This window comes from Mizuhopecten yessoensis, unplaced genomic scaffold (assembly GCF_002113885.1).
Source record: "Mizuhopecten yessoensis strain PY_sf001 unplaced genomic scaffold, ASM211388v2 scaffold9301, whole genome shotgun sequence".
NCBI lineage: Eukaryota > Metazoa > Mollusca > Bivalvia > Pectinida > Pectinidae > Mizuhopecten > Mizuhopecten yessoensis.
In genome coordinates this window covers 934,555-1,006,643 of record NW_018407979.1, presented here as the reverse complement: position 1 = coordinate 1,006,643, position 72,089 = coordinate 934,555, and the positions used below count along the sequence as shown (strand labels likewise).

Below are 72,089 nucleotides of genomic sequence, written 5' to 3'. Positions count from 1 at the left end.
AGAAAGAAAAGATTTCAAATACAACAGGAAAGAAATCAGGCAGAACACATTATGCCACACAGGAGAAGGGCTTCATTGCCTTCTATTGATGACATACTTCCGGTGTTAGAAACTACTTCCGAGAACGGACCCCTTAACAGCGAGCGAAGACTACTACAAAGACACAATTCGGTCTATTGCATACAAAGGTACCTGGCAGATATCAGGGGAACCCTGCCCACGGAAATTCAGCTCGAAATAGAAAAGCTTAAACGAACAAAGTAGACAGTTCTGCTGCTCGTCAATCAAGAGGATATAAACAGGGGATGAAACTATGTTATTCACCGAAATACTCTGCGGTAATCAGTCTGGTTCTCCTCAACAAAATATCAGGGTATGCAACTCTACTGCTCTACGAAATACTAGGACGATGAAACTGCGCTCTTTATCAACAAAATACCAAGGGGACAAAACTCTCTTGTTCGTCAAAGAAATACCAAGGGGATATAACCATTTTACTCATCAACGAAATATCATGGATACAAAACTTCCTAGTTCGTCAAAGAAATACCAAGGGGATTTATCTGAGCTACTCATTAACGAAATAACAAACGGATAAAACGCCGGTATTTCTCAACAAAGTACCAAGGGGACAAAACTCTGCATCTCATCAACGAAATACCAAAGGGACATAACTTTGCTACTCTTAAACGTCACACCCAATGGACCTTCCTCGAACACACGTGTTATGCTTTCGTGATGTGATATATGTGACGTCATACTACGCGTCATGTCATAGCAAAAACATGTACATGGTTGTAAAACACTGTTTTCAATAAAGAGAATCTTCTATCTTGTGATGATTACATCTCTTTTGCTTTACAGTAATACCTCGGATGGCCCTACATATTTAATATCGTGTCCCTGTAAAAGTATAATACCTGTTGTGTTACTTACGACTGAAGCCCGATACTCAATATTTCATTCGTGAACGTATTCCGTCTTTGCGTATTGCAGAGTTATCTTCTCTTGGGGGCAGGTATTGATTGTTACGTCACTTTTTTGTGAGAGTAACGTCATCAATTTTTGGGAAAACAACGTAATTTTCTCACACAGCCCAATGACGTAACAATCAACACCTGCTCCAAAGAGAAGATAACTCTGCAATACGCAAAAACGGAATAAGGATTAGAGCTATACTCGCTGTTTGGTGACGTCGGACCAGAAAGGTGGGTTTTTTTGTCTGTCACTTATGGCTTACAGAAAGAAGAATCACATCATGTAAGAACAGAACTTAAGAGGTATCTATGCATTATATTGAAAAATACTAATGGAAATAGGTGGATAGGATATTGACAAACATTTGGCTAAGATATTCATATTTTTGTTTCCGATGGAATGATCTCACGGAAAGCAGTATACATAATCTGTATACTGTAATCATGCGTGAGAAATCTGTTCAAGCGGCAGATAAAGGAAGCCATCTGGATACGCCGCAGTGGGACAGTTCCAAATCGAGACGAGGGGGCTCAAAAACTATCGCACATCTATGACCAAGTGTTAACAAAGCGTAGCTGAATTGAGTCATTTCGGTACATATATAACAACTCTTGTACATACACTGTACGTTTCCAGCGTAGCCGAAATCGACATCGATTTTATGGACAATTCGTACACATTTTACACCTTTGTGTGCATACGCTTCATTGGTCATTTGCCTGATGAAGGGGACAGTGTACATATCGTACTAGTCATCGAAACGTCACATAGAAAAAGAGAAATAGAGGTTTCACAACGAGTGGTTGTTGAATATGGTATTCATTTCACTCGAGTTAGNGAACTCTCTAGTGTTTTGCCTGAAGTGGGGCAAGGATCCTTAAAGTACAAATGTTGGTACCTTTAATCATCTGTTTAACCATGATTGTGTTATGTATACTGTTATATTACACAATTGACTCCATTTCTACGTAAAGAGAAGCTGGTTTATTCATCCTTCATTTAAACAACTCCATTTGTTTTAGTAATATCGGAAATCTTATTATTGTTAGTCTCAAATCTGCTTTGAGATGTTTCCTTTACATAAAATGAAGCTCCAGCGAAAGCAGTTTTGTAAACATTGTTGCAATAAATTTGCTCCAATTGACTCATTTCATGGAGGACAAACAGCTAAAACTGGTCTCCTGAAAGTCGTCAAACATCCGGGTAATCTAAGATTTGGATAGGTGCTACCTAACTACAATTACTGCATACTTCCCATGGAAAACTGGGCAATGCATCACTTGCTATCACAGTCCACTGCACACATAATCCCCTTTCATGGCCAATCATGATTGCATGATCATGAAAGGGTGTGTGCCCAGTGGACTGTGGTCACAAATGCTGTAAGAAAGGGGAGATAAGCAATAAGTAAGTAACGATGAAGTCAATACAGTGGAAAGGACAAACTTAGTTGACACATTTAAAAAAATAAAAAATAAATAAAAAATAAAGTTTAAAATGGCAATTTCAGGATTGAAAAACAAACAAACAAAATTACTGAGTTGGCAGCGTTATTGATTTCCTTATCACGTGAGAGGATAAGCATTTCCTGGAAAAGTTTATAATCTTTAGGAGCTGTTTCTTTATACAAAATTGCATAATCCAATATTCCATTCTTTGAAAGAACTGGAATTCCTTATGGATTGATAAACCCTTACATCGTATGTATGAAAATGGTTTCAATATCCTGTACCTTTGCCACATCCTGAAAATTAAACTGAAAATGTAGTCAGAAATTCAACATTGTTTCCCGTATTTTGTTCTAATTGTTGAACAGACACTCCTTACCTTCCCTGACACTGGAGCTGGATAGTAATCCAAAAATACTTGTATTCATTATGAAGGATACACTCAGACTGGGCTATTGAGAATAAAGACAAACTTACCTGGTTCTGATTAGTACTCATTCACACAGGTACATGTAAATTATCTGCAGTGTACATGTAGGGTAGGTAAAAAGATTGTCCAGGTGAACATTTTTTACTCATTTTTTTCTGTTTTGCTCGAGTTGGGAAGCATGCAGTAAGCCAGTCATTGCATGATTTCTCGTCACTCGGGACTTATTACACCCGAGCGAAGCGAGGGTGTAATAAATCCCTTACAATAACCATACAATAACCTTTACACAAAGCCAAACAATTCCTTTGATAGCAATCGTAGGACCCCGTGCTTAGTCTGGAGGCAGCGTATCTTAACAAACACCCGTGAAGTGACACGCGTTCTCGTAAATATAAGCGTTCATTTATTTGACAACAATCATAAAAAATGTTTTATGAACGTATATTAATCCTGCGCTCTTGTTGCCCGGATGGTAGCGTGCAGAGGGTCTATATATGGAAGGAAACCGGAGTACCCGGAAAAAAACACGTTTGCCAATACTTTTAGATTTCTAGTGGTTTTTCTTAGTGAACATCAACACTACTTGTATTAATTAGAATAGAAATTTCCAGATTTTGTAAAACAGCAGTTATGCAAGAACATCGAAAAAATGGCTAGATATCATTCAGTCCACAACACCACATACAACACTGAAGCTTGGTCAACAGTACTTTTTTTCTTGTCAGTAACATTTTGACTTACACAAAAAAAACCACACAAGAAATGGATCTCTACTAATATAGGGTTGCTTTCGGTACCGAGAGGTTTTCTTCAGTGTCTTCTGTGAAGACCAAAATTGCTCTTCTGCCCCCATTGCAACATTTGGGATCTTTTTCGTTTCCAATCTTCCCTGTATATTTTCCTTATATACTTCCCCTCTCCGTCCGTGTCTCTCTAGATACCCGTCCTCATATGACCCTGACTGTTGTGTCTCCCTAGGTAACCCTCCTCATATGACCCTGGCCGGTGTGTCTCCCTATGTACCCGTCCTCATATGACCCCGGCTGTTGTGTCTCCCTAAGTACCTCTCCTCGTATGACCATGGCTGTTTTGTCTCCCTATGTATCTGTCCTCGTATGACCCTGGCTGTTGTGTCTCCCTATGTATCCGTCCTCGTATGACCATGGCTGTTGTGTCTCCCTATGTATCCGTCCTCGTATTACACTGGCTGTTGTGTCTCCCTAGGTACCCGTCCTCATATGACCCTGGCTATTGTGTTTCCCTAGGTACCCGTCCTCATATGCCCTGGCTGTTGTGTCTTCCTAGGTACCCGTCCTCATATGACCCTGGCTATTGTGTTTCCCTAGGTACCCGTCCTCATATGCCCTGGCTGTTGTGTCTCCCTATGTACCAGTCCGTATATGCCCCTGGCTGTTGTGTCTCCTTATGTACCTGTCCTCATATGCCCCTGGCTGAGATGTCTCCCTAGGTACCCGTCCTCGTATGACCCTGGCTGTTCTGTCTCCCCAGGTACCCGTCCTCATATGACCCTGGCTGTTGTGTCTCCCTATGTATCCGTTCTCGTATGACCATGGCTGTTGTGTCTCCCTATGTATCTGTCCTCGTATGACCCTGGCTGTTGTGTCTCCCTAGGGACCCGTCCTCATATGACCCTGGCTGTTGCGTCTCCCTAGGTCCCCGGCCTCATATGACCCTGACTGCTGTGTCTCCCTAGGTACCTGTCCCCATATGACCCTGGCTGTTGTGCCTCCCTAGGTACCCGTCCTCATATGACCCTGGCTGTTGTGTCTCCCTATGTATCCGTCCTCGTATGACCATGGCTGTTGTGTCTCCCTATGTATCCGTCCTCGTATGACACTGGCTGTTGTGTCTCCCTAGGTACCCGTCATCATATGACCCTGGCTGTTGCGTCTCCCTAGGTACCCGGCCTCATATGACCCTGACTGCTGTGTCTCCCTAGGTACCTGTCCTCATATGACCCTGGCTGTTGTGCCTCCCTAGGTACCCGTCCTCATATGCCCTGGCTGTTGTGTCTCCCTCGGTTCCAGTCCGTATATGCCCCTAGCTGTGGTGTCTCCCTCGGTACCCGTCCTCTTATGACCTAGGCTGTCGTGTCTCCCTAGGTACCCGTCCTCATATGACCCTGGCTGTCGTGTCTCCCTAGGTACCCGTCCTCATATGACCCTGGCTATTGTGTTTCCCTCGGCTGAGCTTTGTCAAAAACATGTGGTTTCTGATAATGGTTTGATGTTTGACTGCTACCTCATGTTGTTTTTGATTAGATCCGTGTTCGAATTATCGGAGTTTTACTTGAGAAATAACCAACACATATATGTATGTGCGTGTTTTACGGTGGAATGTTTTACGAGATAGATATCATGTTTTAAAAACCCTAACAACAGCAACAACAACAACAACAACAAAAGACAGCTTCGGCCGTCCTTTAACTACATGTAATTATCTCTATAACATTTACGATTCCCGATGAATATTCAATCGTCATATACAAACTTATATTAATTATACACTTCTGTATCTATTTTACCACAGACAAATTTAATTGAATCAATTGTTTTTAACTACTTCAGCTTTTACAAGACAACGTGATATAGATCATCCATTTTTTTTTTAAATAACATGAAATCAATTAATATTTTCTGGGGGAAGGGGGGGGGGGGGGATTGTATAATCAAATGAAATTATCATTTCCCAAAGGAAATCGACATTACCATATATTATATTTAATTACCTTGGCTGAATGAAAGGTTCAGAACTCCCTTTTACCAGCGACGTAAATCCTTGCTTATACATTTTTATCCGATGGAGACTATATCCGGCAAATTACCAAGGTTAATTTCAAAGGTCATGTCAAGTGTAATTATTTATGACAATGATTTGTTTTTCAGGGCAGGAAACAAAAATCTCCACCCGATTAAGATCTTTTCTTTGTATTACTCGCAAGGTATAAACTACATGCATATTTAACCGATTTTAGAATCATGTTCAATATAGACGTATTGACAATGACGCACAATGACGCGTTATCTTTGATTGTATGATAGTAGAGATACCTTATATACGGTTAATTCCTTGTCTAGGTAACAGAGAACGGTGCTCGTATCTGTATAATAATAAATCCTCATCGTAGGAACGTTTTGGTCGCTATGGATAAATATAACATACTTCCTGGTAAAAACATCCGGCTCAGCCCGTTAATCATCAAAACAGTCGCGAACAACAAGACTTTTACCAACGCGTATCAACGATACATTTTAATTTTCTTAAAGGACCCCAATAACACTGCAATTTTTTTTACATTGAATTGGAAACTTTTTTACCGGCATGGAAATATCTGTTTTATATTATTTATGAAATAAAATGCATACCTTGCAGATTTTTTTTAACGAAAAGTAATAAAGACGAAAGTGACAAATGTTCTGATAGTACAACGTAATTAGACCGGTATTCGAACCCAGGACTTCATACCACAACATGATCGCTCTGACAAACTGAGCTACCTGATCAACGGTAGTCATCTGATTTAGTCTTGCTAAAGTTACATCTAAAACAAAATTAAGGGGGAAAGGGTGCGTTACGGTTTGTGAGAAAAACTAGAGTTGGAACGCTCTAGGTTTTTTTTCTGAAGTAGGACAAGGATCCTTAATGTTTAAAATAGAGTGCCCTTGATTAATACATGTACTATACCTTGTATATAAATACTTTGTCATGTCATATTAACGATATTAACAATTACAAAAAAACAATTAACATAACTAAAGCTATTAGCATTAATATCTAGTCAGTTCCGACTTACTAGGCACTTTGATTTATATACACATATTTTTAGTCGGTCATGACCGTTTATTCTGAACCTTACGTTGCTCATAATGAGTGGACAAACCTCACGAGGCGTTAGTAATGGAAACACAATCTGATAATTGGGTTTTTAGGAAAGTCATTCGTAACCAACATGTACCGTCGGTGAATTTGGTGATTCGCCGATGTATTGAATATTTCTCAATGTACTCCTGTATTCTTTGACAATATTTACTGACACAGTGACATGAAACCTAGGAGCTCGCGGACGACTTTTTATCTCAACCTATCAGGGTGTTCGATAGCCCTACCCTACCCTAATCCCTGACACTAGAACGAGGAACTTTGATGAGGCCGGGTACCTTGTCCTACCGGAACCTGTTCACGGTCGAAATTTACATAAATACAAACAGTGTTTACAAGAAATTAATTTCCGCGTGGCTATTAATAAATCGTCAGCATGTTCAAGGATATAAAATGGAATTTTAAATGTAAATTTTGAGAGAGAAAAAAATCCAGAACATAGTTATATAACTTTAATTAAAAGTACTCTCGGGTTACAAACAATATTGTGACTAGTGGTGGTGTTATATCCTCTACTACACATACTGCCTCGTCTATCAACAATGGATTTAACTCGAACGGTAATATTTTTGCTCTATATGTTTTATCTTCATAAGTATTTTAAATTATTGGTTGAATAACGCCAAGCTCGCGCACCTGTCAATAGTGAATTGGTGATCTCTTTTAGAACATATAAATCATGTGTATTCGTATAACTGTTCTTTTTATCGATTTATTTAATAACAAAAGATACAATTTACCTGTTTGGCGGCTCTTTGTCTACGAACTGTGGGCGTAGTATACCAGATTATGTTGCGCAGACGAGCACTTGTCAAATTAGACTATAGATTGAATAAATCATTTCTGACAACAAAACCATACATTACGGGACTTTTAGGACACAAATAGTAAATATGAAATCTCGAGTAAAGAAATTCAGCGGGGCTTAATCGGGACTCGAACCCTTGACTTCAGATTGATATATTAGCGCTCTAACTGATTGAGCTACCTCATCAACTGAAGTGTCGTGGCCCAAATGTGCTACAGCTTTATCCAAACAGAACTTCTTATACGTTCATTTTTCTTAGCAGAGTTACCTGTGTGTGCTATTGTGATTCAGGCATAGCAAGCACTATAATATAAACATTGTTTACCGATCTCATAAATATAGATAGTTTTCCGATCTTATAAATAAGCACTGTTTTCAAATCTTATAAATAAACACTAATACACGTGGTTTTTGAGTTTGTTTTCAAACTATGCATGGATACATGTATAAACAGACTTAAGGTGTATGGGTTAAAACTAAATTAATAAGTATAAAAAAAAATTAAAAAAATGTCATATCTTTGTTCTTTTTATACACAAAAAAATGGACAATGCTAACGGATTTTATTTTATACCTTTCCTACACAAATTATCATTAGAGGTTTGCTTTGGTTTCATATAGACTTTTAGTCTTCATCAAAGGATACCGTGATGATCTTGTACAAAAAAACAGTTAGCTTGACTTAAACGGATCTACTACGATCTCATAGTACCGACAATTGTAACGGAATCCTGTCTGAGACCCTTAAGGATCCTCGTCTCACTGCCAGCAAAGATTCCATCGTAGTCTGTTTTTTATATACAGTTACCTCCCTTTATTCTGTTTTCGTCAATAATTAACGACAGTTCTAGATCTGGGTTCGAATCCTGGTGTGGATCCACTGTAATTTTTTGTGTTACTCAGAACACCGTTTTAACTTAGTTTCATATTCAATAACAGAGTTATGAGTGTAAACTTTCAACGGGTCTATACCTCTGGACTTTCGACTTTTATCTTATCGCTCTAACTGATTGCGCTACCTGGTAAACGGATGTGTCGGGCCGAATTGTGCTACAGTTATATTAATGTGGAAGTTAAGGGGAGGTTACTGTATGTAGGGGGAAAAAACACAGTGCAGTTGGGCAGGGATCCTTAAAAGACGACTTTTGAGTATTTCCTAGAATGGCCTCTTAGATAGAGGTTTGCCTGTAATGCTTACATCTTTCTATATTATCCAATAGGATAAACACCACAAATACAAAAACTGTATTTCCCAGCGACATAGGCACTGACCGATGTTTATTTATAATCACCGCGATTAATAAACACAATTACACAATAATGTGCATCTTACACACAAACATAACTCCTAACGTATTTAACTCAATATAATAAACACCCTTTAAAAAAGTACACGTGTGTTTCCTATAACATATGTCGCCTGGATGACACGTATAGGTAACAATCTAGCCCATTTGCACGTGCAAATACCAGCAATAGCGCCACCTATTGGCGTATCTCATATATATACCAAAGAGAAAATGTTAGCATACTTATTTCTTTTGTATATTATTAAGCATGTTTTGCCCTCTACCGATAACACAATGGCCGACGTTTATTCAACTTGTACGAAAATGAACGTTAATATCTCTATTGGTCCTAGTAATCGGAAATAACATTGATGTACTGGCTATGTTTTAGGTGATGAGCTTCCTGTTTTATTCTCTACTGCAACTTATATTACCTGCTCTCGTGTCCGGAAGGGAATGTGTAGATACACACGTACCGGAAAGGTTTATCCGTCGGGAGATCGCCAATGACTTTGTGGACCGCGCCCTTCATAGATCGTTCAATTTAATCCCGCCTCTGAGGAAGAATTTGGCGAAAGAATCTGAAATTGATAAACTATTCAAAAAAATAAAAAAAAGAAGGGGGTACACTCTTTTTGGAGAAAGGTCATGCCCCAATACTACTAACCCCGCGTCTGTTGACGTCATCGCTAGATCCACGTGCCCCTGGTACATCTACATGGACGTGGATGATGGCCGGTTGCCCAGGGTGATGGCATTTGCGAACTGCAGATGTGATAAGTGTATTGGCCAGACGGGTCACGTGTGTATGCCCGTGTACTCATATCCGATGGTACTGCGGCGAATCTGTCGGATCGACGGGTACCATTATGTCCCTGTAACGGAGAAACACCCGGTAGGGTGCACATGTGCGGCGGTGCGTGACATCACCATGCAAATCGTGACTACTGTTGTAAAACCAAATAGTTAAAAACGGACTGCTTAAAAATGACACCTAAACAATAATTTATTTTGTCGTTTTAATGACATATGATACTAGGTGACCTGTTTTGCCATTTCGTTTTTTCCTGTCTTTTAATAACAAAATGTCGTTTTATCGCTATTTCGCCCCAACTATAATTTATCTCTTTCTAAATTGCCATATTTTTGCCTCGATATCTCGTGAAACCAGTTTTTTAAACGATATTTGTGTTTTATTTTATGATATTTAGAAACATTTGCATTATATACATGTTTATATACATTATTTACAGTCAATATTACAGGACTTTGTTTCACGAGTCTTGCGCTTATGAGCGAGATATCAAGCAGATTTTCAATATACTTTCACCATTTCACACTAATCGCAAATTCATCATGAATGTGTTTGTATTTAACTTTAATATGACAATATTTATTTCATATTTACTTATGCTCACGAAATCATCATCCGACCAAACGCATTGTTTTTGTATGGTTTTATTGTTAACGTCAATTATTTTTACAAGTCATTGAAAAAAGATTCTATTTCAAATGCAGTTTCCTTTTTTTGTGTTTTTCTGATGAAACTCAGGGAATAAAAAAAAATGTGAAAATTGTTAATATCGTTAGAATAATTCGTTCATAATCTCAAATGTTTTCTACCTCATGAGAAACGAGATATCGGGACATAGTATTAATGTATATATTTCATCATTGTACGTAATCAGGGTATTCCCCAGGCCCATTCCCCTGGGCGCCACGCCCACCGACGCCACCTACGCCAACCGCTCATTGTATACCTTCTTTTATTAAGTCAATGTTTCCCTTTTTTCCGCAAATGATGAATTTCAATTAACATCTCGTATGGCAACTGGTCAAGTACCCGTATATCTATGCTGGTAGTGACAGGTCAAATGGACACCATTGTTTCCCGCTCTTTACAATATTTTTGGAGAGTCACTCGTAACGTACACCAACATATATAGTGTTGATGACATGGAAGAATTTTGTAAGTTGGACAAATATATATTTGAGATAAGAATGAGATGAGAGTATGTTTTCAGATATATATTCTGTAGTGATACACTGACTAGAATACAGATGATGATGATGATTATTGATGATTGATGATGGTGTTGGTGGTGGTGGTGGTGATAGTGGTGATGGTGATGATGATTGATGATTGATGATGGTGTTGGTGGTGGTGATGATGATGGTGGTGATGATGAGGATGATAATGAGGATGATTGATGATTGATGATTGATGATGGTGTTGGTGGTGGTGGTGGTGATAGTGGTGATGATGATGATGATTGATGATTGATGATTGATGATGGTGTTGGTGGTGGTGGTGATGGTGATGATGATGGTGATGGTGATGATTATGATGAGGATGATTGATGATTGATGATTGATGATTGATGATGGTGTTGGTGGTGGTGGTGGTGATAGTGGTGATGATGATGATGATTGATGATTGATGATGGTGTTGGTGGTGGTGATGATGATGGTGGTGATGATGAGGATGATAATGAGGATGATTGATGATTGATGATTGATGATGGTGTTGGTGGTGGTGGTGATGGTGATGATGATGGTGATGGTGATGATTATGATGAGGATGATTGATGATTGATGATTGATGATTGATGATTGATGATGGTGGTGGTGGTGGTGGTGGTGGTGGTGGTGGTGATGGTGATGATGGTGGTGGTGGTGATGATGATGGTGATGATGATGATGATGATGATGATGGTGGTGAAGATGAGGATGAGGATGAGGATGATTGATGATTGATGATGGTGTTGGTGATGGAGGTGGTTGTGATGGTGATGATGATTGATGATTGATGATTGATGATGGTGGTGATGATGATAAGTCAACATCATCTAAGTTTACTTAGGTGAATTTATGAATGAATTTATTAGATGACTTTATACATGAATTTATTATTTATACAAATGTCTATCAATATTGTAAGTATTTGAATTGCTGTAAATAAAAGTTGTGATAATTAGCTAGTGATTGATTGTGTATTTAATGTTGAACACGACGAAAACAAAACCAATATTTTAGTGACTATTAAGATATTGATACTTGAGGGACACAAACATAGCTGCTTTTCAATTAAGGGTTCGTTCCTGTTGACATTCAAAATGTACTAATTACATATAATTCTGAAGTCTCACTAATCATTTGCTAATTATAATATTCAACATAATCTGAGTTCCATATGTGAAGTCAATACATTAAAATGCGCATATAATTAAGATATAATCATAATATAGAACGATTCGAGTGATCGGGTGGCGCAGTGGAAAGCGCCCTTGCCTTTCACCAGGGCGGCCGGGGTTTGATTCCTCGATCTGACGTTGCCCGACCCTAGGGTTTTCTCCGTGTACTTCAGTTTCTTCCCACATTAAGACCCCCTCCGCACGCGAACTTGCGGGTGCCAACAAGAGTGATAAATATAAGCTGAACTAAGTTATTTAATAATTGATGTAAAATAAATAAAGTTTATATTTTAGAACGAAACAGTATTTGTGAAAGCCTGAATAAGCTATACACCTCACGAACCCGGATATTTGCAACAGTTATCTCCCTTCGACGCCTGACGTTCGCAATGACATACTTTAGTGTTTCACACACAATGAACCCGGAACAATCAAGTTTGTTTAACCCAGTATACATATACAGAAGTGTGCAGGCCACTTCCCACGTACTGGGTGTACACCCACACAGGTACCACTAAACAATGACCGAATTCGGTTTCCTCAATTCTCATTCCCTCGTTCAGTTATTTCTGGCATCATACAATCGACCCAGGCAGTTTATGAGGCGTATTTTTAAACTCTCTGAGGTTTTTTTGATTAAATAAAAGAAATGTGCTTTCAATACTGTACATTCTTTAACGGCTGCAGTGGCATTTAATACGACCGAAGGGTGTAAACGCTCTGTTTATGTTGCATAAGGCGACACGACGAATTACATGTATATGCATTAAAAGTATTTTACTGAACTTCAAACTAAGTGAACGGCAGGTAGAAAACATTCTAGATGCGATATATATAAATTATAGCTAAACAATTCAGTGTCATGTTTTTTATGCGGAGAACACGGTCAAACACCTTTCCGAATTTCATTACATTTTGTAAGGTTTATACGTATATCGAGAGCATTTAGAATACAATGACATGTTCAATGATGCAGCATTTAATGAAATAATTGTACAGTCATGTTAATGCATGTAAACAACAACAACAACAGCAAAAAGGTGACGGTCATACTTTCATAGGAAGAAGGTAACGGTCACACAAGTATTCGGTATAGTCTGTTTCGTCAGAACATACTTTTGAAAAGTTAAACGGTTATAACCATTGGTTTTTCTTCTAAAAGATAAGAAGAACTTTACCAATGATAAACTTCATAAATTTAAGAGTATTGATGATTCTAGATCGTACACGCTACAAACCTGTGTAGTTAAATACTACAGGGGAGGCAAAACTCATGCTACACTCCCCTGTGGTAGTTATATATTATAGAGGAGATGAGGAACGTGCTACAGTCCCCTGTGGTGGTTATATATTATAGAGGAGATGAGGGTCGGGCTACAGTCCCCTGTGGTAGATATATATTATAGAGGAGATGAGGGTCGTTCTACAGTCCCCTGTGGTAGCTATATATCATAGAGGAGATGAGGAACGTTCTACAGTCCCCGGTGGTAGTTATATATTATAGAGTTAATGAGGGTTGTGCTACAGTCCCCTGTGGTAGCTAAATATTATAGAGGATATGAGGGTCGTGCCACAGTCCCCTGTGGTAGTTATATATTATAAAGGAGATGAGGAACGTGCTACAGTCCCCTGTGTTAGTTATATATTATAGAGTTGATGAGGGTTGTGCTACAGTCCCCTGTGGGAGCTATATATTTTGAGGAGGTGAGGGTCGTGCTACGGTCCCCTGTGGTAGTTATATATCACAGAGGAGATGAGGAACGTGCTACAGTCCCCTTTGGTAGTTATATATTATAGAGGAGATGAGGGTATTGCTACAGTCCCCTGTGGTAGATATATATTATAGAGGAGATGAGGGTATTGCTACAGTCCCCTGTGGTAGATATATATTATAGAGGAGATGAGGGTCGTTCTACAGTTCCCTGTGGTAGCTATATATTATAGAGTTGATGAGGGTTGTGCTACAGTCCCCTGTGGGAGCTATATATTATAGAGGATATGATGGTCGTGCTACAGTCCCCTGTGGTAGCTAAATATTATAGAGGATATGAGGGTCGTGCTACAGTCCCCTGTGTTACCTATATATAATAGAGGAGACGAGGGTCGTGCTACAGTTCCCTGTGGTAGCTATATATTATAGAGTTGATGAGGGTTGTGCTACAGTCCCCTGTGGGAGCTATATATTTTGAGGAGGTGAGGGTCGTACTACAGTCCCTTGTGATAGTTATTTATTATAGAGGAGATGAGGGTCGTGCCACAGTCCCCTGTGGTAGTTACATATCATAGAGGAGATGAGGGTCGAGCTACAGTCCCCTGTGGTAGCTAAATATTATAGAGGATATGAGGGTCGTGCCACAGTCCCCTGTGGTAGCTATATATCATAGAGGAGATGCCGGTCGCTGTACAGTTCCCTGTGGTAGCTATATATCATAGAGGAGATGCCGGTCGCTGTACAGTTCCCTGTGGTAGCTATATATCATAGAGGAGATGCCGGTCGCTGTACAGTTCCCTGTGGTAGCTATATATCATAGAGGAGATGAGGAACGTTCTACAGTCCTCTGTGGTAGTTATATATTATAGAGGTGATGAGGGTCGTGCTACAGTCCCCTGTGTTACCTATATATAATAGAGGAGACGAGGGTCGTGCTACAGTTCCCTGTGTTAGCTATATATCATAGAGGAGATGAGGGTCTTGCTACAAGCCCCTGTGGTAGTTATATATATTATAGAGGAGATGAGGGTCGGGCTACAGTCCCCTGTGGTAGATATATATTATAGAGGAGATGAGGGTCGGGCTACAGTCCCCTGTGGTAGATATATATTATAGAGGAGATGAGGGTCGTTCTACAGTCCCCTGTGGTAGTTATATATTATAGAGGAGATGAGGGTATTGCTACAGTCCCCTGTGGTAGATATATATTATAGAGGAGATGAGGGTCGGGCTACAGTCCCCTGTGGTAGATATATATTATAGAGGAGATGAGGGTATTGCTACAGTCCCCTGTGGTAGATATATATTATAGAGGAGATGAGGGTCGTGCCACAGTCCCCTGTGGTAGTTATATATCATAGAGGAGATGAGGGTCGTGCTACAGTCCCTTGTGATAGCTATATATTATAGAGGAGATGAGGGTCGTGCTACAGTCTCCCGTGGTAGCTATATATTATAGAGGAGATGAGGATCGTGCCACATTCCCCTGTGGAAGCTATATACTATAGAGGAGATAATGACCGTACTACAGTCCCCTGTGATAGCTATATACTATAGAACAGGTAATGACCGTACTACAGTCCCCTGTGATAGCTATATACTATAGAGGAGATAATGAACGTGCTACAGTCCCCTGTGATAGCTACGGGATGACACGCTAAATCCCTAGTGGGTAGCGCAAAACACACAGCATGTCCGCTATTCAATGTCGGTACAGTGTTTCTTCGATAGAAAACACACCTGTATGATAGTTCATGATGTAGTACACCCGAGTCCGGTTTTCATGCTGGTCAGGCTGACGATCAGAAATCTGAACAGAGCCTACCATTTTCTCTAACTTTTGTGACATCGAATCTGATTTGCTTCTAAATTTAACGGACCAATCAGCGCCGAGGTCACAACAGTTAGATCAAATGGTAAGAACTATAGGTTACAGGGGGATCCTATTTGAGCAACAAAATACATCGACCAATCAGGTTTCGTCCAATCAGATTTGAGCAACGATATACAACACCCAATCACATTTAAGATACCAAAACCATGGGCTATAAAAGCATAGATTGTAAGCTAATAATACTAATACTCACAAACATAATTATAAATATCCGAACAGTGAACAGTTACAGACGAAAGTCAAGGAAAAGTTTTATAAGAACGAAAACATTTGTAACGAAGGATGGTTTTCCATAATGTGCAAGATTCAAGAATGGACGCCACAAATCAAGGTTATTTAGCACCTAGGAGATAACAGTTTTTAGACGATTCGACGGACTTCCAAAATATAGGAACAAAACAAAACACAAAATAGAGTAGACTATAATTAAAGGACAGTCTGTATATGGTACGCCCTCCTCCTAGACCCACGCCATATAAGACATCATGATACGATACGACCAGTGACCTTCCCATCTTTTTATATAATAATAGTGCAAGTAAGATATATATATATTATTAGCTCAGAAAAGTTATACATCCCTCCCTTAAGGCCATCTACGCAACCCTCTTCCTATAAGCCAAATTTAACCTTTTGATAGCTCAAATATTTATCATTTGTTTTCTTTTTTTTTCTTCTATACTATAAAAACATACATCATAGACTAAAAGGTAAAAACATGCATACACCATAGGGAACCCTCGGATAATCTCAGACTCCGGCCAAACCTGACCTAACCGGTAGATAGAGACCCGGGCTACATAACAAACATAATATACATACTTCCCTATAAAAACATGAATACATGCAATAAATACACCTTTTTATTTTTTTTTTATTTTTTTTAATATAAATATAATTAATATAAGCCATCTTGGCCATTTTTAATCTCCCTCTGACGATACCAAAACACTAGTAAGGAACAACAGACAAAGGTGCAACAACCGGTGCAACAACCGGCGCGACACACCTACCAACTATTTCGGACCAAGGAGTCGTCTCCCAAATTTCATCAAAACATAAACGATAGGATATAGTATAGGCGACTCCTCCCCACCCCCTGAGGGAAGGCAACTTCCCTCACGCCGACAGAACACCGACTTCCGTCAGTGAGATGAAACCCGTAAGGGCGGAATCATGTAGGCGAAAAACCCGTCAACCAACCAACCAACCAACCCAACCATGACAGCTAATAACCGATTCGTCTGCCGGATAACCGAACTACTCGGTAGTGAAGCGGACGTAAAGCCTATCAATCGATCAATCTGCTAACAACCGTCATTTTATACAGAAACTGCTTTTTTTGGAGGGTACAAAACATTTCACCATGGACAACTGTAACGACTGAACTAAAACCTATACCAGTAGAAAATTATGTGACGACACATAAACTTGAAACACAAAGGGTAAGTACAGATATCACAATTATCGATATTTCTTTTCTTTTCTTTGTAAGTAACACGCCCCCCCCCCCAGGAAAACAGCGACATTTTTGGCCACACCTACTGCGCGTACCCCTCTACAGTTCAAGTCTCCGACAGCAGAATGAACTCAGTAAATACAAACCGTTTCGACAACTGGAGTAGAAGCACCGACGTTGTACTTGTTCCCCGACGAACAAATCGAACCACAACAGTTGGCAACGCCGAAAGTGTAGCACGACAAACACAACAACTGTTTCCTGACGATCACATTGAAACTGAGGGTGAACAAACGGAGAAACCTGTCACAACGTCAACGCTCAGGAGGAGGTCAATTTACAGGAATCAAGCGATAATGAAAATATCGACGAAAGTACATCAGAACCAAGGTTACCTACAACTAAACGACGACGCCTACTCACACTGTGTTAATCCGTACAAGTCTACAGGTTCGGAAAGAACTGTTGTGTAAAACTGTTCATTATACCCAACACCCTTACTCTGATAAAGGAATTTACTTCCTTAAATCTTTCCCCGGCTACTGTATTACGCATGTACAAATGTGGACAAAACGTGGACAAATGTGGACAAAACGTGGACAAACGTGCACAAAACGTGAACAAACGTAGACAAACGTTGACAAATGTCGACAAAACATGGACAAACGCGGACATATGTGGACAAATAATGACAAAATAAGGGCAAAATACAATACAGAATCAGCAACCTCTGCATATTTTTACATCAAAAAAGATTATTTCGTATTTGTTTAAGTTAAGTGTCAAAATACAACCATTTATATTGATTCATTTATCTATCTATTTATTAATAAAAATAATATAACCTTAGTTTCAAACTTCTTAAAAAAAAACTAGTTTCAAATACAACCGTTAAAAAAATGTATAGAAAACATTCCGATGATAGTATCAAGGATTCCATACATGAAATTTAAAAAAAAGTTCAACCACATGCGGAGCTCAGTTAAGAGCGATTACAAAAGGTTTTTGTTGCTCCGATATCGATTGATGATAGTGACGTCACGTTCGACGGTCGTGATGTCATCTAAGCTTTCCGTACGACAAGTTCAGACATGCACGACACCTTCTTCATCACCAAACAGGACAAACTTGTACATCCCATCCAACTTCCTCCCCCAACACCAACACAAATACAACAGCAAGCAGACATGGACATGAAGGAACGACAAAACATATCAATCAACAAGGAGCGCATTAGGAAACAACATCGCCAAGAATATATAGACAACGACGTGCAAGCGGCCATTTTTATTACACACTACCCTGTAAGTATAGTGTCCAAATAGAATCACGTAACTTAATTTTTTAAATTATATCGTTAGCTAATGTATCAATAACAGGGGAGTTAACTCCGTCAGTAACACGAAATTGATGACGTCACACACTATGATGATATGATGTGGAGGGGAGGGGGTTGCTAAGGACGCCCTCTTGGATTCGCTGCATAGCAACGGAATCCAAGATGGCGGATTTCCTTAGCATACCCCTCCATCAACGACTATTCATCACATAACATAGAAGTCTGGGTTTAGAAAGAAACTATTCATTTACGTTTTCCTAAAACAGACAGTATCTAGATTCATGGAATATATTAGGGATCCATTATGTCTAACTATACAGCAAATTGATGTTGGCAAACTTCTTATTCTATAGATAGCCATTTAAATGTCTTTGACGATAAAGCAATCAAATGAAGCATTGTTCTTGAATATTCGACCGCGACACTGCCAGAGCAGTGTGTCAATGCGCGTACATACAAAATGTATCAACCGTTATAATTCAATTTAAATGTTGGAAAGGCTCTACTAAAGAAAATGTGTTGTTCACTATGCATTTTCTAAATTTACTCATACATCGATGAAAAATCACTGGAACTATATTATCCTAGCAACCACGGCTTCCGCATAGTAACTATCTAAACAACTCGCTTCGCCTTTTTTTGGCTTTACATGTAACATTTGAAAGTATTTGTGGATATAAATATCAGGATTAACATTCATTTGGACGGCGTATACGGTAGTATGAACGCAGTTGGCAACGAAAATGTTCTTTATTGGGGACTTACCCGCACCATACTTGTAGAATATGTTCGTTACCAACTGCATTCATAATATCGTATACGCCGTCAAAGAAAGGTCAATCCTTATATAAGATACCATTATATTAAAGAAATTATTATAAGAAATATTGTAGGTTCATATGCATTCAGCTAATGAAAACAGATTAAAAATAACAATCGAACATAACTTAATTTTCTAATTTCTGATAAAAAACATAAAATGTTCTGTAATTTAATAGCCGAGCAACTGAAACCAAACAGAAGTTCAAAGTGCAAATACTGCGTCAAACATTGCGGAAAATGACATCATCATTTTCTGTGTAGTTTTCTTTTTCATGTTTTAAAATATAACCCGAAGAAGCCTATCGTTGGGGAAATAGCCAAGATTAAGTTATAGAAATATATACTTTTATTTCTCCTTTGTGTCATCCAATCGTTACTGTTATTAGTCATTTATCCGATACAAATGTGTAATGAAACTTCGCTTCGGCCAATACGATCACTTTTTCATATCACGTCATATACATTACAACAATGATGATGATGATGATGATGATGATGATGATGGAATGATGATATATGGATGACTATAGTGTTATGTTTAACAAGGGCGAGCCAGAGTGAAACATGATTATTCGAGAAGTAACGAAGAATCGTGTTTCCCTATAGTACGGGCAATGAATATTTTACTATGCCAAAAAAAGGGGGAAAAAAAGACATAACAAAAAACCCCATAATAATACCGTAGAGGTGATCAAATTGACGCGCAATTGGTCGTTTTGCTTCGATCATTCGGAACTAAGTTGTGATAGCTCTTGCCTATTTTTCAAGAGAAGTTCCGAATGAAGGAAATACGATTCAGTGAATCTTGAGAGCATATAGCTAGGCGGACGAATTCCCAGTAGTGAGTTTTGATTTCACATGATAAATAATATTTGTTTTGGAGGAGCGAACAAAAACATCAGCATTTTTTCATTTTGTATGTGACGTTGTGGACAGTTGTTATATTTGGCCTGTTTAACAAGGATATGTTTAGAAAATATTTCACATATATCATAAAATGTTGATTAATCGTCAATGTACGACGAAATGATAAGAACCAAATAAGATGCAAAAGTCTGCTGCCAGAACGGAACCCTTTACCTTAAGCAAGCTGAGTGGAGTTTGTGTATGGCTGGTGAAAGTCCACCACTAAACACAACTCTCTTGGATGAAAGACCCTTTTTCCAGGTTAGGGTTTTAAACCTCATATACACTTATAAAAGGTTGTCAACTGGTGTCTCAATATCGCAGACGATTAACAATGGACAATGATTTTATGATTCATACAAAATATTTATTTCGATCAATCAAAAGCATCAATTTGCACTTTTTACAAACTTACAAGCACTATTACTAGACACGTTTCTGGCCAGTTCAGCAAAAATCTCTAATCGTAAGCTTGACAGACTTTTCATATATCTACAGGTTAAATAGCAACTTATGTTGTTTGCCCGTTAGAAATTCTTCAAACAAATACAAAAAACGAATAAATGAAGGCTCGGTGTACGCCACCTTGTTGCTGAGACCAGGAGACTAGTTCGATCCTTTGATATGCATCAAAAGAATCTCGCGGTCACGTAACGGTAAAAGTTGACAGGTTTTGCAGTCTGGCGTCTCTCCTTTGTTATCTTCAAAGGACAGGTATCAGCCTAGCGATTGGTCAGTTTTATTTTACCCGAGACCAATCAAACAGCTATCTTAGTGCCTTCAAGTTTGGCATGACATATATCTCAGGGGTATAGAGAGCGTAACCCCTGGATATCGAGGATGACAAAAAGCATGCTTGTTAACACACTCGACAATAGAAAACAGGCTCAAGACTCATTTGTTTCCATTAACAAGCATGGAAAGTATTTTAAAGAACGTTGCACGTGCATGGTAAAAAAATACATGTGCAGGCATGTTTTATTGTCTAATCATGGTTATTTATCAATGAAAAATGTCCTGACAACTTTGAATTGGAATCCGCTTTAGAAAAACGACGCCAACCAAGCACGTGATCATCAAGGAATGACTGGATGTTTTTTAAATTAAATAAACACCAATTTTAACTTTTAATTTTTCGATGCAGAAAGCCAACCAAAGTAAATATTTCACTGCACCATGGGTACTTCAGGTCAACAGAATGAAAATCCAAATCAAAGGTGTTAAGTTACAATAACATTTGAAAAGAAATAGAAATATTCGACATTTAAAACAACCTACTTTTGCAGTAAGTAGGACTTGAAATAGAAAGAGCAACAACTGTACTCAAAATAAATGTTATGCAGGAAGATTCAAAAACTTTAAAGCCTAATGGAAAAGTGTCTTAAAATGAAAACGAACGGCTGCCATATTTAGTCATCTGTTGAAGTGATGATTAAAAATGGCTGTATGAAAACTGTTTATGACACTCACCAAGAAACTGTTTTTTATAAATATATCGGTCGGAATGGCGATGGTTAATCTAAATATGAACTATAACAGAGTTCTCTTGAAGTGAAACAAGTTTAATTTTCAATGAAGAATCATGAAATGTATAAGCCGTTTATATGTAAAGCACAGGACTTGCTCCTATACCATAATAAACAGTCTTCAGGGGATCAATTCATTCACGTTGTAAGGGACTACGAAAACAAGGTATTATAAAATGTCACAAGATGCATCTCGAATTAAACAGCAAACGCTCATTAATGCATACTTCGGAATTAGAATAATGTACCAAATTCAATAATATCTTCAAAAATGATCAGTGATTTTACTTGTCTTACTTATTGGACGCGTACACATGTCCTTTTGTTTAGGTGAAAACTGAAAACGAACGGTACCTTTAGCAGATAACCTATTCGCTGAGGTTTGTAATAACTCTTTAGCATCTGGATAATTACATGGCGAAAAACGAAAGATTGACGGGTTTTTACCGTGATAACAGGAGTTGCATGGCGACAGCTTCTCAGAACGATTTGACGGCGATTTGTTCATAGATGACTTTAAACAGGATTTAGGAGTTTTTAATTTGTTTGCCGATAATGCTACTCCGATGCGATCCCCAATGGTTGGCGACGAATGAAAAGCGGCACAATGTATAATACGGCTAGCGTGAGAGGATGCTCTTTTTCTATAAGGTGACAGAACCGGAACGTTTCTTTCATGAGAGTGGCATCTCCTGCGATATTGGGGACTTAAATAACTTTGTGACTTACACAGTTCCAGACCTTCCTTATTACCATCTCCATCGACAATCGAAACTACAGGGGGAATTGGGTGACCCATACGTCTGCTATGTAGACATGTTGACGGCGCGATACCTTTAAATAACTCCTCCTCAACATCTGGACCCTTTGCTGAGGTGGTAGAACGTTTCTGATGATCGGAAGTCATCGATATTGTTTCGATCTTTTCTTCCTGGACAGCGCTCAGCAGCTGGCTTACAGAATGGTGCCTGATGCAAGATGGGTCGATCTGAACTTTAACACTTGACGTCTCTTCCTTGTTTTCTCTGTGTTTACAACTTGTTATTTCCAAAAATAACTTGCAAAGTTTGTATCGTTTGTGTTGTAAAAATAATCCTTCTGCAAGTGGATGGATAACATATATCAATGGCTTCGACAGTTTCAAACAAAAAGAAATAAACCTCAATGGATGATGAATACTGAAAATGGCAAGAAAAATGTAGAAAGCCCATGGAATCGTGAAAACAGTTATTAGTAAAGACATTGTAATTTTGATGTTGGAGTCATGAGTACTATTCAAGAATGAAATGCTTTTGTGTTGGTTACGTCTTACAGGGAGGATGCTGATTTTCGATCGTGTAGCAGTAACCTTATAATAGATACGATAGTAAGTACATATAGTAACAAGAACTGGTGTAATTCCAAATACTATTAACACAACCTCCTTGTAAGTTCTAACCGTGATATTCAAATCAGGCCTACATTCGTAGAAATGTTGTCCCTCCTCATTGTCAACGCTTTGATTATACTGAAACACGTCGTTGTAGAAATGTTGGCCAAGCATAAAACTGCCCGATATAAAGGTAGGAAAGAGACAAAGAATAAAGGTAAGGAGAGCTGACGTCTTTGTTATTAACACAGCCGAATTTCCTCTGCAGAAACTAACTCTGAACCGCGTTATCGCTACTGCCATGATGACGAAAGGGTAGGCATCCAACATAAGTCGTTCCATGAAGTCTGTAAAAGGGAAAAAAAAAGTAAAAATGTTCAATACTATATCAAATTCACTTCTAACTGAAACTAAATCAATACATTCAGTAGTAATTTTCAATCAAAGCAAGTAACGTTTCTTCTGTCTCGTTGTTGAATATATGTATATATATAGTCTGAAGAATCTCCTAGAAGAGATTACAGTACTAAAGACTCGTTGTTGAGAATTTGAGAAGATATATATATATAATTAAATTTGATAAAAATATCAGCAGTGAAACCATAATGTACAAAGCAATCTGTCAAATGTTCAAGGCAAACATAACACGATGAACACTGCAACAAAATGTATAATTACGATTTAATGCTAACGCTGATTTTAAAAACTATCCCTTCGCCCACATGGAGCTGAATGTCACAATATGAACTGTTTTGTCGGTCGACAGCATAGTGCTGTGCATGTTTACTTCTGACTGAAATGCCCTGATATAGCGCTATTTCTGTCGTACCTATATTTATCACCGGCTTTCCCAAAAGATGAAACTGACTACACTGGACGTTGGTTTCAGGTCATGTCATTATCAACTACGTAAACCTTCGTTAGAAGATAAATACTTTCAGTTTCGGATCGATTTTTCTGGTTGTCATTTGACTAAATAGACCCTTAAAAGAAAATTATAAAGAAAATCATTAAAGTAAATAATATAACTTGCATTTCTTGGTAGCTCATATAGTTGGAAATTTACAGAGGAAAAAAACAATGAGGATGTAATATCTATGATAACTTATTTTAAATTGTAGAATTACGAAAATAAATTAAACTACTTTCGTGCACCAATAATGTAACATGATGATTTATGAAGCTTTATGCTTCAATGTTAGTACCACCATGCCCGTGAATTAAAGTAGGTTAACAATACGTTCTAAGGATATAATTTAAGGAGAAACCAGTACAACGGAACAAAATAACCCATCAAACTCAAACACTCTTTTCACTAACTAAATAAACCTATAAAACGCGAGAATCATACTAACCTTTGATAAGACATATAGAAAGGTTGTTCCGCTTGATGCCGTGGACCACGATGATCTCAAGTGGCATACAGATTAGGACAGAAAGCAGCACTAGAAAGGTCTTGCACGTTTGGAGGACCTCTGTGGCGTTCAGACGCTCACTGTTGGCTTTGATAACAATCAGGTAAAGCACGTTCAGTGTCACGGCTACTCCCGACAGCACACCTTGAGTTATTTGTAAAATTCTGCTTTCCGTCTCTGAAAGGTTAAGATATGATACTTCGTCCATATTGACCGTTCATCAGATGGCGTCAGCTGGGAAGATACATATCACTGACAGAGAAGAAACCCTAGACTGGTCCTTTTTATATCAACATGGAGGAATTTGTGCTAAGTGATACCGCATGCGCGTGACAAACACGGCGACACCATGGATACGATATACGTCATTTAAGACACACATACTAATCAACTGTTACGGTTTATTACATTTTTGCCAGTGAAATATCGGATTCTATCAACTTGATACAACTGATATCTTTGACACTGTTCGGATTCAAATGAAGCGACGGTAGAATAAGTGGTTGTTATGGTAAATGTTTGGTACACCCGCTTAAGTATTTACATGAATATACAATTAATAACATTTTCATAAGCAATCACACCAGATAATAGCAGAAAACGTCGGAATTACGTTGAGAATTCCATTCAAAATGGCGCACATCATAAAGAAAGAGCACAAACCTATGACGTCAAAGCATAACGATGCTATAAACACAGTTCACATAATACGGTCATTAATGAATATATGTTTTGAGAGTAAAAATACAGCTGGGTTAGACTAAGATTTTATTAATATGTTCTTATTCGACCTTCTCAAACGAACATAAATTATTTATCATGAAAACACCAACACTTGTATGGAAGAAAGTCTCTGTAGTGAGCAACAGGCTTATTCGAATACATAAAGAACGGGACAACAGAATTAGACATTAATTTTATTAATATAGAAAACTACTAAATCCCAAGATGTTTAGAAACTGACAGAAAATCATTAACTTTTTCACGCACATAGCCGTCATTGGCTTTGTCAGTTTTCCAACGTCCATGTTTCTTAAATAAAATTAAAAACAAATTAAGCCTACTTGTGATTAGCCAACATCTCTGGCTTACTTGTAATTAGCCAACATATCTGGCTTACTTGTAATTAGCCAACATCTCTGGCCTACTTGTAATATTGAACCAACATCTCTGGCTCAATGATTATAATCCATAAACATATTATCATACACATCAGATCAACAGCTATGACTAATGTCTATAACACACGCATATTAGGATCAATCCTCACAGCTAACAGCGATCCTCTGAAATTTTCGGGATGGAACAAACACTGCCGGATCGGGCTAACCATATGTCCTTAGTATTAAAGAATTCATAAATGTCACAAACATAAGGACGATAATTTCCATCTCTATCCAACAAAGAATACCAAAATGGCGAAGATGGCCAAAAGGGAACTATAAGTGTACACCTAGCTTGACAAACTACTGCATGTAAAATAGCTCGTTTAACTAAATTAACAGGGAGTACCAACCAATTGTTTTCTTCGCCCCACAGTTGCGCAAAAGTGTCTATACCCTCCGACAGTAGATGAAAAAAACCTCGTGTTAAATCTAGGAAGCTTAGCGTTATTCACATTAGAAACCTATCTACTGAAACCCTGGCACCACCAACTGTTTAAAAAATCGAAAAATTCCTCCGTTACATCCCAGTCGTTAGAATCATCGATCTTGCTAATAACATCTGCAATAACATTCTCCTCTCTAGGAATCCATTCAATAGATAAATTAATCTGATTTTCTGCGCAAATCTGGAAAATATCTAACGCTAGTAATTGAAGCTCAACCTTCTTACTACCGGCCTGTACAATCTGCACTGTACTCTGACTGTTTGAGTACCATTTTACATTAGTATCCGCAAACATATTACTGTAGCTATCCAGAGCTAAATTAATAGCTTTTAATTCCCTCCTAGTGGAACTTTTTCTTGTTTCATCCTCAGACCACATTTGATAAAAATCAAAGTTATTAGCGTGAGCTATATGTGCTCCACAGGCTATGCTATTTGCGTCTGAATAAACTATGGTAGAAGGTAACTTAAACTCTTGCAACTTTTTGAAATTTAGTTTTTCAATGCTGCTTTTCCAAAACAAAATCTCCTTCAAACACATATGATCCAACTCAATCGCAAACGATTTATCCGACGAGAACCCGTTTTGAATAAGGTCGTACAAAAACCTCGTCATTAACCTTGAAAGATTACCAATCACCGGGGACATTGAGATAATAGTACCCATAAGGGACGCTAGTTTTCTGTTCGTAACCCGGGGTAAACCTGCCCACAGTGTATCGATGATCCCGTATAAATCGTCCACCCTACGTTCGGGAATTGAAAATGCGAACTCCTCAGACTCCCACTATAGACCCAACCACTCTAACGACATAGTGGGAACAAAAACAGACTTATCTTCACGTATCGTCTAGATACACAACTATTTCAACGATATTTTTTCTCCAATATTTACCCAGGGGTCTCAAACTTTTTGTAAAAATATATGGAGCGCTAGTCAAGCCAAATGGAAGAACCCTAAAGCAAAAATACTTTCCTTCTCAAGAAAATCCCCAAATACTTAAATCAAGAATCAGGCGCTTCTTCACGTTTTTGTTCACAGATACTGATAGGGGATTTACAATAAATGGGGCGAATGGAACCTGAACAGCACGACCATTTTTAACTAATTCCCAAACTGCCTGCGATACAAAAACTGAATGTACATGTGCAGATTTGTTATTCTTAAATACTGCTTTTGGAGGGGTGTATAAAAAAGGAATAACATAGCCGTTTCGTAGAGTTTCTATTATAAATTCTGAATTTCCTATTTGTTCCCAAAATTCAATATGCGACTTCAACCGGCCATTGACAGACTCGTCGTCATCAACAACAATATTTCCAAAAGAATCTGCGTGTTCTGAAAATTCTCTAGACCAAGAATGTAAATCATCTAATTGGTACTTAACATCAAAGTCTGGATCACCTCGTCCCTGTTCCCTGCTGTACTGGTCTGTCTTGAATAGGAGGGAGCAGATCCTCCGTAACTGGGATACCCCGCCTGAACGCCGTTTCCCCCCTGGGCACTGCCTTCCCCAGTGACCCGTGGCCCCGCACATGAAACACACGTCGTACGGGGAAGCTCTCCGAAAGGGCCGCTGCTGACAACTAGCACTTCCTGTGAATCCGGTCGAATTATTTGAATCCAACTGTTCACCCCCAGGGCGATAATGACCACGCCCAGCGCCCGAATGACCACCCGGCCAAACGGTCTCCTTCTGTGGGTCCTAGTTGTCCTAACCGCACAGGCCTCGGCCCGACGCAATCTTTTGTCATCCTCCGAATCGGAAGCTAAATCGTCCGACAAGTATTCCTCGACCGTACCCCACCCTGCTGGGGATTTATCGCATTAACTGACAATAATAACAACAACGATGTCCAATATCAACTGCTAGACCACGACTATGCGACGAAACAAAGCGACACTCGTTCACACATTGAAGAGACGCTGACTACTGAGGCCCCTACTACTGACAATTTGACTGATGAGCCGACACGAACGTCCGATAAGGATCCCTCCAGTACTAGTGATCACGAATACGCCAATAACTTTTTAACCTAGTCGCAGGGTAGAACTCGTGGTGTTATCTGAATACCTGGACCAGAAAGGTTGTAAGGAATGCGGTACTAGGCTATACGGTTGTGCAATACCCAACAGAAAAGACATTTTGGCCTGGGAAGTATTTTATACATACAAGTAAGTGTATCACACGCCATCACAATAGTCAGGATTATGTTTTATATTTGTGGTTATATGCCCAATAGGCCTACATTTCAAGTTCCTTTTTTTATATTACATACAACACTGTTATTTTTAAAATGTGATATTTTTATACCACAATATCGTATGTTGTTATCTGTATGTAACGTGAAAGTTTATTATTGTTTTGTTAAGAATGTAAAGGTTTATTAGTGTTGTACATTGTATAGTGTGATTTTTTTACATCACAACGTAGTATGTTATTTGTATAGTATGTAGAAATTTATTATTGTTGAGTAAAGTATGTGGAACTTTGTTATTATTGTTCATTGTGACATTTTTGCTATGACACAGTAAAGTACATTGTTTGTTATAATGTTATTCACACACAATGTGCAATTTGTTTTATATTGGTTATTACATTTGAAGTAATTTTGTTGGTTGGAAATGCCTACTGTATTTTTTTTCTCATCTTTAAGTGCTATATTCATATATGTTGTATGTTGTAAATTGTTTATTATTGGTACAAATGTAAGAGTTGTCTCTCTTCTTTCTTTTTTTTTTTTGTATTTTTGTATTTTTTGTAAAAAAAGATTTGTAGAATATGTAGAAGTAAGTCCGCAAGATATTTATTTTTTTGCCATCTATATTTTCTTTTCGTTGTCCTAAACGTGTTGCATTGGCAATCGGAATTTTATTGATTCGTGTAATGGGCATTTTTGTTTGTTTTAGTATAATTGTTAGAAAATTACTCAGTTGTTTTTATGTTTTGTTCATCAATATTGACATCGTTATTATTTTGTATGTGTTATATTTCTAATTAACCATTTTTGCATCAAATATTATGTATTTTATTTCATTTTGGTCATTTTTTTTTTTTAATCGAATTTGAAGAAAATTCCGCAAGATATGGGTTGTTGTTCAGAAATGATTTGCTTAAGCAATAGCGATGCCGTTGAAAAAAAAACAAAACAATGCCTCATTACATTTAAGGCGGAGGGACGGGGATCCTGAAATATTTAAATATAAACTTTATTTATATTATTTACAACAGTTATGAAATAAAATTTTACAACTTATAATAGTTGAAAATGTCATGAATTCGACAGGCTTTCGGAGTTTTATCACTTTGCCCTGGAGTTCGATTTATTGTTTCACCTTGGGACAAATAGAGTTTGTTCAGTCAAAATACAGTCCAGCTAGCCGTAAGTTCTGGAGTTAGCGTGTCATCCGTGATATTATACGGTGCAAGCTTGCTGCCATAATCCTAACTGGTGAAGAGTGAGGAACTATTACAATAACAGGCATGCACAAAAACGTGAGTGTTGTGGTAGAGGACTGTGGTATGACTGTATACAATGTAGCTTCAACTTAAATTAAAAAACGGTTTCTCGACTAGTTTTTCTCCAAATCCGATACGAAACAGCAAGAGTCATCTGAGGACGGATGTCTAGTTAGACACATAGGACGTCTAGAAAAGTGAAAGTAGATGCGATAAAAGATAACACGTGTTAGAAAGGAAACGAAAAAAAGATCACAAGTATTGCAAAGGGACAGCAGATAAAGTCTGGTCTTGTCAAAGTCACCTTCTTAAAGCACAAAATAAAATCCGGCATTAGTCGCCTTACACAATACACATGCAGCGGGATACAGCAGGTTTATCATTGATTTCTTCCATATCTCCTTAACGAAATACAAGTTAGAAACTATCTCCGATTGGCCCCCACAAGAGTCGCCTCCTACGACTATGTAAATGAATGCATGAGGCCTACTCTTTTCGCGAATCTACACGGGTTTGATTAACCAATAACATGTGTATGTACTAAATGAAATAATAACGAATATTCCAGAGATACACAGCTTTTTAGTATTTATTACAACCAATATTAAAACAACAGTGTTTTAAAGGATATATCTTGTTTTCAATTTGTGTATGACTGACATGCCACAATATTGAAGTTGATACACTTATTGAAATGGAGAGAAAATTCACATTGATTGCTGAGGATAATACCTTGCCATTCTTATTTTTGGTTTTCTTTGATACATAATACTGACTTAGAGGTAAGATCTTCTCGTCATTTCTAACTGATGGATTTGTTGTCGCTGAAATTTCAACAAGCTCTCTAAATGAAAGTTTAAGACCATAATGTCAACCCCATGATAAGTTATACTTAAAGACTCCAATTAAAAAATAGAATTCGGATACGTGATTTTTAATTATGTATTCCACTCTTACATTATTTATTAAAATTGCATATAACGACGACAGCTTTGTCAATAACGATGCATTAATGCTTATGGTATATTAAAAAAAGTGTACCGGCATCTTAACATGTCAATCTATTTGCAACCCAACTTAGTGCTACGAAATGACATAAGATATAAAGTTCATACACATGCATGTAGGCCATGAGCCATACCGGTCACAAATCAAAAGAGATGTCGCTACGCGAGACAACAAAAAACGTAGTAAAATTCGTATTTAAACATATATATTTGAGATTGTGAACGAGAAAAACGAAGGCCACGTGATTTAAGACTGATAAATGAACTTTACATGAATCTTTGTAACATTTTGTTGGGTTATGAAAGATATATACGTGTTATAAACATTAAAACTGAAAAGTTTTATGTTGTATATAACATGTTTTGTTCTTATACAACCGCTAAATGTCATAAAAAACCACTTTATGTAAAGTTCAGTCACACAGCTTTTGGTCTGACATGATATACATATAACAGTTAGATATGTTATCGGAGCAATTTACTATGATGCTTGTGTCTACCAAAAGCCAAAACCATCTTGGTTAGAAGCCTGTATTCCTTTTGACGAGATCTTAACATCCTCGTGACCTAGGTATACAGTTTATTTTGAATTTTTCGGCGGTATATCGCGATTTTACTGTCGCAAATTGACTTTTACTGGCGACTAGGAGCGGAGCCAGACAAACGGATATTTGCGACAGTATAATCACGATATATCGACGCAAATTTTCAAATAAAGTAGGGTTTTCCCCGTTCATATTTAAATCAACCACAACCAACGAAAGCATCGACGATTTTAGCATATTTTGATTGTTTTCTGCGTTGGATTGGTGACGTCATATATTTTTAAAGTAAGGCGGAATTTGGGGTCACGCTATTGTTCGTGACGTAATGAATAACCAATTTCATGACGTGTCAGGATCAGTCGGGGTCATCGACGTTATTAACAATCCCGATCCGGGCTTCATATGCAAATAAAAAAAATTGCGGACGGTTTTGATTGACTAATCAAATGCCTTGTTACATCTCAAATGAATTAGAATGATATTTTGAAGTATTCAAATTGACTGTAAAATGTATCAACATGTTATAATGCCAACGTCAGTATGTATCACTTCAATGACATATGTACTATTTGAATTCCGATGTTAATTTGATGTATGACTTTTCAGGAGGTTAAAACTTTGGGTGACTATATCATCTGTTAGGGGCTTTGTTTTGGACCTTGGTTATGTTGTCCGAAGGATTTTCACACAACACAGTACTTACAAGAATGTAGTCATAACGAGCAGAAAACACAGAAATGACGCTGCAACGAGAGGTTTTTAACTCACGGGAATACTGTTCTTAATTGGGTTTAAAGTGCTATAACAGCATACATAACTGATAAATAATTTTGGGAACGAGGTACTGCCTGTTGCTGATATTGAGTCCCGGTCATGTTCAGGGCTTTCAGTTGCTATTTTACATTTTCATGAGTAACGCTTTCCTTGGAATTGGAGGGCCATGTAGAAATACCTTTCTAACATTTCTAGAGTGAAAACCTATTTTTGGAATTAAAAAATCTCTAATTATCATGGTCTATTGAAAAACCTCCTGTTCACCGCGTGCACCATCAGTTTTGGCCACAGCAAAGCCTTAATCCAAAGATCAGGGGTTTCATATTTGTCGAAAACGAGTAGAGTCGAAGTAAGCGAGATTGATTCAGCGAAAAAAAAAATCAATTTTGACGTACCATATATTTTGGAAATGTAAGCAGGTGCGAACGTTAATACTTGATCATTATTTTAATTGTTTGAAAAGGCGTATCACCACTTTTAATTAAAAACCAAACCGAATAACGAATTGATCCGTCGAAAAAAAACTTGTTTTAAATCACCAAACAAAATTTCAAAACGACACCGATTTAGGTGTGAATATGAAAATGGAGCAGTAAATGTATAGAACTTTCTAATCTATTCTTAATTTCACCTCCAGTTTTACAGTAACCATGTGGTATTCCTCCCACCACATACTTATTTCTATACATTTGCACGTAAACGGGGGTTTGAAAGATTTCGTCACAAGTTAGCTTAAAAGTGTGACTAGGAGATTTACTCAACTTACAGTGATTGTTAAGCTATACATAATTGTTATATATGTATACATATATAAAGGAAATTCACCATACGGTGATTCCAATGTGTGTTTTTCGAACAATTTTTTTTCTCATCTTTCGCTGATGGATCAAAGGTCGACTGAAACCCGGATGTAGAGTGTCGAGTGAGATGGCCTTTATTTCAATTAATGCTAGAAATGCTATGAAAATATCAAATATTTATTGAAACTGTTAAACTACATATTTGTGGATATTAAAGTATACAGTGTAGTCACGGATAGTCATGCCTTTCCCGAGTTGTCTGCTACATTGTGTTGCGATAACACTACTCAACCGAACACCGACGCGATCACGTGATTTCCTTCTAATAAACTTCACTTACAGACATCGTCACAACCTCTAGATGCACAATAAAAGTTATCTTAATTTTGTGACAGTGAAAAATATATTTTAATATTAGCTTAAACTCTCAATTGGTTGCAACGTCTGTAAATATGTTCTGATGCATTGTTAAAATAATTCTCCTGATTTGTTATTCTTGAAGTAAAGCAAACACAACAGCTGTAGCAAAGAGTGTCTTGTTTTCAAACCTTACACTAGCATAGTTGTCATCATCGGTATTCCACACACATCTGCTGGCAATGACCACGTCTTGTGTTCCTTTTTGACCAATGGTTACAAAGGATACAAATTTGTACCTGGGAAACTGAAGTCGCTTCATACTGTTCCTGATTCTGTCACTGAGCTGCAATGACAGACTTTTACATCGTTTAGGCTCGTAGACCACGTGTTGTAATCCGCTTTTAAGGGCGTCTTTCATGCTTTCCTCGGCTTCTTTGTGATCGAATTTTCTGAATTTGATGTAAATCGTCTCGTTTCCTGTGTTTTCCAGTCGTTTCTGTCTGTCGTGTTGTATATTCTTCACATTTCGGGCGATATTTCTGAGCTTTATCAGCTGCATCATGTTTCCTGCCCCGGTGTCTCCTTCTTGTGATGTTGTTGACTTTTCTCGACGCAGGAGGGACAACATCTTATTTGATGGTGGTGTTCCATGCGTTGAAGACGCTTTCTTTTCGCCGGTGTTAACAACACTTGCTAAAATTGGCGATTGTACGTGAAGATGTGCAGTCATTCTAGTCAGAATCGTTTGTGCATTCGGTTCTGAAGAATCTGGCTGCATTATGGTTTGTTTTTTGGAATCAGTTGAAGAATCTGACTGCTTTTTGGTCGCTTTTTTGGAATCTGGTTGCCGTTTGGTCGGTTTGTTAGGATCAGATGAACTCCCCAATGATTCATTTTTATAATCCTCATACTCTAATGCTGTCTTGAAAAATGACGTTGCTTGATTTCCCTTTGAGCTTTCTGCTACACGTGTCTCATATGGTGTGGTTCCCTTTTAAAAAAGTGAAATATACATGTTAATTGATATTAATCAATCAGAATCGCTAAACAATATATTTTTCACTGCAGCTTTGAGTTAACCGTGTTATGTAACGGTTAAGATGTCGTCCAAGAAGTTTAACCAAGGGAAGCAATTATTATATACTTGTTATCTATAGGTACAAGAGCATTAATGTAAACTCTCAAGAGAGAAAGATAGTAATGACCTCGAATTGATTATTATAAAGAAGTGACAATATCATCTCATCACAATATTGAAATATACTGTATTCAATTTTTGCTTTTTTCGCCCTTCGTAATAATGGCAAATTTATCATCAAAGCAAACAGAAATAAGCGATATAATAAACATAGTGGTGAAATTGACATTGGGCGAAAATACATTTCATCGGCGTAGGGCGAAAATTTGACTGCGCGAAAGTTTCCCAGTATAAAGTACATGTATATCAATGCTATCTTAAATTTACATTACAAAATTAATGTCAATTTATTATTTTCTGGTTCAATTGTGCTTGCTCATTAACGATAGCAAAGAGTTATACATTCATGTTATATGGATGAATTTATTAAGTTCTTGTTTTCATAAAAATACCACCGCTATGGTGATTCCCGCCCAGAGCCTCTTCAATATGAGACAGTGAAGGACCTAACCCATGGCTATACCGTCTTTGCGTATTGCAGAGTTATCTTCTCTTGTGAGCAGGTATTGATTGTTACGTCATTGGTTTGTGAGAGTAACGTCATCAATTTTTGAGAAAACGACGTAATTTTCTCACACAAACCAATGACGTAACAATCAATACCTGCTCACAAGAGAAGATAACTCTGCAATACGCAAAGACGGAATACCGGTCAAGCTACCCACTCACTATATCTGCTAGTACACTTTGACGTGACGTACATTTTTCACGTTACATCATTTCCGCATTGGATTCTATGTTAACTTCGTTTGACATACAATTTCCAATCAAATTTCCAGTGTTTCTTCGGGTATTAATTTTATCATTATCAGTGACTCTGTTATCGAGATATCACTTTTCAGCCCAACAAAACAGTTCATCTTTCACGTCACTGCCTAAGACACTAGGCAAACTTTTGCCTTAAAATCATTTTGGCCAATTATTTCGTCGTGGTTAGAAATCTATAAAACGTTTAATACTAACTTTATTAACAACAGAGGAAAACTTACAAAGATCCTTTGTGGGGAGATCTAGAACATAAGGAGGGAGGGGAGGGGGGAAGGGAAGGGAAGGGAGGGGGTTATTATGACACATCACTTTATTGTTTTCTATTACATTACTGGAAATTATATCAAAATGTACAACCCTTAGAAATATCTGCAACCTTTAACCTTTTTTTTTGTACAAATATACTGATATAACAAATGTTAAAGGACAAATACAGATAGAGGTCTAAACAATATTGTCCGGAATACATGACTATAAAGTATCCTACATGTTTAATATCAGAGAAAATTCATCTACACGTGGACAAAATATATATAAAAAAGAAAAGAAATTGGATTTAAGTTTAAATATAAAAATATTTTCATTTGCACGGAGACCTGTTGATTTATGGAACCATTTCCCGTCTAATGTTGCGAATTCAAGCACGGCTAAACAATTTGAATATAAATTAGACCAAGCGCAGAAATACAATTTTAAAGAAAAAGTCGAAATCATAAGGCTGGTTGCAACTTTTGAAATAAAGGTTATACTTTTATATTTCCGAGCCGAGTCGAAGGAATGTAAAATCTTAATTTTGTTGGAATAAAATCTATGTATGCATACAATATTAAAATGGTAGGTTCTCTACCTTAATCGTAGCACCGTAAAACATTCGTTATTATTATTTGCATGTTAAATACATACCTGTGTAGCCATAGTTTGCTTTCCTTGTATACCAGTAGTGCTGTCCAAAGGCGCTGCCAAAGAAATGACTAGCCAAATCATGGCCGTCTGACTTTCACTTTCTTTCCCATGGACTTATTTATGCTTCAATGTAATTATTTTACATTTATTTATTCGGCTTTAAATGCAGACAATGTTTCTTAACATTTCTCAAAGAACCCTTTCTTACGTTTGCTTATAACCAGTCCCTTTGAAAGCACTTCCGGTTGTTGAACAGGCATCGCACACACACTCTCAAATTATATTTACATAACAAATACAACTGCTATTCTTTCTATTCTTTAGTCTATTTTAGTAGCAATAAATACTTGCAAATAAAATAAACCTCTAACGTCAATTTTGACCCCTTCACATGAGTGAAAATCCTATACATAGTCAACCCAGTTTTAAATTCAAACCAACGATTGTTAAATCAAGTCTCGTCACATATAGTAATTTCCGTTTTTCTCCAGAAATGTTTGACAATTACTTATGAGGTGTATGTACAATGTATGTGACAGTGAAGTAACGAAACCAAGCGTTACATGTACATAGTTTACGTTTTTCTGAGTGAATTTTGATATTTTGCAGGAAATAGAAACGGTATTTTCATCCCGTGGTTCTGATATGCAAATTTATATTTACATAGTTTTAGTATGAATGAATACACAAAGTATTAATGTGTGGCATTATGATGTATGTATTGTAAACAAAAACACAATAGAACATATAGTTTATGCGTGTAAAATAACACAAAATTACTGGCATGACGTACGCAAATGGAGTTTTTTTTAAAAACGGTTAGATATTTCAAATACAATAAAATTGATTCGTCGTTATTAACTCCCAACAAATGTATAAATAAGTGTGACGTTTACAGCATTTATGTTTTTACTTGATCTTTTTATTATCACGTCATCAACTTTTGTTGAAGTTAGGAAAAACCTTTTGTTAAAATTAGGAAAAACAAACCTTTAAACTCTAAAGCATTGAGAGATAACAATCCATGTATCGTTTGTTTATAAAAATCGTCATTTGTTTACAATCGGGGTTTCCCCAAAGGGCGGTAACTTATACCGAAAATGACGTCATGATTAGGGGGAATTCCCACATTACGAAGTTTCCCGATGTTGGCCGAAGTTTGCCATCTTCATTATACATGGAATACCTTAACTTCATATCGTCAACATTACAGGGAGACTTTAATAAGAAAGTATATAAGCATTTACTGAAAACGAAAACATGTTTAAGAGGAATGAAAGGGGGTACAGTATGTAAATTTTTTGTATTAAATATAGTTTGTTAAAATCTTTAAAACTTTCCGTATATTACGAGAGTGGTAATATTAATGTCAATTATTTTGTACTTTTCAATTATTTTATTACAACGTATGTCTTACGCCATCATTTTTAATACACGTATTTGTCAAACCTGCTTGTGCAGTCCATGTGTCCTCCTGTGCATTTCTCACCGGTATTGTATTATCATGTTAATGTCTTGTCACGTGATTGCGTGTTCGTACGTGTACATGCGAGTTTTTACCATCATTCTTGCACTTGACATGGACAGTACCTGACGTACTTGTTACACGTACACGTACATATTATAAACTAGAAAATGTCTGTAAGACATAAATACTCCCGCTCATGGATGGGACGGGACGGATGTGTATGTTTATGCCCCCTATTTTATGGCGGGGGCCTAAACATACACAGACCAGTGCAGCAAGATTATTAAAGTAAGTGACCAGAAGTAAAAACAATTTTGATTTATGATATTGATAACCATTATGGAATTATATATATTTTTTCAGTTAGGGGAAGCTAAATCATCTTTCATTTCTTAGACGTATGTTATTTACTAAGCCTATTTTATAAATAATTTGCTTAATTAAGATGTTCTATTTTTTACCGACAGACAGACGGACGGAGGGACGGACAGACAGACAGACAGACAGACACGCAGGTTCGAGTATGTTACCTCCCTAACTTCGATGCGGGGTATAACTAGATACTTAATAATATTATAGCACTTTTTAACAATGTTTATAACATGTCTAGCTCAACTGTAGTCGATCAGGGCAGATGTTATGATATCAATCGATGTCACTTACCCTCCGTTTTCTTGATCACGATCTGGCCACATGTAAACGGAAAAGTTTTAGGCCTATGATCGAGACCTTTTCGTGAAAGATCTATCAATGTGTCCTTGTGTTCAACTACAAATGCTACACAGCAGGAGGCAAGTTTAGCGACGAACAAAAAAACCACGGGTTTCGCGACTTGAACAATTTGTTGAAAAGAAAAATTTCAAAAGAGGATATTGAGAGCAGACAATTTTAAAAGATGAGAAAAAATATATATGCCAATTCATTTACAAAAACATAAAAAAAAAAAAACGAGTGTCTTATCGGAAAAAAAAAAAGTGTTGGTACAGTATTAGACGCACTCTTTCGAAAAAATAATGATTTACTACCGATGATAATGAACAAGGAAAGATGTTTTGCAGGATATGAAATAATTCGAGAAAGTGTACAAAATGACTAACCAAAGAATTCGAGAAATAAATCATCAGTAGAAGCTCAGAGCAAATACATGGCAACTTGGAAATAGAAGATATAGGTTTGAGGCTAAATAAAGAAACCGAAATTAGAGACATTTTACTAGCTTTTGCTATGCGTACTGGGTTCAAACTAATATTGCTTCACATGTCCATGTCACCGTGTTAACCTGATTTTGTTTTTTAACAAACTATATATTTTATAAGATTATAGCACCTCTGACAGTGTTGATTACATATTTAGCTCAACTGGAGTGTAGCAGCATAGTTGTTATAAAAGAGCACATTGTCTAAAGTACACCTGTCATCAGTCTCCTTGGTCGTTTAGCCGAAATTATAGGGACATTTTACAATTATTTCGGGTGGTCGGGTGGCGCATGGGTAAGCGTGCGCGCCTTTCAGCAAGGCGGCCGGGATCGATTAGCCGTCGGACGTGAATAGATACCCGGTTTGACGGGTAATGCGCATTTTATACCCAGCGAGACCCATACTATTTACCAAGCAAGAAAAAACTAAATTATCGGCACTTCATTAAAATCGATAGTCGGAAGAGATGAGGAAGATCTCAAAGCAAGAAAATATCCAAGGGGGTGAAAGATTATATTTATCTCACACCGGTAAACGTGTGGATACACTTGTCCGGGATAAGATCTTTGAGAGGCTTGTTAAATCTTAAATTAGATGAAATAAAAAAGCACTCTCAAATGATTTCAGTTCCAGTAATCGATCATTTTATGTCAACAAATGCAAAACAAGAGGTCAAGATGGCTCATCTGGATATTTAAGCAATCGTGGCCAAATATTCTTCAGCAGTAAGGCTAATAATATGTAAGGGACATTGCCTTTTCCTTGGCCAAACATTCCAGTATGTGTGTGCTCAATACATGTTTATATTAAGATAGGGTGGGTATCGCAAAAGTGTCCATATTATGACACAGGGACCAAGTCCCTAAGGTTTTGGCCAGACCCCGTAGCCATTTCTAAAACATGACTGTAATTGTCTCTTTATGCCCAGCAATTGTACATATGTCTTAAGGTCTAGGATATCAACAGTTCCAAGGTTATTACCATCAAACGAGCCCTTTGAGGGTGTGGTCAGACCCCAGTGTCAATTTTAATATATTATTATTGTACATATGTATCTGTTGCTTCGTGCCTGGCAGTTGTATATATATATATAGGGTTATGGTGTGAGCATCTCGATTGCTACCAAGCAACTAAGTCCCCACGGGTGGGGTCAGACCCCTGGTCATTCTAGTAGAATATATGTATCTGTCTCTTATTATCAGCAATATTATGTATGGTTGCAGGGTGGGAATCCCAATAATTTCTAAATTAAAAAACGCTTTTTTGCCATTCAACCCCCAGGTGGTCATCCCTTCAACTTATGGAATTTGAAGTCCCATCATCTGTTAATGCATCCAACTAAATATGATTGGCATCAATCCTTTAGTTCTAGAGAATAAAATACTTAAAACAATTTCTTAAATCCGGAGAAAAAGTCATTTTAATCAATATGGCCGAAAAATGCCCTTTTAGCACCGCCCCTCAGCCTCAAATGGTCAGCCCCTTTATTTTGCAAGTTTTGAATCCTCACGAGAAACTATTCATCTCTCAGTTCAACAGAAGAAGTAGCAAAGCAATTTGACCAACTTATTCGTTTTTGATCCCTTTCCTCAGCCCCTCAATTCGTACAATTCTGGAAACTTACGACCTGTAAATGCTTCCAACCAAATATGGTCGACACCAATCTCTTAGTTCCATAGAAGAAATCACGTTCAATATAGCCAAATTATCCCTTGTCGGTCCAGGTGAGCTGAATATTTGTAAATGTTTTTTTTTTATAAAGGTCCAAAAAAAATACATTTTGAAAATTTGTTTAGGTGATGAGGCTTTGAGCAACTGGACCCTTGCATACAATGATGATGTACAGTGTTTATAACATAACATCGATCTATGGTTAAATTATACGTTGTTGTGATACTTGAATCCGGTGCAAAGATCCTGTACTGGAAATACACTTAATTTACATGTTCCAGTGTTATGGTATCAATCGGTCGATCATAACAGACCAGATTGTTGGTAAAACCCTAACTTAATGCATTAATACATTAACACATTACATCTCCAGCACACACGCAGGCATGCACACATAGGGAGATATCAGCCAGGTGGCATAGGACTAGTTAGCGCCTGATAAGACAACTCCTGCTAGGTCCTCAAAATTGTATTCTAACACGATTCGTTTGCAACGCGTGTTTTGATTGGTTACGGACCATGTTCTAATCTGCGATAGAATCATGATCAATCGTGTTAAGCTCCTCCCATCGCACTTAAGCCACGCCCCGTTTCTAACCAAAACAATATGGCGTCACGCTCGCCTCATAGCGAAATCCCGCTGATAAGGCTAGTAGGCAACATAACAGAAACGACCGATGAAATGCATTTGTTGAATGAATTAAAAAGTAAATATAACACATTCATTGCTCTTACCTCCATTTATAACTGAAACGTTCGTTCCATCCGTGTGAAGGCATCTAGTTAGATCCGAAATCATATCAAACATTTCACATGTGTCGTATGCATTTATACAAAACTCTCCACAAATCTATACAAATAATCACCGATTTTGTCGATAAGCACAGATTGGTATGCATACTGACATGTACATGTATGAACTTGTTCAATAGGAAACCGAATGTGTCGTTTAAACTTTGGTAATAGGACGTTCACGAACAATCCAAATATTCCGCCTCGTCAACATGCAGATCGAGCTCTCGCCAGTATGGGCGGGTCTAAATGACCGACTTTTGAAAGCTTCTTTCCGATTGGTCAGTCCGCTGCAGAATGACACGTCGCCAGTTCAGGTCACAAAGTACTTTTGTACAAGGAAATACAATGTTTCTAAACATATAAGCGTAGTATATTTGTTAAGGTGTGTTAGAATTGGGATAGTACGTTGTTTTTCGTGTCTATACTGGCGATTAGAACATGAAATTTGGTTTCAACTCTCGACCTATCGGTCTCGAGTTCAAACCCAAATTTCATGTTCTAATCGCCAGTATAGCCACTCAAAACAACGTACTATCCCCTAATTGATTAATGTATATGCTAATTGTATTGATTGTATAAGTTGTATATCTGTGTACTGTGAAGTGCTTTAGAGTGGCTTTTTTCTAGCTAGATAGGGCGCTATATCAAATGTTGCGTATTTTCTTATTTCATGTATATACTAACTGGGGACTTCATAGAAAATTATCTATAACACTTGAATGATTGGCTTGTTTCAATCCTTTATTATTTTGTATTCTGATAAAGCGATCTGGGATAGGTCAAACATAAACATTACGGTTTGCTGTCAGATCAAAATCACTTGATACCTCTTACGATGACACAGAAGATAACAAACATATATCACATGATCGATTACACGTTAACCCAAACATCACATGACCTATTCAACGCATCGTCTTTATCAGACATTTATCAAGTGACCAAGCTCAGGTAAGCCGTGTAAACATCACCTGATATATTTTACCAAGTATATATCCAGTTTAAGTACACTTTATTACATGTTACAGTTCACGTACAGTCTATGTCAGTTAAAGTCAAAACCATTCACATATCACGTGACCTAAATCTTCTATTGTCTTTACCAAAGGAAAAAAACGCATATATCGGACACACATCAAAAATCACCAGGGGATGATCTTGCCGGCGTAGTCTAGCATAAGACCGTTGGTTTCCGTATTGAGGCCTGCCATTACGGTGAGCATGCCTTGTACCGACTGTTCAGCTGTGATGAGGGCGGACGGTCCGCCCATGTCAGTCTTGACGTAACCCGGATGTAGGCTCGTGCTCAGAATGTCGTCAGACATAAGGTCTACACTAAGATTCTTCGTCACCATGTTCAGCCCCGCCTGTAAATATTCAAGTATGGATGAGGAAGTATTAGTAATACCAGACTGAAAACGTATGATTCTCAGGACTTATTAGGACAGACCAGAACGTTAACATTCACGTATGATTCTCATGACTTAGTAGGACAAACCAGCACGTTAACATTCATGTATGATTCTCAGGACTTAATAAGACAGGCCAGCAAGTTAACATTCACGTATGATTCTCATGACTTATTAAGACAGGCCAGCACGTTAACATTCACGTATGATTCTCATGACTTATTAAAACAGACCAGCACGTTAACATTCATGTATGATTCTCAGGACTTATTAAGACAGGCCAGCACGTTAACATTCACGTATGATTCTCAGGACTTATTAAGACAGGCCAGCAGTTAACATTCAGGTATAATTAAGGACTTATCAAGACAGACCAGCATGTTAACATTCAGGTATGATTAAGGACTTATTAAGACAGACCAGCATGTTACTTTCAGGTATGATTAAGGACTTATTAAGACAGGCCAGGATATTAACATTGATATATGGTTCAGGACTTATTAAGACAGACCAGCATGTTAACATTGATATATGATTAAGGACTTATTAAGACAGGCCAACATGTTAACATTGAGGTATGGTTTGATTCTTATTAAGACAGACTAGTATGCAGTTGTTATTATACTCACCTTGGAAATTCTGTACGGATAACGTCCCCCACTTCTATTGTCGGCCATTGATCCAACCTTGCTAGTCATATTGACAATTGCCGCTTTTGAACAGCTCATTGGCTGGCCAGGCGACGCTTTTGCAGCCTTTTGTATCAGGGGAAGTAACTCCTAAAATGATTCATGGATACATGTAGGTATTAAAAACATGAAAATACTAAGAGTAATAGATGTTAATTTTCTCAGATGTTATTGATATAAACGAATACGTTACCAGATTTTTTTAAGGATAATAATATAATTACGTATTTATATTGCAGATGAAAATGTAGGGCCGACAGTATGAATACTCTACCTGTTAAACAGTGGACTGACAGTGCGAGACGATTACCTCATATATAAAGTGGACTGACAGTACGAGACGATTACCTCATATACAAAGTGGACTGACAGTACGAGTCACTAATAATTTAAAATTCAAATTGGACTGATAGTGCTAATTGGTTTGGTTTGTTTCTGGTTTAGATTCTGTCAACAGTTATGGTCATTTAAAGCTGACAGTGCAAGTTAAAAAGCTTTCAATTGAGTTTTTTTTAAAACAGTTCATGTTTTTCTGGTTTAGAGATCTTCCCCATCTCTTCCTTCTACCGTTTCTAAGGAAGTGCCGACATCTTAGTTTGACCTTCCTTGGTAACGAGTATGGGTATCGCTGGGAATAAAAATCGCATTTCCCGTCAAACCGGTTACTGTATCACGACGAAGACTAAGAGTTCATAATAAAGTGTATGTGTGTTGGAAGAAAAAGACCGATGTTATATATGGGATTTATAGATATTATTCAGTAACATACCTTTTATTTTGGATACACAATTTTCAAGAATGTGCCATAAGTAACAACCAGCTTGGCAGTTTTTCAAAGTACTCAGGTGAGTGTGTTTGATTTTTGATATCTGTTGCCGATCAGGGTGTGTGGTGTATTGAATCGCCAGACGGTCAGTTGTAGAATGATAACTGGTTTGACAGGTAATGTGGTGTTTATACCCACCGAGACCCATACTCGTTACCAAGCAAGGAAACAATTAAAATATCGACACTTCCTTAGAAACGGGGAAGATCTCAAAACCAGTTAAAACATATTTTAAAAAAACCAACACTTTTTTTAAAAATCTCAATCGAAAGCTTTTTAACTTGCACTGTCAGCTTTAAGGACGTGCCGGGTCTAGTCGGTGGTGGATGACCAGAGAACCCGATGAATAACTACCATTCTGTGACCAGTACCTGGCAACTGCCCCATGTAGAGCTCGAACCCGCGACCCAATGGTGGAGGGTTTGTGTTAGTAAACGGTCCGACACCTTATATTAACTATTTGGCCACCGCGGCCCTGCGGCTGATAATGTGAGTCACTAACCTTTAGGGACAGTGCGAATCACTAACAATATGTTTAAACAGTGGATTGATACCTTACATTTAACTGCTCATCTTATATTTATACAGTGAATTGACAATGTGAGTCAATACCTTATACATAAAGAGTGGACGACAGTGCGAGTACTAACTTATATTTATACAAATATTGGATTAAAAGAATTCATCCCTGATATGAGGTAAGGATAAGGTAACTCAAACCCAATGGATAAAATATTGAGCAGGAGACCCGAGGCTTTGCCGAGTGTCTTTTGCTCAATATTCTATCCCGAGGGTTTGAATAACCTTATCCTTACCTCACATCGGGGATGGATTCTATTTCTTGCTTATTACCTAAAACTCGAAAAAACATCTGCTCTTCTAGTAAAGTTGCAGACTGTCCGCGCATATCTCATTTGCATATGCAGCAGGATTGCAATTGTTAATGACGTCAATGACACTGACTGACACCAAAAAGTCATAAAATGACGTCACGAACAATAGCTTGACCCCGAAATTAAAGGTCACTATAATTCCCCCGCCAGTCTGCGTGTCTAAGCGATCTAGACCTGTGAGTCGGATAGAATTTTCCAGCACCGCCAGAAATGCGGATATCTCGGTCTAGTATGCAAGAATGACATTTACCTTCAGATCGTCTGATGGAAAATCGAATTGCTCGGTGCTGAAGCGGACGTAAAACAACTCAAACAAACATACAATTTACCTTAGCCAGAAACAGGGGGCCAATGGTATTGGTTAGGTAGAGACTTTGCATACTCTCCACAGTAACAGAGGAGAGGTCAGCGCGGTCAATAGTCCCGGCATTGTTGATGAGGAGGTTTAGACCACTGCCTTGTAAAATAACCTCTACTTCTTCTCGGGCACGTGGGAAACTGGCAGGAACAGAAACGTCTACGGGAACAGATGACAAAAACGGATGACACACTTAGTTATATGTGCAAAAATAACCCACAAAGATTAAATGTATATACTGTTAATAAACATCTTATTTTTATGTTGAAACGAAGTACATTTTATCTTCGTATAAGAACGCAAAGTTTTGTGTCAGAAAATAATCAATGTTTATAGGTGTTCCTGTAAATAAAACTGATGATGACTGTCCGATTTCTCGTTCAGGTAAACTGTTCGTGAGTTAAGTCCAAGCAGATATTATGTTTATTTCTATGATTTCTTCTGTGAATACATCAGCAATAGTCATTCAAGAATGCCATATTAGTCGCGCCAACACCTGCTATCAATAAGCTTACGAATACTGTAATGGAAAAGGGCTAAAACTCTTTTTAAATAATTTTCAAATTTCAATAGACGTGTATGTCAATAAATATCTCTCTACAGACTGTGCACCATCAATAAGTTCCCTGCATACAGTGCGTCAATAGATTTGTCTACGCTGAACATTATGGCGACAATGGATACTTGTCAGTGAAAAAGCATCACGAGCTTTTATGAACAAAATTAGTGAAATTTCTGTCTCCGGTTTTTTGTCTTGTGTATCGGTATGTTTGTCCACCACTCCAATTGTCATTTAGCCATATCATTAATCGTTCATTATGCCACTCAGTTTAAACCTCGTCTTCCTGTGGCGGTGTTTTCATCATTGCATCGTTGGCTTTTCACAGTTACGCTAATGCTGTTGATTTGTTTTAGTGTTTCGGCGAACTGTTAGTTTTTACAGTTACGTTGAAACTATAATTGTTTTGTTGGTTTTCACAGTAACCGTAATTATGTTAATTTTTAACTGCTGGGTGCACCGAAGGTTTTCACAGTAACCGTAATTATGTTAATTTTTAACTGCTGAATGCACCGAAGGTTTTCACAGTAACCGTAATTATGTAAATTTTTAACTGCTGGGTGCACCGAAGGTTTTCACAGACACGGCAATGCCGTTCTGTTGATTTTTTTAGTGTTTTGGCTAACTGTGGATTTTCAAAGTTACGGTAATCTAAATGTTGTTGAAAGTTTTGGTGTTTCGACTCACAGTAGGTTTTCACAGTCACGGGATGGATGTTGCGTTTTAAAAGTGTAACAAATTTTAGTTAATATGCGTTTCTGATGCTACAATGCAGCTATTTGCAATAAGTATAAAAAGACAATAAGATAATGAACATGTACAGTAGATGTTTTACAATATTCACTTATTGCCCATATTGAAGGGAAACATGATTCTTTGTTTCCCCTAGGTCAGTCATATTTAGCAGGGTCTGGGCGAAAATGGTTTGTCAAGAATCTTGTTAACACAATAAGATACCCTTTATAAAGGTGAGGTATAGTATTAAGTTTCTTGAGGACAATGGTACAATATATCTGTTAAAAGTGATTTTTTTCTGGAGTCTCTTTCACCAACGGATGACATTTGATTGAATACACTTGGATTACGACTGTTCTCTTGTGATACGGTGGTAGGGTTTTGCATTCCAGGACAATTTGCAGACACGTTTTAAAAGCTAATCATTACATGTAAAATAATGATAATAGCATCTTTTCAATGCCCTATATAAATTGAAGTCGTTTTCATGATATACCGCTGTGTTTATAGAACATGTGTACTTACCCAGTTTTAAAACGCTTACAGCACTGCTCGACTTTGCTAGTGTGTGAAGATCCTGAAAACGAGGCAACTATATTAATATAGTCATGTGTAACACACCAACAATCGTTATTCTTTATGACTTTGGGGTTTTTGATATTACAAGCGAATAATGTGGACGCAACAGAATCAGAAGTGTTCTTCGATCATCATCTGTGAAGCTTTGGGGACATTTTAGACACCGTTCTAAACCTGTGAGCACAAGCTTGTATAGTAGTGCTTTGTATAAAGGTAATAGGATTGTGTCGCCATTTCTCAGTAGAATTTCTTCAAATTTTGTAGTCATACTGCTTTGAGGTAAAGAAAATTTTCTGCCACAAAAAAATATAGGTTGTCAGAATTTTAAGGAATTTAAATGGAAATTTATGTAAAAAGGAGTGACTTTTGAAAAAAAAATGAAAGACACAATTTTTTGCCAAATAATGTCATTAAAAATGATTCTGCCATATATAAGTATTGCATTAATGTATATTAATTTAATAAATGCTGAAATTATGTCAAATAAACTATCTATAAACGATTAAAAATTGACATTTTATAATAATAGCAATTGCAGGTAAGAGTTATCTTTCTTGAAAAACTTCAAGTAAAATAGGTAGCCGGTTTCCTGAAGTACAGAAAAATGAATACATGTGGCTCATTGATAAAAAAAACACACCTGAATTAATGCCTGCATTGCTTTGAAATACTTTGATATTGAGAGAAAACACTGTTCTGTCAATAATAAACACACAATATACATCAATTTAATATTAAACATTAGAATATGCGGAAATCGTGATACTGTCTCCCTACCTTGGATTTTCAACTCGGGATGTACTTCCTACTTCCGTTTATCAATACACTCCTATGACCTTAAATGTCTCATTCACACTGTATCGAACAGATTAATGGCTGGGTGTAAATCTAGCACCCTCTCCCATGAATATCAGTAAAGCACCATACAAACCCTAACCCTAACCCTAACCCTAACACTCAGATGGCTTAGCTGGCAGACGCGTAGTTGCTTGTACGCCGTTACGTGGGTGAATACACCAAATTGAAGAGAAAAAAGCCACTGCTTGATGCGTACTGAATGTGTTTTCAGAAATTATGTTTGCTGATATAAAATACAACTAACCAGAGATGGTGTCATAGCCACCAAATGCTCGCCTGTTTAAAATTTTACGTATTTAAACATTCGTTTGTAAAAATATAAAATTAAAAACAGGTCAAAAGTCTAAAAAAATAAAAATATTTTTTTTTAACTTCATTTCATCAATATTTTACCCCACAGGAATCTCTATGCAAAATATCAGCATCCTAGTACACATATTTAATGACCGACAAGCTTCTAAATAACTTGCAGTTAAAACTTTAACGTGGATGTGCTTCAAAAAAGTTAAGTAAAAACCACGTAGAAAATTTCAAAAATTTGATATTATTTATTTAATTTTCACTTCATTACATCAATATTATACCCCCACAGGGACCTCCATGCTAAATATCAGCATCCTAGTACACATAGTAAACGAAAGACAAGCCTCTAAATAACTTGCAGGTAGAACTTTAACATGTTCACGCTGACGCTCATGCTCACGAGATTAAAAAAAAAACGTTTTTATTGTAGAATGTTAATTTTGCCTGCCTGCAAGGAGCAGGTGGCTCTGAAAGTTCGAAGATTATTTGACCACGTTGTCAGCTTGTCATTTCACAGTTTGGATTATGCCAATCACTTGAACGCTAACGGAAGTATGGGCCACACGGACTGATAATGCGTCACAATATCTATTTTCTACGTATGCAGTCTTCTCTCCACTATAAAAACACTATACAAACTCGAACATCCATTTGCCGTCTAGTCCTGGGCACCGCGAGAATAACAAGGAACTGTAATCGGGGCGATATGTTCCGAATTCGCCGGGGTAGCCGAGTGGTCAAAGGGTATCGCACACTGGGTCGCGGGTTCCGGCGAGGCCTTGCATTGGCCTATAAGGGGTCACCTTCAGATACTGGCTGCAGGTCGGCTATTTTTCTCCGGGCATGCTCGCCAACTTTTCAAAATATTCATTGGGAAGATTACGCGTGCTCAGAAACCTTTCAGATGAAACCTTTCATTTCTTAGAAAATAGGAAAAGTTTAGCAAATTCACTTTTTGAAAATGCTCAATTTTAGCGTTCAAATCCGGCGTCTTCCTCCTTAATAGGGAGAGGAGAGTTGCAGTGGCGTAGCATACAAATATGCTTGCATGCTCAAGCATACACTTAAATTTAAAAGAAGATTTTAATTCATAAGATATTTTTATTAATTTCTTTTTTATGATTGAAAGGAAAGTAATAAAAGTCTGGAAAATTTAAGTCTGATAAAATGATGTTGCTGTTTAGTCTGTAAACATTGACAAATTATCTCGAAGGTTTATTTAAATTAAAATCTACTTGTTGAAGTACACAATTCAAAATTAATCATATGACTAGAAATATGTCAAAATGATATGAAAGTCACCCCATATCCTCTATGATTATTTTCAGTATAATAAATCATTGACCAAGCGTCAGCTGACATATTTCCACCTGTCAATCAAAATGGTCTAACAATGACAGACGCTGTTTAAGTTACAATGCCAACACATGGACTTAATCAGAAAGCGTGTGGCAAATATAATGTTAGCGTTAATTGACACCTCGAGTACAAGAAGATCTGTTGACGCCTGGCATGGGGCACCCCTGCAGGTGGGGGATCAGGAAAAGAAAATACCTGCTGTTACCTACTGCAAGTATCGTAGGAGGCGACTAATGATGAAACCCCCATGCAGAATTGGGAATTTGCTTTGGTTTCCTTTATTTGGGACCACAAAATCGATCAATATTAATCTGCTGCGCCCATTGCAACATTTAGGATCTTAATCTTTCTTTCAACTTCTAACTACCTTTTATTTAGAAGTTCTACGATACTTCCACATAGATTCCGACATCATCAGTATCGTACGAGAATTTACATGTCATCAAGTCAACAACAGCTGGTCACTGTAAGTCAGTTATTCCTCTGAATTTAGTGTCCTTAAACTGTCGCTCAGTGAAGAATAAGTCATTGTCCATCGGGGATTTTGTAACATCTCAGGACATTGACATTTTCGATTGACAGAAACCTGGTTAGGTTCAGATATCGATGACTAGGTCCTTGATGAGCTAATACCAACAGGCTATGAATACCACCACAATGCTAGACTCAGCAAACGTGGTGGTGGGGTGGCTGTTCTGTTTAAGAAAGGCCTAAGTGTGAGACATCTCTTTTCAAGCCATGATGATGTATACACACACTTTGAGCACATGACTTGTCCTGTCATTGCTGGTGATAACCAATTTAGATTGTGTATCATTTACAGGCCTCAAACATCTAAACAGAATGCTTTCCCAAATATAGTGTTTGTTGATGAATGGTCTACCTTTTTAGACCACCAAGTTGTTGTAACACAATAGATTATTATCACGGGTGATCTAAATTTCCACTTAGACTATCTATCTAATGTTGATGCTCGCCAGTTTTCTGGTCTACTAGATTCCAGGGGTCTGATTCAGCATGCGACAGAAGATACACACACCCATGGCCATCCACTGGATATGGTCATAACGAGGGAATATAACTCAGTCATTCATGGAGCTATTTCAGTGATTGATCCATGTCTAAGTGATGTAAAGGGGAACCAATCCGGTGATCATCTTGATGTCCACACAGCACTGAATTGTAGTAAGCCAGCTCGTGTAAGGAAAGAAGTGAGCTTCCGCAAATTCCGCGAAATTTCAATACCAGATTTCAACAATGACATTCAGTTTTGTTCCGCCCTTCAATCTACTGAAGGCGAGGTTGATGATCTTGTTGAAGCATACACATCTGGTATAGAAGCCCTTATAGAGAAACACGCACCTCTGCAAACTAAGGTGATAACTGCGAGACCAAATGCCCCGTGGTATAATGCAAATCTACGCGTAGAAAAACAGAACCGTAGAAAAGCAGAGAGACAGTGGTGACGGACCAAATTAACCGTTCACGAACAGATTTATAGAGAGCAATGTCGGCTAGTTGGTTCACTACTTTTTCAGTCAAAGAAGGCTTATTATCGGAAAGAATCGAAGAATGCGGCAAGGATAATAGACAGCTTTTTAGACTCACCAAAAACCTAATGGGACAGAAAGGTGAAATTATCCTACCAACCTGTAATTCTGAAAAAGACTTAGCAAGCAAGTTCAGTGATTACTTTCTGAATAAAATCAGCTCAATCAGGAAAAATATTGCCTTAGTGAACACCTCTGCTGACATTGACATCTCTATCATGACTGCTGACATTGCATTTGATGGGGAACCATTGGCAAATCTCTCACCAACCACCCAGGACGAGTTGCGCAACATTATCATGACCTCGCAATCGAAGTCCTGTGAGCTTGATCCACTGCCTCCAGACCTATTAAAGCAATGTCTTGAAACACTGCTTCCTTTGATTACCTCAATCATGAACAAATCATTGGCTGAGTCAAAGGTTCCATTAGGTTTCAAGAAGGCACATGTCAGACCATTGTTAAAGAAGCCTGGAATGGACAAGGAGGAGTTGAAAAACTACCGCCCAGTTTCAAATCTGCCTTTTCTGTCTAATATCTTGGTTAAGGTTGTGTCCCGGCGTTTAGAGGTTCATCTCCATGCAAACAGTCTCCATGCCAACATGCAATTAGCCTACCGCATGGAACACTCTACTGAGACGATCCTCCTACGTGTACATAATGATATAGCTTCTGCATTGGATAACAAGTGCAGAGCGGTGCTTGTCATGCTGGACTTGTCAGCTGCATTTGACGTCATCGACCATGGCATACTTTATAAATGTCTGGAATACTCTTATGGGGTGACTGATACCGCACTATGCTGGATACAGTCTTACCTGAGTGAACGACGATAGCGTGTTGCCATCGGATCTTCCATTTCACATGACAAAGTACTAGATTTCGGGGTTCCTCAAGGGTCGGTGTTAGGACCACGAAAATATTGTATGTACTCCAAACCGATTGGAGAGATTTGTCGTCACCATACCATTCGCTATCATTGCTATGCCGATGACACACAAATTTACATGGTCATCAAACCACAGGACAGTTGGAATACAGTCTCAGAAAGTCTGGAAGCTTGTCTGACAGATATCAGTATCTGGATGAACGCCAACATGCTTAAGCTTAATTAGGAAAAGACGGAACTAATCGTATTTTACCCCAAAGTGTCAGCAAACAATGGCTCTCCAGCTCAAGGTCGATGCCAGAACTATTGAGACTGTTCGTGTTGTTAAAAACCTAGGGGTATACTTTGATAGTTCACTGAACATGGAGAAACAGGTGAACGCTGTTGCCAAATCCTGTCACTATCCGATCAGGAACTTCGGCTGTATTCGGAAGTTTTTAACTGCAGATGCATGCAAGATTTTGGTGCATTCACTTGTTACCTCTCGGTTGAATTATGGTAACGCCCTGCTCTGTGGTATATCTGACAAACTAACTAGTCGTCTGCAGAGGGTCCAGAACACTGCAGCACGGCTAGTTACTCGTACTCGAATAAAGCACATCACACCTGTGCTTTATTCGTTGCACTGGTTACCTGTACGATACAAGTCGCAGTACAAAAGTCTGGTGTACACATACAAGGCACTGAATGGAACAGCTCCTCAGTACCTACAGGAGCTTGTTACCCTGTATCTGCGGTCGGAGTCAGAATCTTTGTTGTGTGTCCCAAAATCTCGTACTGTGACCTACGGAAACAGATGCTTTGGGAGGGTTTCGGCTACGTTGTGGAATAGCTTACCATCTGCAATTAGAAAGTCAAATACCCTGGCCAAGTTCAAGAGGGACATCAAAACTCACCTCTTCACGTCTGCATTTTAGAATCCTTGCAAAGACGTCATGTAAGTACCACCCTTTTATTTGTTCAATTATGTGCACATTGCTTGTTAAATGTAAAAAAGTGATTGTAAGCCTATGTTTTTTGTTTTCACAATTATAACCATTAGTATTATCCATATGTTGTAAAGCGCTTTAGAGTAATTTTACAAATTATATAGGGCGCTATATAAATGTGGTATATTATCATTATTATTTCCTAGCGCCTTGCTTGGCAACACTTCACGTTTGGCTTGAATGTTGAGCGTTCGCCCAGATGAGGAAGGCAATGGGTTTTGTCCCCAGGCCGGGACATACCAAAGTCCTTAAAAATGGTAGTTGTTATTCGCTTCTTAACGTTCAGCATTAAGGGTAATGGCAAGAACTGGTTCACCTGTTGTCAGTATAATGTGACCGGGCGGAATGCTGTGCTGGGCGCCTTCGGCATTGCATTTCAGTGAGATAGCACTATAAAGTGGACAACAGATCCGCGCTATCACAAGGAGTCAAGCGCACCAACAAACCCTGTCTCCTGCATACACACACGCAAGCACGCATAGACTACACTACACTCATGGAGGCACGTCCTTAAATGACTTTAGCTGTTAATAGGACGTTAAACAAAATTAAACAAACCTGGCATGGCAGAATAGGTAACTGGAATGTAACGATGTTGTTTTCAAAACACTAACTTTCAGAAAAGATTTAATCTTATATACGTATAAATCTTTCCATTTTTTATAAAAGAATCGGATATCGATATCGGCAGAGTGTGTACGCTTAAAGGCAGTCACTCAAACTAATCCGACAAGTAGCGCCAACAGCCAAATTCGCGAGACATGAAAAAGACCAAACAATTGTGATTTCAGCAATTCTTCTTTGAAAAGAAAAAATCGGAATGTTTTTAGCTGTTTTGAGCCCGTTAATAATTATTTTTCAATTTCAAAACGTTTATCATTATCGGTTCAATTCCCATGTAAGTGACCTTGTTAGTTCCTGCCGGTAAATATTATCACGTGACCTTGACTCTTTGCAGTACACAAACTTGCCAATTTCGCCACTTTCCCCGTGTCGTTTTGACACATTTCTACTGTCAAGATTGAATAGTTCAGCATGATTTTACGCAAGAACGGCATTTAACCCCAGACATCATCGATATACGGGGGATACGCTCACTTTCGTTCTCTTCACCACTGGAATATGTCATAGCAAAATTGAATGCTAAGTGTGCGCCACCTTGTGGACGAGACGAATAGACTAGTTGGATCCTTTGATGTAAGAATTTCGCGGTCGCGTAACGGTAAAACTTTCTGACTTTGAAGTCGGGCGTCGCTCCTCTGTAATCTTTAAAGAACAAGTATCAGCCTAGTGATTGGTCAGGATTTTTTTAAACCTGATACCAATCAAAAAGCTAGCCGCGTGCCTTCAATTTTGCTATGCCTATATCCAGGGGTGCGGAGAACGAAAGTGAGCGTAACCCCTGGATATCGAGGATGAACCCTAGAGTGCTAATTACGATGCTGTTATTCGTTATGTTTAAGTTTAAGTTTAAGTGGTATTAATCAATTCACAATGTAACGTCAATTACACCTGAAAGTTTGGCCTACATTTATCGAGTTCATTTATCCGATTCTATCGTATAATATGACTTAAACTTGCAATTGTTCTTATAGTTATATAGACAATGCAATCAGGAGTTATTCAACGCAATTTAACAGTTTATTGCTGCGAGCATATTTCAGAACATTTCCGAAAAACCAAGGACCAAGGACTGCTTTGGGATTGTTCTTGAGTACCGTGCGCATCCCTTTATTGACACTTTCATTTTTCCTTTAAAAGTGCACACTATACGCGAATATTGTCATTGGTCAGACATAAAATATCTAAATCAATCAATAGCAATTTATAATATTATAACAGTCTTCCCCGTCGGGAATCTCAAAGGTGCCTGATTCATACTCGGAACATCTAGGTTGTTAGTAATTCCCTTTTGAAATTTGGAACGCCTTTAGGTTGTTTGTTTGAAAAGGAAATCGATATCTGAGTTATCCAAGAGCTTATTATTAGCGCCTGGTATATTTCGACAGAAGCAAACACATGAAAGCTCTTAACAGTGATCAACAACAAATGTCAAAATCTGGGATTTAAACCACAATTAATAGCCCCCACTGGGGTTTCCCCATGAGTGATTAAAAAGTCCGGTTTTACTTGTAAATATTCATCCTAAAAGGAGTTTCCAGAATACAAGTTAGTTTAGTTTAAACATATTTGTACAAATTTACAAATGGATCGGACAACAAGTTATTACAACTTAATAGAGTCCTCTCCTCAATACCTATTGTAAAAATAGTGTATATGTTTTTGGGGAAAGGGAAAAAGATAGGTTGGAGAAGGAAAGGTGGGGTGGGAAAGGGGTGGGGGTGATGGAAGGGAGGGGTGTTACCTAGAAAAGTAGACGTGTCAACTGAGAAATCGATCCGCATTTGAATAAATTATAAATCATACAGATTTCATGACATGCATCCTGGTAGAGTAATTTCAAAATGAACAGAATCAGTGTAACAAATAAATCAGGCAAAATAATGAAATACAATTTCATAAACACATATAACAACTTACACATAAATAAAAATAGAAAAGTAATTATAACTATCAAAACCTAATGAATACAAGTTGCTTCTAGGGCCTACTAAAAGTCCTTTTTCCCAGCAATGGGAGGGGGAAATCCCTCATCCGGCGCTACGCGCCTTGGATGCTTAACTCTCTGTAACATACACTTCAAAAAATGATCTGCTACGCCACTGAGTTGGCAAGTATTTCTGGGTACTCCGTTTTTTCTCCGCCACCACAACCTGTCTAGTCCCTAAGTGACTATAGATATCAATAGGATGTTAAACACGAACAAATCAAACTTAAATCGTCTTTTTTTCTGCACATTACGATGGGTCCGAAAATACACACTGTAACAAATTATTTGGGCCCTTGTGGTGTAGCACTATTAAATGTCTAACTTACAGTAAGATCTCGTTTCCTGCCTTTTCTTATTTTCCGGACGACACTATAATACTCTATATATTGACAGCACCAGCAATACAACAAATAGGTACAACAAATACCGTCTCTCGATATACTTCAGTCGATAATTCTACGGAACGAAGTATGAACCACGGAAAACCAGAGAACTAGTTCAATTGGCATGTTTACAATGGCTATCGGTATATGAGTTTGTTTTAAAGATATTTCCAGCTGCTTTTTCTACTATCGTTGAAACTTTGGATCGGGCACCAAACTCCAAGTGATCAAAATTATTCGAGCCTTTTTTTCCTGGATGATTTAATATTTCAGAAACGGAGAACAAATAGTTCATGTATGTTTGAACATAGCATGATGTGTAACTGAAATTTTAGAGGATAGGAATACATGTAACTGCGTGCCTGTCTTGGCAGAACAATTAAGAAGGCACACCAAGCACCAATCGAACATGTACTGACCCCATGCAACTTCCTCGACATTCGCTCCCAGTTTTCAATGCAGCCTGATTAATGACAACAAGAACTCGAGATAACTAATCCAGAACACTCTGCCGATTGAGCTATATAGCTATAAAGACCTATATAGATACATACACCTATAAATTAAAGCTATATTGAGCTATATTTTCTCAGATTTCAAATTTCATTAAATCAAAGCAAAATCGCATTAAACAATTAGGTTTATGGTAATGTTGACTACAAAAAGTATACATTCAGATGTTTATTTTCATTTTTTATAAATGTAAATTTTTTGATTTATTTACATCATTATTTTTTAAAAAGAATACTTATATTTGATGTCTTTTGTTATCATCATAATGATAAATCTTATTTTAAATGCGACTTTGTTTCGTTTTCCTTAAAAAAGAAAATCACATGAAAATAGCTCTAAAGACCTATTTCAGATAGGTCAATAGAGCTATTATAGGTTTTTACAGCTATATAGCTCAAACGGCAGAGTGTACTGGACCTGCTAATAACAGCTTCAAATATCAAGAATAACGACATATATTCCCATGGCAGGGGCAACCGTAGCTGCGATAACGCAGCTTTCTGACGACGAGAGATTTTTTTTTATATATTGCGTCGTCAGAGGAGGCAGGGTATTAATATTAGTTCTGGGGTACCCTCATATACCGATATTAAACTAGCTACGTTCATTTTTAAAACAAACAGGATGGAAATGAGGTATTATGAAATATACTGAAATTAACAATCTGTTTCGTATTGGATAACCCTGCACTGGATACAGGACAACTAAGTCGTGCAACAGCGAACCATGGTTTGCTGCATTCAGGTCGTGCCATACCAAACCAATACCACTGGTTTGGCGATACGCCCAGCACTGTTAGCTTCATATTAGCTGTGGTACGCGTGAATTCAATAAAGAAATACATGAGAATGTTATCATTCTTGACGTTTCGGTTTTTCTTTACAGTTTCCGAGAAATAATTACAGCATGGATGTTTCAGAAACACGGAGTGTATGACAGCTAATGATGGCCCAAAAATAAATTTCCTACACTAGCCTAACACGTGTCTGGATGAAATAGAACTCAATACTGTCGCGCGGTACAAATATGCTGTGTGTTTACACACAGCGCTTAATAAACCTTGATAGACACAAGCTACAGTGTATAAATACACATTATATAACTTCACAACGCATATGTGTTGATACACACCTATTGCAGCAGTATTGATAAATAGACACTCGTGCATACCTCGGCTTTGTCAGGACATCTGCACGTGGCAAATACGTGTCTTGGTGGCGTTTCAAGCTGCAAGAACTGTCGGACAAGTTCCAGACCTATTCCACGATTAGCCCCGGTAATCAATACACTTCTCGGACTCAGCATGGTTCTTCTTTGGTGTTCTAATCCCTGATTTTAACCTCGACGATAAACCGGATATGACACAGATTGTGTAAATAACGACGGTATCAGGAGTTGTTTCCCCTAGGCCTACATAGCTTTACAAACATTAACTTATTACATAACACTCTGCACAAGTCTAACTTGAACTTAATTAAAATCGCTGATTATCTTTCTGTAAAATATAAAGTATTACTCTACTACGGACAAAACAAATTTTATCATGTGTATGCTCAGAAAGAATTTCACCACAAATGAGGGTACGGTCTAGTTATTTTTTCCTCATTTTTATTGTGTCCTTAAAGGGGCTGGTCGGGGAAAAAATGTCATATTTGCTAAAATGGCATACACATGTTTAAAAGACCATCTTATGAAATATACCGATACAAATTTTGCTGAAATTCACTCCCTAAGAGTAAAAATTATAATTATATTAAAGAAATCCTAAATCGTCACCTGACAGTCTAAAACTCTCAATAAACCAGTTCACGCTACTACCCAGATCAGTGATGTAATTTTACCGCACGCGCATCATCAACAAGGCCAAATGTAAACATCGCGGCGAAGGAAAAAGATGCATGTTAAAGTCATGACAGGCACGAGGTATCAATACCGTTATATATAACAACAACATATAGGTAGGAATACTACACTTGGATCATACATGACCTTTGAAAACAATTATTTACGTATGGTATTGCTGTCTTGTCCGCTAGTTGAGTCCGACATGGCACATGACGGCGTGCTATTGTTGTTATCTTCACTGCCTCTCTTTCGAAACAACCACGTGACATATATAAATAGATTTGCGCTAAATTTAGGCAGGGCTTCCCCGAGATTTCAGTGGTCAAAACTGGACATTGCAAGCAGAACTCGACCATCATATTGCCATGGTATAACTTTTGGAAGGCCAAAGAACGCATTTAGACCCATTTATTTTGTAATTTTTTCCCCGATCAGCCCCTTTAATATTAACAATAAACGTGTTTGTTGACATATCCAAGTATAATCCAATCCCCCAGGAAGATGATCGTTGTGTCAGTCACGTGGCGTACATCGATGCGTTAGTTCGTGTAATGCTTGTTTGAAGCAGACATAATCATTTCTGACCCGTGAACACCTCAACATATGTTTTAATACTGTAAGTTTTGCACCATATAGGGGTTCTACACCCGATTATATTTTGAATGGCCGTTGGTCAAGGTTAAAGAGTCAAAGATCACACTAGACAGACAGACAGACGCTTTTGAATACAACAAATACTAATATGAAATCACCTCATGAACCTACACCATATATACTTATGACATGGTCAGGGATGATATACCCCGTGTATCAGTCTTGAAGCTATACATAAAGCTGTTACCTAGGACGAAGCCGGAGAAAAATAGCTCTATGCAAGGGATTGAAATGAAAACCCTGCTAGTACCAGAAATGGCCAAGAGATAAACTTTTTATCATAATAACCCCTGGTTGTGTTTTTTTTTTACATTTTGTGGTTGAAAAACAAGTTTACAGCATTCCTATAACTCGAGTAGTTTTTGCTGTAATCACTATTCAGATTTCACATCTTATATCATTGTCGTAAAATGTCATATCTGCGTTCACCTGTGTGAGTTAACATCGCCTGACAGATCGACCAACCTGATTTTTATGATTCTTAAATTAAAACTTCATGAGCATCTCCTTATGTGCGAGATGGCGTTCCAATCCTTCCAAGATCATCGTTACTAAAGCTAAACTATTTGACTTCATCGACTCTTCGTCGTCCGTTATCCCGACGTAATTTTCTCACACAAACCAATGACGTAACAAGAGAAGATAACTCTGCAATACGCAAAGACGGAAATTCTAAACATAAAACCTTTTTTTTTTTTAAATCCTGAAAATGTATGGCTCCCCACATTAACTTAACTGCAGCTCATGTATGTGCCGATTTTTTTCTAACAAGATTTAGTCAGATGCTGATTTTTTCTCTAAACTACAGTTGGACAATTTTGCTTAGTAGGAGAACTTTACTATAATAAGTATGTAGAAATCTGTTCTGTCATAACTCCCAGAAGTATGTATTCGCTATATCAAGTGTGTTTAAAGGTTCCCCGAACGTAAGTCAAACAAAATGGCTTCTGTTTTACGTCTGCGTGTATTTGACACAATTTCTACCAATTTCTTTTCATGGCGATTTTCCATGGTAAAACAGTTTTTCGGGTTTTTTTAATGACTGTCGCCATCATTTTTTTATGTCTAGATAGCAAAATTGTCCTTTCAAAAAAAAAAAAAAAAAAAAGCGACAAACGGTATAGTTATATATTGAACTTCAGTAACACTTCAAAAATAGCCGTCAGTTATTTCATTGTACACCAGCTAATTCTCTGTAATTCTGGTCACTTATGAAAAAAGAAGGTAAATCGTTTTGGTTTTACTATTAATTTAATCATGTTGAATATCTAAAAGCTCAAATCTCTAGTTTACGGAATGATCAGCGAGACTCTCAGTTTATGGACTTCCCACCCTTAGTAGTACACATGTTTTTCTTGTCGTGGTTCGTGTCGACATTTTTGTATTGCGTATCGGGCATTTCAATACCGTAGTGAAAATTATGCTTAAACTGGGTTAACATTTCATTTTATATTGTTGTTATTGTTCCGAACATATTAAAATTGACGAAACATTTCCAGGTATCGGAATGCTTAGATTTTCATATTATCACCTCTGCATAGTTGCAAAACCATTATGTGAAAGTTTCAGCGAATTCCGCTGGTTAATTAAGAAAGGGTGGAGCCTCATTAATAATGAATAACCGACGAATGTGTTCAACTATAAAGGGAAATAGCTCTGAGTTTCTTTGGGATTTCCTAAACTTCTGAACTTCTAAACTTTCCAATGTTCCCCTCAACATAATGGTTAACCATGGAAATATGGCATTTATGATTTAACCCAAAAGAGAAACGTCTAATAATAACAGCTCCGCTGTAGGGCAGATCAAGAATTCCGTGTAGCGACTGGCCTAGCGATCCGTGAATATTAACATTAGTACTATTGTGTGTACGCTAAAAACTAAACCTTTTTACGTTTTGCTATTCAAAAATAAACTCTTAACCAATGCGTCTGTGTGGACTGATTGGATATACTTTTGTAGTGGTCTACGGTAAGGATTAAGTTTGGGCTTGTCCGTGTTTGTTCAAAACAGGCACAGAAGGTCATTGAGGAGGTCATTATTCTTTTGAAGTACTTATGTGTTGTAGTGCAAAGGATTTAATTATTTGAATAGAGATTTATGAATTGTACAAAAAATACCTCTCGTAAATAACATTCGACAGTGGCGGCGTAGATGTAGGTGGGGGCCCAAGGCAGGGTAATTTTATATTCATGTAAATAATACTCCTAGTGTAAGGACGGAATAAATCTGTAAAAGCGAGTTTACTTCTTTCGAAATAGTTGAAAACAGAAGACTCGAGGATGACGGAAAAAGGTAGTACCGAACCTTTCAAAAATAAAATTGCCATTCATCTAAAAATATTTCATTGCCAGAATTGTAGCAAAAGGAAACGACACAAGTTTTTACATTATTTACGCCCTCTCCACAAATGGTACCAAACAAATATAATAACAAAGAAGACGTTCTAAAAGCATTCAGGTTTTGTTTGAAGGTTGTTCTTTCCTGTCGAGGTAAACGTTTATTAGTTTTGTTACTTAGACTGTATGACTGGGTTTAATAAAAATATGTACATTTCTAAACATTGCTAAGGTAAATGATGGTTTCCAAAAAGGAGTATATGACTGAAGGGTATAGTCCATGTTAGAGTCCTTATACTTTAAAATTTTACTCATCAGTGGTGAACACTATTTGTACAGTTGAAAAAGAAGTGATAAGCATTCTCACACGTGTGACCACGCTTTCTACGATATCAGCCCGATTAACGAACAACATGTATGCCTCAGTTTAGTGTTAACAACATTTAGTTTCCTAGACAATCAAGCTAGTTAAGTGAAAAACAGTATGCCGGGTGGCGGATTCCGGAAAGTTTCCATGTGGTGAAAGTAATTGTTAGTATGCGGTTGTGCATATCTGTATATGACTTAGTCCGAATTATTCTGACGTTTTATCGACTTTTTCATATCGGTCTGTCGTCGATTAACGTCAGAACTCCGGCCCTCTATAATATGCGGGAAATATGCGACCCGCACCCGGAGCGCACTTCAAACTCATATTTTAGAAACAAATCGTCACTTTCACACACATGTCGCATATGGATCGAAAGATATATTCTTTATGCACTAGGTGGTATCAATAACATGTAAAACGTCAGAATAATTCGGACTATATATAACTAAGAACGATAACAAAATCAAAAAACAAAACTAATCATTTAATGTAGGACACGTTCTGATATAACACCTAGTCCGATTCATTTAAGCACGAAGAATCGAGGGTAGACTTTAAAATTTTATACTGGAAAGTTAGGATATATAGGTCGTAGGACAAGGCCAAAACGTTTACGTAAAGGATATTCCGTCTTTGCGTATTGCAGAGTTATCTTCTCTTGAGAGCATGTATTGATTGTTACGTCATACCTTTCATTATTACCACATACACATTATTATAGTCAACACTCCTTTATCAATAAATTTCATTATTAATTTCCAAATTCCTTTTAAAACAGTATATTAACCAATCTTAAAAACCAAAAAGGCATAATTATGCATAGGTGATTTTTTTAGGACTGGTATAATACTAACACATAAAAATGTAAAGATTAGAAACCCATGTTAAAGAAAATTATGATATGGTACATGTAATTTTAATTTGATATAAAAATAACTTTGAGTATTTTGTGGAATGAGGTTATATATCTATTTAAGATGATGTTTTACCATCATCATCATCATCATCTCAAAAATGTAATATTTATCATGTAGAATATATATCTTCATTTGTATTTTGCAGATGACAGGTTGTTTAGCTATATAGTACTGTATACCCTGTTCAATGGTCTTGTTATACATAACCTGCTCCAGGGTCTTGTTATACATAACCTGTTCCAGGTGGTTTAGCTATATAGTACTGTATACCCTGTTCCCTGGGGCTTGTTATACATAACCTGTTCCAGGTTGTTTAGCTATATAGTAGTGTAATTAAATTTGGTTGTATATTTAATTTGTATGAAGTGAAAAAGTGATGATGTGCAAAGTGTAAAAGTTATGTTTCATATTTTATTTTTCAAAAGTTTATGAACAAGGTAATTTGTATAATTTATAAAAAAAAGTGTAAATTTGAGATTAAATTAGATGGGATGATGTAATAAACCATATCATATAAAGTGTAAATGACTTTAGTATTGTTTTTCTCGCCTTTGACTTTGTCGCTGATTCTCCTTTTCTGGAGGCAGCAGTGGCATTTACCTCTGTTTCTCAAAAACTAAGAGATATTTTGTTCATGAGGTGTACATTTCGATTTAGAAATAGAGATTAAAAGGAAATGGTCTCTTTGGGGTAAAAAGAAAATCAAATTTTTGTGAAGTTTTAGAAATGGGCATAACTTATGATCCAAGCATCAGATTGACTTCAAAACTGATACACCTTTTCATTGAAAAGTGTTGTTAAACATATAGTACAAGATTTTCGGCTGTAATGATTATAGCTCATCCGTGGTCCGAAGGACCATGGTGAGCTTATGCTGTACGATCACGGAGTCTGTTGTCTGTTCGTATGTCAACTTTCCTTTAAAACGCTCCTCAACCTGAACGGCTTCATGGATTTTGACTAAACTTGTCCTTGAGCATCCTGGGGCAAAGGGGACTTAATTTTGTATAAACAGAAGGTATTGCCCCTCTGGGTGCAGAGGGGCTGGCCCAAAATAGGGATTTTTGTCTTCAAAATCATCCTTCCTCTGTACCATTGAAGGCATTTATCCTATTATTTGGCCAGGAGCATCCTAAATGGGCAAAGGGGACTAGATTTTGTGTAAACAGTGGGTGTGGCCCCTCTTGGTGCAGAGTTGCAGGGCGTAATAGGGGAATTTGAGGTTTAAATCTTTAAAATCCTTCTGCTCAAGTTCTGTACCATTGGAGGGTTTTTATGTAATAAGAACACTTTTCCATGGTTGCTTTATTATCCAGGTGAGCTTAGTACAGTCCCTCTGGACCTCTTGTTTTTTTTCTTATGTGAAAATGCACTCATCAAGGGTAAAGGTGAAACATTGCAAAGGTGGTTTTTTTCAAAGAATAAATCATTTACACTCTTGTGTAAAAATCGTTATCTTGCTTTTTAAAACTTAATAATTTCTCAATTTTACATGTAAGTGATTCAGTGGATTTCTTTTTAAGTTCATGGCTTTTTATTTTAAATGGAAGCTTTCAATTACGCTGATGTGATGATATGAAGTTTCCTTAAATACTAGACTGAAGTAATCCGAGTAGTGTAGTAAAAACATAATTTAATAAAAAATAAAATTGCACAAATTTTACATTTCCAAATAAAGTTAAAAACACTAACTGAAGGAAGTATGTGAACATGCTTGTTATACACCATTTATTTATTTAATGTTTATTTGAAAACTTGTTCTAGGAGTTGTGTTTCTATTGGTTATTACAGAATGTTAATTTGTTTTCATTCCGCATCACCGCATAATTAGGTAAGCGTAACCGGACTTCGGGTTCATTTTTACACACAGCCGGATGTTGTCGTAACCAAAACTGTGAATAATGCACACATTAAGGATGAGAGTATGTGCAGAGATCGTTATGTTATTCACTATTTATGAATACTTTTAAAATCGTATTCAATGTGTTGTGTATCTGTTCGGAAGTTATAGAATGTTCGTTTGTTTGTTCCATTGCAAGTCACCGCATAAGCGTAACCGGACTTTCGGGTTAACTTTTACACACAGCCGGATGTTGTCGTCACCAAAACTGTGAATAACGCAAAATATAAGGATGAGAATATCTTACCTGCTATTCTGTAGAAGTCTGCTTTCACCTTCGTTGCTTCTGCTCCAACTGGCATGCGGATGAAGTGCTTTGCCAAGCTGGCAATCGCTGAACATACCGACATCACAGTTCTTGAGACCTGACTTTCGGATATTCCTACAGAATCGCCAATGAGACGGAAAAAGGCACCAGTGGAAAGGAAACGGAGGGTCAAAAGCACTTGCTCTAGGGGAGTTAGTGAATTGTTCCTATGTGTTGGCCTGACAATGGTTGTCTGTATCAGACCCACTATATAATTCAATGTCTCGTGAGAAAACCGATACCTGGAAAACGTTTCTTCTCTAGACATTCCGTCCAGGTTTACGCGCGGTAAGAATACTCGTTTTCGTCTTTTTTGTCTCGTTCGGCGTCTTATTCTTGCTAACGTAGCCATATTTGAGGTTGCTATGAAGCTCCCTCAAAAACTTGAGGAAATTCTCAGATTTATTTGAGGAAAACTACAGATTTTACTTTTATACAAGTGAACTTGAGGAAAATCTCAGGATTTGAGGAAAATCTCAAGAGTTGAGGAGAAAACTGAGAGGTTTTGAGTTGAGGAAGGTTTTTGCAAGCCATTTTGAGGAATCTCAAATAATTTGAGGAAATCCTCAGATTTAAGGAAATCTCAATACTTAAGTAGTTTTATACAAGTGGACCCTGGTTCCTGACATATGCACGCACATTTAACATGTTAATGAAAACAAAGGGTGGTCGGGTGGTGCAGTGAATAGCGCACTTGCCTTTCACCAAGGCGGCCGGGGTTCGATTCCCCGATCGGACGTGAAAAGGACACACACACACACACACGCTAACATCCGGGCCAACAAGAGTGGTTAATATAAGTTGAAATAACTTGTTTCATAATTGTTGTAAAATAAATAAAGTTTTTATTTATAAAATGGTCCGAATAATAAAGGTCAAAGGTCATACTCAAGCATCTCCTGGTACTCAGATGGAACTTGCTGGATACACGGTATGTATATCAACTATACAGCACTGCTCACGGTTAGGAAACTGACACACAACCACCGCAGATCGAACTCATCTGGGGAAAAAATGAAGTGTAACTCGAAGCTTAATAGCGAGCTCTTTTTGTATCGTATGCGTGCACGTGGTATATACATGTATATATAGTTCAAGCAAAAATCTATATATAGTAACACAAAACGAAACTACAATATATACTTTGCGATCTTTTTTCTTTACATCGTGCGGAACGGACTTTAAAATTTGCGACGCTCTGATTGGTTATTAATAGATCAGAAGCTAAAAAATCACCGTTTTAAACATCTCTGTGGGAATAGAAAATATGTTTCACATCGTTACTTATTTGCGTGAACTTTGCAAACGTATTCGTTATGGTTTGAAATGTTTCTTCATTACAACGTGTTTAAAAATTAAAGTTTTCGACGTTTTTGACGTGGGTTAAGTAATAAATATATTTGTGGTCTGAAAGTCGCGGGCTTCAAAATTTGCTACATTCTGATTGGTTGAAAAGACCGGAACAGATCAACTTCGCCGGGAATAGGATCACGGGAGGATAAAGGCCTACAGATCGACAAGAGTAGCTATTGAGGGAATTTTACCAGTTTTGACCTCTCACAGACAGGTATTATGTTTGACCCAAAGGTCTACTGATTTCAATATGTGTATGCCACTCTATCATCAAGAAAACAGTCGCCAGCTTCACGAAAGCTAGGCCTGTGCAAGTCTAGTCGGTTTCAGTGCAAAGGAGATGTGCCAATGCTGATGTGCCGCCTGGGGTATGTACGCGCATAAATGTGTACTTTCATGTGGGTTAAAGGTAAGTGAAATAATTTATGCTTCGCCTACTTTGTCAGTTCGTGTCGATGTCACAATATGCCACCTCCCCGAAGCAATTTCACAAATGCAGATTTGCCAACCTATTGTTTCTAACGTAACATAAATATGCCCCCTTGGTAAAAAAAAAATAACACTTGAGTGTCAATCATCTTTTGAGTTCTTTCTGATGAAATCATTAGGTCTTGTACTCAAGCAGAATAAGTTTATTGAGCAAGTTTATTGGCTGGAAATGGTAAATGTCAAATGGGTCGCATTGTATGTACAGTAATAGTTTCTAGCTTCACTAATTAAACATCCATGTTAGAAGATTTTCTACACTGTAAATATTTTTGAGAAATCTTGTCTTAGAAATTTTGGAAATACATATATATACATTATACTTTTGAAATATTTCAACATAAAAAAAAAATCACTCAAGAACAGAGCAGCCTCAAGATTTTCCAAATGAGTCAACATTTTTACTAGGGTTTTGCCAGCTATTTTGGGAAAGGGTCCCTGTCAGCAGGAATAACATCGGCATTTGGCAAAAAAAAGCCTACATGGAATATCTGACAAATTACCTTTATTAAAATACAATTTTTTTAAACTACCATTCATTTCATTTTCATGGAAGAATATTCAGCGCACTATGTCCTAAGGAGGAATTCTGTTTGTTTTGTTACCTTAAAGTTCTTGGCTGGGGGCGCCGCAGGCGCCCGAAATCTACACTATCATCACAAAGGTTATTTAACTATGTGCGCTCGCTTATAGGCAGTGCCTATTTCATATTAACTCCTATGCAATTTGCGTAATCTACAGAATGGCGTCACTTAGGTGGGGAATTTTGAATGCTTGAAAACCCTGCTGACGAAGTCTAATAGCTGTTGGTGATAATTATGGCGGTTTTAGATAAATAAATTATCCCATATATCGATACATGTTAGGTCTGTATTGTGTCATAGTAAAGTTTTGTTGTCAGCACATCAAAACTCTCCGATACCAAACGGTGTCGGATAATTCCACGTTTTCATATAATAGTGCGCTCTGGCCCCACACCAGACATCTATCTGTCAAAATGTCTAAGTCTTTGTCCGGGCCAGATGACAATCGGACTATTATTACAGCAACCCTACAGAATGTAATTTAAACTTTAATGGGCAACTCACGTTCTATAATTATAATTTCGATTAAACATCGTCAACACGCGAAAGTAACGTTTTTGCAATTCTGACAATGAACGATATTTATTACAGGTCATGACCGTTTTATTGCATACTGACTGGAAACCATATACAAGTGTGACAAGTGTGGTTTGTCGACACGTTGATAATTCAATTTATGGATTGCGTATTTATCATGTCCACCATTCAGTACCGGCTGTTGAAATTCTGTAATCAATAGTTGCCAACATATGCCGTCCGTCGTATTATATATATAATATAAATACACGTGTCTGTCAAACATGACGGTTATAAATACATCAATGTAATTGTGATATATGACACTCTAATAAACAATATTGAATTGACTTTATATGTATCAGTATATAACTCAAATTGCCTCACTTTCGAGTAATCTAAATCCTTTAGAATATGTAACGTGTTAACCCCAATGACGTACATTGTAATTAAGAATTGAGTCAGCACTTTTCATAGATCTGCACAACAGAAGAAATATGAGTCCCATTGAATATGTAGATTTCTTGAAGTGTCTTCAGCAACGACTGACCCATGGTTTCTCTCAAATCTTTCGCTAATTTCTTATACGCCGATCTTGCAAGCTTATACAAAGCTTCGAAAACTCAAAAATCCTATTATGTAGAAATTTAAATCTGATGACCTGAACATAATAATAAATAAATGTGTAAAACACATACACATATGCACAGTCACTACATTCCTATATCATCAAGTATGAGAACGGAAACAGATTCTCTGAAACTGGAATATATTCCACGCAAATATCTCCTGTTAAGACCAAAACTGTGTCCGTGCTTTTTTTACTTGTCCTTATTTGTTACGTGAACATGCATAATTATGCAGCCTCCAAAAAGTTGAGAACATTTTATTTTGAAAAATTGGCATTTTCCATGGTTTTGGGGGAAAACAAATATGAGCTTGCCGGATGCTATACTAAGGTCTAGGAAGTTATTGGGTAATCATAGGAAACACAATAGTTAGATTTCAATGTTTTTATCCATTTTTTCGTGGTGTGTTGAGCCACCTTAATGTAAACCGCTCTCAACTCAAATTCATGAATAATAGTGAAGAAACTCTTTATGACAAGCCTGTATAAGACTACTCCCATAACATGAGAGGCCGCTGGTCGGCCTTTTTTCAATCGGATATGATTTTGCCGACTGCGACCTCTCATTTCCGAAGCACTAATTCTTTGATGCAGTTTCCGCCCGAAATCCGGGCGGAACAAAATCGGCTTGAAAAACTCACTTAAGTGGTTAACAGTTCATGACAACGATGTCTACTCACGGTTTATATAATATAGATCTCATATGTATGTCACAGACACAAATATATAGTATATTACGGAATAGAACACTCAAAATACATGTCCATGTCGTTGTAGCACATCTCTGACCTACATTTAAAACATGGCTTCTGGATTAATACAAAATAGCAGGGGGGATTTCAAACGGAACGAAATGATACGGAGTTTGTTTGTATTCCGCTTGTGAAACATAACATGTAATCCATTTTTGTATTAACCGGAAAAATCATGGCAAATGCTGTCTGCTTCGCTTCGAATGAGGAAAAACTCATTATTTATGTCTTTGACACGAAATTTTTCTCATATAATCATGGATTTATGGAAAGGAATATTTATTGGACCCTTTTGACCATTTAAATGTGTGTAAACACGATATACTCTTTCTTAATCCGAACTTTGAAAATGTGATCGTCAGCATCGGGAAAATCAGCTATGGGCAGTTAGAGGTTACGCGGCGCCTGTCAAAAGTTTTTCGCCGTGTAAAACCTCTAACATTGTTGGAGTAGTATAAGACATGTCTTTTAACTACCTGAATTAATTTCTGCAACCGAAGAGTTGTTTTCACAATTTTACCACAGATTTCCTTCCTGTTACTATTCCCCCAAACATTAACACTACAATTTATACGCAAACTCTTGTTCTGAATTAATTATGGAGGCAGGCGTCTGAAATGAATTACTCAACGGATGAGGACCAAAACCCTTTTGCTCATCAGGGAAATGCCGTTATAGATAAGGTTTTGGTACCTGCACTTGAACCACTAAACCCGATACCGTATTCCGTGGTATTTTTACGCCATTGGTTTGTGTGAGAAAATTACGTCGTTTTCTCAAAAATTGATGACGTTACTCTCACAAACAAATGACGTAACAATCAATACCTGCTCACAAGAGCAGATAACTCTGTAATACGCAAAGACGGAATATGTCTGGAGTCGGCGAGGTCTGACTCTGGTTGTGAAAGGAGATGGCGGGTTCATATGTACAGTTTTATGCGGCAATGAGCCAAACCGGAAGTTAAACAAGGCAGTAATCCCAGTCACTGATCAGCTGAAAATCTTTCACGTTATAAAAGGTTATTATGTCTACAGTTGGTATGGAGTTTCATTGGTTTGACCTTTTGACCTTTTGTATGACTGATGAGTCCCTAAATGGACAAAGTGTGCATGTAGTGCGGCAAATGTTTACTTTCTTTGGCTTTCCTTGTATTTCTAATTATGATGATTTTTCAAGATTACAGTATCTTTCTTGCGTTGTTGTTGTGGGGGATGGGCGAGGATGAGGGTGTTTAAAATTGGTTGATATTTGAATTACATTGTACAACTGAAAATGGTAGACAAATACTTTAGTACTTTTGATATGTAACGTATTAGTGCACACAAGTACTGTTATGTATTTGTCAAATAGCCGCTGAAATACTGGCCACCCCTATTCACTGAATTGATATCTGATGAGTTGTGACATTTAATGTTAATATATAATTTCTATTTCAATGATTTTAGTACTCATTAAACTGCAAAACGGCTGTCCGCTCAATGTCATTCAAATCGAGGCTAGAAGAGATGCCCCTTCTCCCGTAAGGCTGAACAATACAAATATCGTTATCATGAGTTCAGTGCCATATCAAGATGGCGTGATGAAGTTCGTTCCCCCCAGTCAGAGACGTATACAAGATTTTAGGTCTTTGCCCTGGGGCAATCCACCCGTGTCACCCCAGGTCATTTCACGACACTGGCATTCTACGGAGAGACAACCGGCTCAACACGCAAAGTGCCCGTTGTCTTGTGGTCGTAAAGCTTTTGGGTTTTAACTTTGTTTACATTTTTTTTAAAGATAATGAAAAGAATTAAGTTTGTGCAATGACCCTATATAATGTAGCGTGTAAGAGAGTAGGAGTGGTCGATATAGGCGATATACATACGTCAATACAATGGATATGCTTGCCCTGGGGTCATTAAATGTCTTATTATCCCCTCGCAACGAGAGTTCGTGTGTAGTATGACAATACCTTGAACAAGTTCGTGTTTCGTGTTTCTATGTTGAAGGTCAAGGTCACTGTTACTATTTTTAGAAAAAAGGTTGGTCATCACTCTAGCGACTTCATTACTGAACGTAGTTTCATGAAACTTAATGAGAGCGTTTGGTACGGCAATGCCTTGGACAAAGTTTGCGTTTCCGTTTTCTATGTTCAAGGTCAAGGTCACTGTTACTATTTTTAGAGAGAAAAAAACATTAGCATCGCTCTGCCGACTAAATTCCTCAACAGAACTTCATGAAATTTGGTACAAGTGTTTGACAATACCTTGAACAAATTCTCCTTTCAGGTTTCTTCGGTCAAGGTCACTGTTTCTATTGTTAGTAACAAAACTCTGTCATCGCTCTAACAATTTCATTTCCTTTTACATATGTCACAATATGTGAATGCGAGGGGATTTGTATCACTTGTGATGCCTTGTTAAGTCTTATTTTGAACTTTGTCTATTTTTGTCAATAACTAAGTCAAAATAGGACTTTGCATACATGTCTATATTTAAGATATAATGTCATTGTTTTCCTATAAAGAAAATGTTTATGTCATAAACATTTGAAATTTGGTTTGTTTGTTTATTTACGTCCTGTTAACAGCTATGGTCATTTAAGAACTTGCCAGGTTTTGGTGCTGGAAGAAAGCCGGAGTTCCAGGAGAAAAAACAACGACCGACGGCCAGTATCTGGCGACTGCCCCACGTAGGTCTCGAACCAGCGAACCAACGGTGGAGGGCTAGTGGTAGCAGAATGTCAGACGCATTAACCACTTGGCCACCGCGGCCCCTGAAAATATTGGCCTTCATGATCCCTGAAACCTGTTACAATGCATTTGAGATTTTTTCCGATATGACTATTAGTAATTCTTTGATAAATCATTTCTGAAAAAGGCACACCTTGCGGAACCTATGACAAAAATAG

At 37.6% G+C, this 72,089-nt stretch overlaps 2 protein-coding genes across 3 annotated transcripts; both read right to left on the bottom strand.

The window, feature by feature from the left end:
* Positions 1-30,139: 30,139 nt before the first annotated feature.
* Positions 30,140-41,016, bottom strand: LOC110457741 (tctex1 domain-containing protein 1-like). Of its 2 annotated transcripts, none has more exons than XM_021509129.1 (2): positions 40,986-41,016; positions 30,140-34,037 (listed from the first exon to the last, which is right to left on the bottom strand). In XM_021509129.1, the coding sequence occupies exons 1-2, from the start codon at positions 40,989-40,991 to the stop codon at positions 33,177-33,179; spliced, it is 867 nt and encodes a 288-aa protein (XP_021364804.1). In that variant the 5' UTR covers positions 40,992-41,016; the 3' UTR covers positions 30,140-33,176. The 2 variants fall into 2 exon arrangements, with proteins under 2 accessions (XP_021364804.1, XP_021364803.1); XM_021509128.1 differs by lacking the exon at positions 40,986-41,016 and adding an exon at positions 35,916-36,686.
* Positions 41,017-41,765: 749 nt separating this feature from the next.
* On the bottom strand, positions 41,766-57,926 carry LOC110457712 (C-factor-like). The gene is made up of 5 exons (XM_021509084.1): positions 57,719-57,926; positions 47,040-47,091; positions 45,192-45,379; positions 43,084-43,233; positions 41,766-42,412 (listed from the first exon to the last, which is right to left on the bottom strand). The coding sequence occupies exons 1-5, from the start codon at positions 57,851-57,853 to the stop codon at positions 42,188-42,190; spliced, it is 750 nt and encodes a 249-aa protein (XP_021364759.1). The 5' UTR covers positions 57,854-57,926; the 3' UTR covers positions 41,766-42,187.
* Positions 57,927-72,089: the final 14,163 nt, after the last annotated feature.

What these genes read in the sequence shown, in the direction of transcription:
- LOC110457712 (XM_021509084.1), bottom strand. Translation starts at nt 57,853, where the DNA reads ATGCTGAGTCCGAGAAGTGTATTGATTACCGGGGCTAATCGTGGAATA. An exon ending in TGTAAGCGTTTTAAAACTGG is followed by an intron (nt 45,380 to 47,039) that starts GTAAGTACACAT and finishes CTGTTCCCGTAG; the next exon opens with ACGTTTCTGTTCCTGCCAGT. An exon ending in GCCCCCTGTTTCTGGCTAAG is followed by an intron (nt 43,234 to 45,191) that starts GTAAATTGTATG and finishes GAATCATTTTAG; the next exon opens with GAGTTACTTCCCCTGATACA.
- LOC110457741 (XM_021509128.1), bottom strand. Translation starts at nt 35,996, where the DNA reads ATGATTTGGCTAGTCATTTCTTTGGCAGCGCCTTTGGACAGCACTACT. An exon ending in AGCAAACTATGGCTACACAG is followed by an intron (nt 34,038 to 35,915) that starts GTATGTATTTAA and finishes CTTTTTTAAAAG; the next exon opens with GGAACCACACCATATGAGAC.